The sequence below is a fragment of the Oncorhynchus masou genome, chromosome 5 (genome assembly GCF_036934945.1).
Source record: "Oncorhynchus masou masou isolate Uvic2021 chromosome 5, UVic_Omas_1.1, whole genome shotgun sequence".
Classification (NCBI taxonomy): Eukaryota; Metazoa; Chordata; class Actinopteri; order Salmoniformes; family Salmonidae; genus Oncorhynchus; species Oncorhynchus masou.
Window position 1 is genome coordinate 65,919,849 of NC_088216.1, and position 60,948 is coordinate 65,980,796.

A 60,948-nucleotide genomic window follows, 5' to 3' on the forward strand; every position below is an offset into this window, starting at 1 on the left:
AACACACCAAGACAGTCATGAAAAATCTATTTCCTCTCAGGAGACTTAAAAGATTTGGCATGGGTCCTCAGATCCTCAAATGGTTCTACAGCTGCAACATCGAGAGCATCCTGACTGGTTGCATTACTGCTTGGTACGGCAACTGCTCGGCATCCGACCGCAAGGCACTACAGAGGTAGTGTGTACGGCCCAGTGCATCACTGGGGCTAAATTGCCTGCCATCCAGGACCTCTACACCAGGCGATGTCAGAGGATGGCCCTAAAAATTGTCAAAGACCCCAGCCACCCCAGTCATAAACTGTTCTCTCTGCTAGTGCATGGCAAGTGGTACTGGAGCGCCAAGTCTAGGACCAAAAGGTTTCTCAACAGCTTTTACCACAAGCCATAAGACTCCTGAACAGATAATCAAATTGTTACCCGGACTATTTACACTGTGTCACGCCACCCCCCACCTGCCAAATCCCTCTTTTATGCTGCTGCTACTCTTTGTTTATCATCTATGCATAGTCACTTTAACTATACCTACATGTACATATTACCTCAATTAGCCCGACTAACCGCATTGACTCTGTACCGGTACCACGTGTATATAGCCTCGCTACTTTTTTTCAATGTCATTTTACTGTTTTTAATTTTTAATTTCTTTACTTATCTATTGTTTACCAAATACCTATTTTTTTAGTTGAAAATTTAACTGTTGGTTTGGGCTTGTAAGCATTTCACTGTAAGGTCTACACCTGTTGTATTTGGCACACGTGACAAATAAAGTTTGATTTGATACCATGTTTTGAGCTGCTACCATGTTATGTTGCTAACATGTTGTTGTCATGTTGTGTTGCTACCATACTGTGTTGTCATGTGTTGCTGCTATGTTGTTGTCTTCGGTCTCTCTTTATGTAGTGTTGTGTTGTCTCCCTTGTCGTGATGTGTGTTTTGTCCTATATTTGTTTTTATTTGTATTTATTTTTTAAATCCCAGCCCCCGTCGCCACAGGAGGCCTTTTGCCTTTTGGTAGGCCGTCATTGTAAATAAGAATTTGTTCTTAACTGACTTGCCTAGTTAAATTTAAAAATATATATAAAAAGAGTTACAGGATAGGTACTGTTTGCTGTAGCTCAGGGAATTTTGTAACAACCTTAGCTTGGCGATGCTGTCTTTGTCCTCAATTCGTGGAAACAGGAGTCTCAAAATGTCTGTGTCCAGTAGAAGGGGGTCCGTTTAAATGTTTAAAATACTCCGTTATGAAAAGAAAAACGTTTTTGCTCCATGAAGTAATCCAACAAAGTGTACGCTGCCATCTTATCTGTTTCAAGTCTTTTCTCATTGAGTGTCAATTCCAAAGTGCTGTATGTCATGATAACAGACATCTCTCTCAGACATTGTTGGACGACTGCATGGAACGAAAAAAGTATTTTGTTGACACAGCTTCTAAAATGGACTATAATGTCAAGCATTTCATTAACTGCAAAACCACTCATGCCATCTACAGATTGGAATGTCCACAGTGCAAGGTGTTCTACATTGGACGGACAAAGAGAAGCCTCCAAGACCGCTTAGTAGAACAGAAGTACGCCATAAGTGTAGGCAATGAAGACTACCCCATGGCCAGGCACTGCAAGACCTTACACCATGGCAACCCTGCCTCCCTATGGGTATTGATCATGTTCCGGCCTCAATTAGAAAAGGGGACCGTCTTAAACAGTTAAACTAAAGGGAAAGTTTTTGGATTTACAAACTACAGGCCACTAAGTACCCCGATTTAAATGAAGATATGGATTTCTCACCCTTCCTGTAGGGTTGTGATAAGTCCATTTGCTGTCATCTAGTGGACATTTTGCTCAATTGCCCTCAGCTATGTTTAGACTGTTTTTGTCCATGTTTTCTGTGTTCTAGTGTACTACGGAATATATTGCTTTCTTATTCTTGACACTTCTCCCAGTCATATTTAACGTTAGAACTACCTTCTGCATTCTGATATTTCAACTCGTAGTTGAATTTTTTGATAACATACTTTTCTCTTTTTAATGTGTATAGTATTGCTTACACGGTGTGTCCAATCAATTTTGCAACCACTCCCTCTTCAATTTAGGGATCACTGGAAAAGCTGTTCAAAAGAGGACATTGTATTTTTTCCTTGTACTCCCTGACGAAGGCCATGCAGCCGAAAAGCGTCAGATTTTTAAAACTTTGATTCTATTGAACATGCCATACAAATAAAGGCATTTTAATTAATTATATGAAGAGTGCCTTGGTCCTCCTTTCTTTTTGATGACCAATTCACCCCTTTTACCAAAGAGCACCTTCTGTCTACCAAAATGTACTATTGTGTACCTTAGTAGCGCCTCCCTTCCTCCTCTTTCGACAAAAAAAGTATTTATTTTAATAACTGAGCATTTTCTAAATTCAATGCTGACTCCCTGCAGCTGGACACATTTTATGAGACTCCTGTCTCTACTAATTTTTGCCAAAATCTCGCACTATCCCTTTAAGGTGAGGTTTATTAGCCCTATGTCCAGGTAAGGTTTATTAAGCCTACTTAACCTAATATGTACTGTAGGACTATCTAACCTAGCCCTTGGCATATTTCAGGCTATAGTACTCTCAAATTAAAATCTGGACCTCAAAGCCAGTTCCAATGTTTTTTTTCTGCTTTAATGTAGGACTGATTTAGACCTGACAACAAGTGGGTGCAATTAATTATCAGGTAAAACAGAAAACCAGGAGTAAATTACTTCAGCTCTTCAGGGGTAAGATTTAAACATCAATGCTATAGTGCAGTGTCTCCCAACTCCAAACCCACTGTGGCTACAACAAAAATGTGTGCTTTTGGTACTTTCGGACTGGAGTTGGGTAACACTACTATAGAGTGTCAAGTTGTCAACAGTAGCATTTCATGGAGCCACTAAAATAAAAGTTCCAATCTCTCATTTCTTGGTGAATAGTCTAGCCTAGTTTAAAACATATACTTTTTTTAGATTCAGCAAATTAATATTTATGTGGATGGAGTTGCCTAGGCCAACTGTCACGGTTTTCGTCTGTAGAAGGAGGAGCGGACCAAAATGCAGCGTGGTTGTTATTCATTTGTACTTTAATAAAGAAAATGTACACGAATAAACTAACAAAACAACAAACGTGCGAAAACCTAAAACAGTCCTATCTGGTGCGAAACACAGAGACAGGAACAATCACCCACAAACACACAGTGAAACCCAGGCTACCTAAATATGGTTCCTAAGAGTAACTTCCTCACCATTTTAGATAAGCATGCTACGTTCAAAAAATGCAGAACTAAGAACAGATACAGCCCTTGGTTCACTCCAGACCTGACTGCCCTCGACCAGCACAAAAACATCCTGTGGCGGACTGCAATAGCATCGAACAGTCCCCGCGATATGCAACTGTTCAGGGAAGTCAGGAACCAATACACGCAGTCAGTCAGGAAAGCTAAGGCCAGCTTCTTCAGGCAGAAGTGTGCATCCTGTAGCTCCAACTCCAAAAAGTTCTGGGACACTGTGAAGTCCATGGAGAACAAGAGCACCTCCTCCCAGCTGCCCACTGCACTGAGGCTAGGGAACACGGTCACCACCGACAAATCCATGATTATTGAAAACCTCAACAAGCATTTCTCAACGGCTGGCCATGCCTTCCGCCTGGCTACTCCAACCTCGACCAACAGCTCCTGCCCCCCCGCAGCTCCTCGCCCAAGCCTCTCCAGGTTCTCCTTTACCCAAATCCAGATAGCAGATGTTCTGAAAGAGCTGCAAAACCTGGACCCGTATAAATCAGCTGGGCTTGACAATCTGGACCCTCTATTTCTGAAACTATCCGCCGCCATTGTCGCAACCCCTATTACCAGCCTGTTCAACCTCTCTTTCATATCGTCTGAGATCCCCAAGGATTGGAAAGCTGCCGCAGTCATCCCCCTCTTCAAAGGGGGAGACACCCTGGACCCAAACTATTACAGACCTATATCCATTCTGCCTTGCCTATCTAAGGTCTTCGAAAGCCAAGTCAACAAACAGGTCACTGACCATCTCGAATCCCACCGTACCTTCTCCGCTATGCAATCTGGTTTCCGAGCCGGTCACGGGTGCACCTCAGCCACACTCAAGGTACTAAACGACATCATAACCGCCATCGATAAAAGACAGTACTGTGCAGCCGTCTTCATCGACCTTGCCAAGGCTTTCGACTCTGTCAATCACCATATTCTTATCGGCAGACTCAGTAGCCTCGGTTTTTCAGATGACTGCCTTGCCTGGTTCACCAATTACTTTGCAGACAGAGTTCAGTGTGTCAAATCGGAGGGCATGCTGTCCGGTCCTCTGGCAGTCTCTATGGGGGTGCCACAGGGTTCAATTCTCGGGCCAACTCTTTTCTCTGTATATATCAATGATGTTGCTCTTGCTGCGGGCGATTCCCTGACCCACCTCTACGCAGACGACACCATTCTATATACTTTCGGCCCGTCATTGGACACTGTGCTATCTAACCTCCAAACGAGCTTCAATGCCATACAACACTCCTTCCGTGGCCTCCAACTGCTCTTAAACGCTAGTAAAACCAAATGCATGCTTTTCAACCGATCGCTGCCTGCACCCGCATGCCCGACTAGCATCACCACACTGGATGGTTCCGACCTTGAATATGTGGACACCTATAAGTACCTAGGTGTCTGGCTAGACTGCAAACTCTCCTTCCAGACCCATATCAAACATCTCCAATCGAAAATCAAATCAAGAGTCGGCTTTCTATTCCGTAACAAAGCCTCCTTCACTCACGCTGCCAAGCTTACCCTAGTAAAACTGACTATCCTACCGATCCTCGACTTCGGCGATGTCATCTACAAAATTGCTTCCAACACTCTTCTCAGCAAACTGGATGCAGTTTATCACAGTGCCATCCGTTTTGTCACTAAAGCACCTTATACTACCCACCACTGCGACTTGTATGCTCTAGTCGGCTGGCCCTCGCTACATATTCGTCGCAAGACCCACTGGCTCCAGGTCGTCTACAAGGCCATGCTAGGTAAAGCTCCGCCTTATCTCAGTTCACTGGTCACGATGGCAACACCCATCCGTAGCACGCGCTCCAGCAGGTGTATCTCACTGATCATCCCTAAAGCCAACACCTCATTCGGCCGCCTTTCGTTCCAGTACTCTGCTGCCTGTGACTGGAACGAATTGCAAAAATCGCTGAAGTTGGAGACCTTTATCTCCCTCACCAACTTCAAACATCAGCTATCTGAGCAGCTAACCGATCGCTGCAGCTGTACATAATCTATTGGTAAATAGCCCACCCATTTTCACCTACCTCATCCCCACAGTTTTTATTTATTTACTTTTCTGCTCTTTTGCACACCAATATCTCTATCTCTACCTGTACATGATCATTTATCAATCCAGTGTTAATCTGCAATATTGTAATTATTCGCATACCTCCTCATGCCTTTTGCACACATTGTATATAGACTCCCCTTTTTTTCTACTGTGTTATTGACTTGTTAATTGTTTACTCCATGTGTAACTCTGTGTTGTCTGTTCACACTGCTATGCTTTATCTTGGCCAGGTCGCAGTTGTAAATGAGAACTTGTTCTCACTAGCCTACCTGGTTAAATAAAGGTGAAATAAATAAAAATAAAATAAAAATCAGAGACAATGACTAACACCTGCCTCTGATTGAGAACCATATCCGGCCAGACATAGAAATAGACAAACAAGACATCCAACATAGAATGCCCACTCAGATCACACCCTGACCAACCAAAACATATAAACATACATAGTAAACTATGGTCAGGGTGTGACACCAACAGGTTAGGTCATTGGCTGTCAATAATGTCACGTGGCATTTTTGGTTGTGTTCCAATATGCAATCTGGTGCCTGACGGCACAGTCGATGACGTGTCACACAACCATTGGTTAAAGCATGCAATGTCTGTGCAGGTTAACAACTTTTGAGTTTGAATCGAGATAAACCTATGTCCAGTGGCTTTGGACCCTTGCCGGGTCTGTGGGGTGAGTGGTATGCCAGTGGCCCGAAAATATTGTAGACGCTTTCCAGATCTCATAATGGCAGGATAGGTGTATAGCAATTTGATGTCAGACTGCACAGTTGATGACGTGGCACGGAACCTTTGGTTGATACATATGGAACACCGTTTGGGTCTTTGCATGTCAAAAAATATACAAGTCAAATAACACTATTTGACGCATCAAATAAGCTTGTTGACCAATCAGGACCTGAATATGGCTGCACTTCACATAATAATTTAACACGTCCATGAATTTTTTTGACGTAATATTACACATTGATAATACCATCACTCATATTTCATGCAAACACATCCCAAAGCTCTGGACAGTGCTGGTTATAAATAAACTAGCTAGTTGATGGATGCAAACAATGTTCTTCCCCAAAAACATAGCAAAACGACAATCTCTTTCAGTAGCTATAGTTAGCTAGCTAGGCGTCATCATCTAAAATACCCTTACTTTATAAGACAGTCCTTATTTGATTAATAGTGATCTGACCCACCTATGTGAAGCTAGCCACAATAAGGAGTATCCATAATAGTGGAATTTGCAGTTCGCCTTCAAAATAAGTCTCATTGAAAATGATGCAAATGAATACAAATTGTGGAATCATGCCATAATGGAGAATGGAATAAATCATGCTAAACAAGGTTGGAATGTTCTTATATACATTCAACAAAATACAATAAGTTGTTAATATGAAAAAATCTGTTAATCACACTGGATGTATTAGATTTTAGAATTGCATTGGGGACATACTTTATTTCACTGTACAGCCTGACTTATGGTGACACCAAGAGGACATTAGTGTCGTAGCTCTTACTGCGGGACTCTGAAACCACTGTGAATTGAACCACATTTATTGTACCAGTCAACCTACTATGTGTACTGAACACTATTCCAGAGGAAAAACAATACGACCTGGATGTTTGGGAACCTGATAACTCTTGAGGAGGACTTTGGGAGAAAAAAGCACTTGGGTACTGAGTAGACTGATACCTAAGGATTGGGGATCAATGAAATGGGGTAAGGCTGTCCAGTGAAATATAAATGTCAATACAAACAATAGGCTGATTGGGGAGGTGATTTCCCACAGTCAAAGTCCCAAAATAAGAGTTCCTACGACGCAAATATGTGCGTAAACTCTTCACAGGTGTGTTCTGTGGGTGAGGAAAAGGGTATACCTAGTCAGTTGTACCACTGCATGCATTCAACTGAAATGTGTCTTCCGCATTTAACCCAACCCTTCTGAATCGTTCCATACATACAATACAATGCGTGCACATCTAATCTGTCAGGAATTCGACCTTACACTTCACTGTTCCATTACTAGACAGCAACATCTGAAAATACATCATTTGAGAGTTGAGAGCAATTATAGCGGCAAATACTTACAGCGTGTTTCTGCCCCCTTGTGGCAGTAGCGTAGTAGATAGCGGCAGCCAACCGTGTTATATGTTATTTTCCAACCGACAGACGACACACTCATTAGAAAATTAATGTACAACATCCTTTTGAGTGCTCTGGTCCATAGTACTGTTTTACATGTTTATCTCATGGGACTAACACCCTAACTCAATAAAATTAAACAGAGGGCTAACAATGGCGCCAGTAGTTTACATTCTAGAAAATCAAAGTACCTTTTGTGCTTCCTGTTTGTTTTTGTGGTGTTCCTATTTCTCAGACCTCCAACCTTACAACTCCTCTCCCATTCCCAGCCCAGCCCAACTCCGGACTTGGTCCCTTTCCCAGCTCTCTAGAGCGTTTCTTCTCCCACAGTATAGCTGACAAGCCTCCATACAATCCTGGATGGCTTCTCCTAGGAACATCTCACCAGCAACAAGTAGGGACAGTGTCAGAACACAGTGTTTGGTGTCTATACTGTAGTTCTCCCTGATATCATTGTCTGGACCTGCCAAGCCCCCCTGTCAACATGTTTTAGTATTTTTTGTATTTAGTATTTTATTGGGATCCTCAATTAGCTGCTGGCTACTCTTCCTGTGATCCAAACAGGAAACAAAACAAATAAAATACATAATGTACATAATCTCATTCACTGAGCTGGGGACAACAATGAACAGATGCAGGTAGGTTGGATTCACATGTGGTTTCTCTCTCCTGGTAGGAAACGGAATTTCCAGTGAGAATGAATTATGTATTGTTTAGGATAGTAATTCTATCTTTTCAGAAATCTGGGATGTTCCTTTCTGGTTCATGTTTCTAAGCACGGTTTCATCTTTTGCCTGATGATGGCAGCAGAGTTTAGATTTACACATATTCTTCTCATTTACTGATTTCTCAAAAAGGGAATTTGCCTTCTGAGGTGCTGATGTTTCATTCTATATTGCAGATATTGTGTTTTCCTCTTTACAAGCTTACATAGCTCTTTCCATTGCTCTCTTCATGTGAACTAATATTGCCTTGCACTTAATTAGTTATGTAGATTGGGGGAATGCTATTATCTTAGACACCACATACAAATCAAAATCAAATCAAATCAAATGTATTTATATAGCCCTTCGTACATCAGCTGCTATCTCAAAGTGCTGTACAGAAACCCAGCCTAAAACCCCAAACAGCAAGCAATGCAGGTGTAGAAGCACGGTGGCTAGAAAAAACTCCCTAGAAAGGCCAAAACTTAGGAAGAAACCTAGAGAGGAACCAGGCTATGTGGGGTGGCCAGTCCTCTTCTGGCTGTGCCGGGTGGAGATTATAACAGAACATGGCCAAGATGTTCAAATGTTCATAAATGACCAGCATGGTCCAATAATAATAAGGCAGAACAGTTGAAACTGGAGCAGCAGCACGGCCAGGTGGACTGGGGATAGCAAGGAGTCATCATGTCAGGTAGTCCTGAGGCATGGTCCTAGGGCTCAGGTCCTCCAAAAGAGAGAAAGAAAGAGAGAAAGAGAGAAATAGAGAGAGCACACTTAAATTCACACAGGACACCGAATAGGACAGGAGAAGTACTCCAGATATAACAAACTGACCCTAGCCCCCCGACACATAAACTACTGCAGCATAAATACTGGAGGCTGAGACAAATGACAGCAATTGGTTAAAATATTAATTTATTGAGATCTTGACACAGACATATCAAGGTAGGCCTGCCTATTTATTTCTAAATCAGTAAGCTGGATGTTTAAGTACAGGTAATACAGTCTAGGGTGAATTTAATTGTACATGATAAATTCCCATAAGTAAACAATTTTACTCGGGAGTTGGGTCATTCCAAAACATTACTCTACAAAAAATGTTTAGCAAAATCTGCAAAAACAACATTTTCCAATGCATCACATAACATTATTATTGCACTTCAAGTTGCCTCTCATCGATCACGTTTTACCACTTAACTTTCAAAGGGAAAAATATATTTCTTTGGACAATGCATGGCTTCTAAAGAATTGTACGTATGCAATTTAAGATCTATGATGATACAATGATAACTTGCTAAATAAATTAAGTGAGCACCATTCTTACAAAGCACCAATATGAAAGTAGGCATTTATATAATCCTTTCTAAGGTTAACTAATAAAACATAGTATAAATAAATAAAACAAGTGTTAAAAGTTATTTTGTTGAAATAAAAAAAATACTTTGAAAACTCACAAATCATAAATCAAATGGTTTGACAAAGCAGATAGAATAACAATATTAGAATACATCCATATTTCACAAAGACCTTGTAGTTATATACTTCCTGTATTTAAATGTTTAATGATTCCTCCCACCCCAAGAGATAATGATGAATAAAGTGGAATATTTGGCCTTCCATTGTGTCATTCATTATAGATAAGACCCATGCTTCTCCTCTCTCTCTCTCTCCGCTCCAGCTCTCCTGGCCTTGGCCTGGCCTGATTATGCTACATTACACCCCAGGGCTTCATCTCTGAGCCTTCCAGCATAGCCCCACTGCTTGGGCTCTGAAAAAATAGACACAGAAAACAAAATTATGGACTGTGCACCTTCTTTTCAATCAAAAGTTTGAAAAACTTGTAACTTACCGATTTCACCACTGCCACAGTATCGCCATTCAACAGCATCTTTGAACTGTCCTCCTGTGAATTGAAAAAGTAATGTAATCCTCACAAATTGTGCTACACATAGCAGGCTTTACTGTATTACAGAATGTGAAGTACTCCATATTACTACTGTCTGTTGAGTTAGCCACAGTTGTTCAAGTTCAGGACTAGTAACAATTCTCATACTAGAAATCTAATGTGATATTTGAGGCGGGTGCAAATGAAACAGATTGTAACAACGTCAGGGTCAATGTCCTGAGCTGTCTTTGTTCCCCTGTATGTCAGAGCATGGTAGTGGGAGCTGCACCACTGCCCTGGAGGTTCATCTTCCAGAGTAATGTTTGTCAGTCTAGCTTGACCTCATAGACTAGACAACATAGTAAATGAAAATCTGGGACACTCAAATTAGTATGATATGTTATGTTAGGTATGGTTACATAAGACAGAAGGTTACTTATTAATGCAAAAACAAAAGGAGGGAGGGTAGTTGGTTGGTGTGGATGGGTGGGCTATAATGCAAACTTCAAGTAACCCAAAGGTTGTGTGATCAAGTCTCCTCACGGACAACTTTAGCATTTTAGCAACTACTTACTACTTGTTTTGTTACTTTGCAACTACTTAGCATGTTAGCTAACCCTTCCCTTAACTCTAGACATTTAACCTAACTCCTAACCCTAACCCTTACCCATAGTCTAGCTAATGTTAGCCAACTAGCTAGCGTTAGCTACCTAGCTAACATTAGCCACAACAAATTCCAACTTTTGAACATATTGTAATCCGTAACATATCATATGGATTGTGCTCTCGAGTGGCGCAGCTGTCTAAGGCACTGCACTTCAGTGCTAGAGGTGTCACTACAGACCCTGGTTCGATTCAAGGCTGTATCACAACCGGCCGTGATTGGGAGTCCCATAGGGTGCCACACAATTGGCCCAGCATTGTTAGGGTTTGGCCGGGGTAGGCCGTCGTTGTAAATAAGAATTTGTTAACTGACTTGTCTAATTAAATAAAGGTTAAATAAAAATACATGTATTATCCACAAATGAATACATACTATACCAAATGTAACATATTACGCTCATTTGTGTGTCCTTGATTTTACCTGAGTCCAGGTTGCAGTGTTTATGGCCAATATAGTTACAGAGATAAACATCTATTTTTCAGGAGAGACCCAGTTAGCTGAAACAGATTTGATTAGTTCTAGCTTTAACTAAGCCATTCTAAAAGGAGGAACACCATAGCATGCTGGTCTCAAGTGCAGTATTTTGAAATTTGAGTAATACTATGATGTAGAGTGACCCATATGTACTGTCTATACTTCAATGTGTGTCTGCCAGTCTGAACTCAAGAAGTCGGCCTCCACTAGCTCCTCAGCCTCATTTTCCTCCATACTGTAGCGTGCAGGGAAACACCATGCAGCACACTTTTCTCTCACTGGTCTCAGGAAGTCAGCAGCTGTGTATTTCCTCAGCAGAGCTAACAAAAAGAAAAACACAGTACTTAATATGCAATCAGCAAAAAAATAAACGTCCTCTCACTGTCAACTGCGTTTATTTTCAGCAAACTTAACGTGTGTAAATATTTGTATGAACATAACAAGACTCAACAACTGAGACAAAACTGAACAAAGGTAAATATCAAAAGTAACAGTCAGTATCTGGTGTGGCCACCAGCTGCATTAAACACCACAGTGCATCTCCTCCTCATGGACTGCACCAGATTTGACAGTTCTTGCTGTGAGATGTTACCCTACTCTTCCACCAAGGCACATGCAAATTCCTGGACATTTCTGGGGGCCCTAGCCCTCACCCTCTGATCCAACAGGTTCCAGATGTGCTCAATGGGATTGAGATTCAGGCTCGTCCCTGGCCATGGGAGAACACTGACATTTCTGTCTTGCAGGAAATCACGCACAGAACGAGCAGTATGGCTGGTGGCATTGTCATGCTGGAGGGTCCTGTCAGGATGAGCCTGCAGGAAGGGTACCACATGAGGGAGGAGGATGTCTTCCCTGTAACGCACAGCGTTGAGATTGCCTGCAATGACAACAAGCTCAGTCTGATGATGCTGTGACATACCGCCCCAGACCACAAATTATCTTTGAAAGACAGGGTCCTGAAAAAGGGCCGTTTCTTTTTTTGCTGTGTTTATCTAGGAATAATATCTTAAGTTACTTAACTATCAAATGTATTATTCGATGACAACAAATAACAAGTCCACTATTGATAGTGATAGAACTAAGTAAAATAGTATTCGATTATACTCCACAGCTTTTTTCAAAAGTCTCTCTCTCTTGGTCTGAGATCCCTTTAGGTGCCTTTTGGCAAACTCCAAGCGGCCTTTTACTGAGGAGCGGCTTCCGTCTGGCCACACTATCATAAAGGCCTGATTGGTGGAGTTCTGCAGAGATGGTTGTCCTTCTTTGAAGGTTCTCCCATCTCCACAGTGTGAGCTTTGGATTCTTGGTTACCTCCCTGACCAAGGCCCTTCTCCCCTGATTGCTCAGTTTGGAAGAGTCTTGGGGGTTCCAAACTTCTTCCATCTAAAAATAGAGACCACTGTGTTCTTGGGGACCTTCAAAACTGCATAATTTTCTTTGGTAACCTTCCCCAGATCTGTGCCTCGACACAATCCTGTCTCGGAGCTCTATGGACAATTCCTTCGACCTCATGGCTTGGTTTTGCTCTAACATGCACTGTCAACTGTGGGACCTTATATAGACAGGTGTGTGCCTTTCCAAAGCATGTCCAATCAATTTAGTTGACCACAGGTGGACTCCAATCAAGTTGTAAAAACCTTTCGTGGATCAATGGAAACAGCATGCACCTGAGCTCAATTTTCGAGTCTCATAGCAAAGCGTCTGAATTCTTAGGTATTTTTTTATATACATTTGCAAACATTTCTGTTTTGGCTTTGTCATCATGGAGTATTGTGTGTAGATTGATGAGGAAATTGTTTTATTTATCCATTTTAGAATAATGCTGTAACGTAACAAAATGTGGAAAAAGTCAAGAGGTCTGAATGCACTATGTATTATACATTGTCCAACAAAATGCTTACTTGCAGGTTCCTTCTCGATAATGCATCAACATTAAGACATAAACAAAAATACGAATATGAACATAATGTAAATGGCAGTAGAATAAAATAAACATTTTAGCATAAGTATAAAACAGGAAGGCACTATTTATATTCCAATATTTACATGTGTATTGGGGAAGGGGGGATGGGGGGGCAAGTGTATAAATTGAGCAGTATAATAAGAGTCTGGTAGGATCAGTTGTGATGTGTGTGTAGTATGAATCTATGCTGAGTGTACAAAGCATTAAGATCACCTCCTCTTTCTATGACATAGACTGACCAAGGGAATCCAGGTGAAAGCTATGATCCCTTATTGATGTCACTCAGACAGGTTAACTCACTATTAGGAATTGGTTTGTTACCTGTTCAGGTGTGACCCGTTCAGAATTCCAGCCTTGACACTGCTACTCACGTATCAATTTCTGGTTTGTAACATTATATAGGAAGTGGAATGAGTGCACTGTGTTCAGGTTGTTTGGCAAAAGAGACAGCTCCCTGGCTCTCCCTAAATGGACCCAATAGGGATGCTAAACTCAATACGCTGTTGCAAACTCACTGATGATGCATACTGATGGAACGTTGTTTGCTAAAACTTTCTAGAACTTTGTGTGTTTGTCTCTGTAACTTAGCTCACCAAATAATATTATTAATCTCCTGTTCAACATCATTCAGTAAACAATCGATGAGTCTAGACGGGTTGTTCTATTATTGATTTATTTTGACTTAGATAATAATAAGCCCCTTTATCAACATAAATTAAATCTTAATGTATTTTTATATTTTTACTACATTACATTTTAAAAATGATTGTGTTGCCTTGTGTTACCTACTGTATATTTTAATGACAATTCAGGCTTTCCAGAAAGTAATTTGACTATTTACTTTGCATATATAATTAAGACAGAAAAGGTCATTGATAATATAGATTTTTTTAAATTAGTAATAATTTACTTTAAACAAAACACATTTTTCTATAATAGCACCATTGACAGTATCCTCAGACTATTCTATTACATCCAGCAGGAACAGTAACACCAGGGACAAATCTGCAGAAAATATATAATATCTAAAATGGCGGCCACAGTTGTTCAAACCACAGTCCTTAAATTGTAAATAAATGACTTAATCATGTGATTTGATAAATTAGTTGAATCAAATTTCCTGTTCCCTTTAGTATAAACTGTGTAACACCAGTGACACATCTTAATGCTTCTCATGGAATTACCAAATTAATAATCAAGTTGCTAACATATGAAGAGAGAGTGCAGACTCACCATGTGCTTTTCATAACAGCACCACCTCCAATGAACCTTTGACCCAGGAATTAGTTGGAAAGGATGTTATTTTTTTTAAATGGCTGTTTTTATAATGGGTGTACCACCAGTGGCATGAAATTGAGGGACAACTATTCCCTGTAAATTATTTACAATATTTAGTTGATCTTTTAGTTTTTCAGGTAATCTACTAAATAACTGTAATACTTTCCTTTTGTATTATGACATAAAACAATATATTTTAACTCAATACTATGTCACTAAACCACGACTCATGACCCGAGGGACAAGCCATTTTCATGATACTGACCGTGTTCTACGACAGGGTTTACCAAACTCTGTCCTGGGGCCCCACCTGGGTGTACGTTTTGGTTTTTGCCCTATCACTACAGAGCCGATTCAAATAACCTGATTATTTTAATCAGCTGTGTAGTGCTGGGGCAAAAACCAAAACAAACGTACACCCAGGCGGGGCCCAGGACCGAGCTTGGGAAACCCTGTTCTACGATGTATACAATAATGTTTTGCAATGTAACTGTCTTACATATGTTTTATTAACAATAATACACTAAAATTAAAACAAAAATATGTATTTTGTGTTATTATCTGACCTTTTTAAGTGATTTTCCAGGTGGTTCAAGGCGGCCGACAGGAAAGCCACTGTTTTTGTGGAATGATCAAGACATTATCAGACCAAATGAATGGTCACAGTGCAACTATCAATGCAGTGTTTGTCCTTTATTTATTTTCTTAGAAAGGAATACAATTTTCTCCAGCTCTTTGTACCTCTCTTCTCAAACATGTACCATAGTAATTTGAAGTACAAACCTTTGTTATTCATAACAATCATTCTGTCATTGTGAAAGCTATTGAAATATTCATACATTAATATATTCATGCTTCTATGCAATGAAGAGACTGAAAAAGAAATTAGATAATGTATTCATGTTTATAACATGTACAGTTTTGTAATATTAAACATCTTAAGTGGCTTCAGGAGTCAGTAAAGGCAGATATTTCATACAAGTAGAACAATATTTGGTGCAAAAAACACCAAAATACAAATGGCCATCTATATGCAATTAGGATAAAAACATATTAAAGACATTTAAAAAATGACAGATGCATAATTGATTGGTAAAATAAATGTTCAGATACATAATTTCAATGTTCTAAAGTGCCTTATGGAAATAAGATTCAAATGATTGCATTTGATTTTGTATCGCTACATAATACTATTTAAAAAGCGCTGTGATACAATTACAAATGTGAGAATATCTACCTGGTCTCAGACCTTAAGCACAAAACATAAATATCCCTTTTCAAAACATGTATATGTTACAAAAAAATTGTGAAATGGGGTTAGAGAAAAATCTTTAATATAACGTATGCCATTTAGCAGATGCTTTTATACAATCTCACACGCACATACATTGTACGTATGGGTGGTCTCAGGAATTAAACGACCCTGCTCTACCAACTGAGCTACAAAGGACCGCCATATCTGTCAGTCTCTTGTGTCTTCAACATGCATTCACACAACCACTCACACTCACCTACATACTGTACAAATACTCTGATCTGATTCCTTCGATCATGTGGTTTGATAGTATACCGTTGGTATAAGCGATACACGCACCACCATTTCATAAAGATAGCGTTGGTTTGAACTTTTTGATTAGGATGACATGCAGCTAGAGGTAGGAAGGCACTGTTAGAGATAGGTATCTTTCTCAGTGAGAGATTTCACATTGAGACTTGTGACCTTGAATTGCAGATAAATGCCATTAGTAGGAGGAACATTTGATTGTTTACTGTTATTAACAATCTGTACTGATTGTGTGTGCAGGTACAGTGTGCTTCTTATATGGTAACCTAGAGAATTACTACTGGATATACTCAGCCTAAGATGAAAAGTAAACACTGCTTTGTGACACACTTGAGAAAAACAACCAACTTTGGCTTTGTCTCTTAACATCTTATGTGTCCTTGTTTCTAGAGTCATTGCAGTACGGAACACTACATCCACTAGTGAATAGCTTCTCCCCTCTTCTTCAGCCTGGTCTTATAGACTAGAAGTAACATAGTAAACGTACATTTGACACTTGTATGATATGTTATGTTTGGTATGGTATGGTTACATAAGACAGAAGGTTACTTAAGGTAAAAACAAAAGTAGGGTGGTTGGTCGGGATGCATGAGTAGGCCTATAACACGGATGTATAGCAACCCAAAGGTTGTGTATTCAAATCTCATCACGGGCAACATTTAGCATTTTAGCTAATTAACAACTTTGCAGCTATTTACTACTTTTTAGCTACTTTGCAACTACTTAGCATGTTAGCTAACCCTTCCCATAACCCAAACCCTTTAACCTAACTCCTAAAGCTTTCCTTAACCCCTAACCCTAACCGTTAGCTTAGTTAACGCTAGCCACCTAGCTAACGTTAGCGAGAACTAATTGGAATTCGTATCATATCATATGTTCAGCAAATTCTTAACATATTGTACAAATTACAATCCGTAACATATCGTATGAATTGTCATTCGTAATATATCATACGAAATGCATGACGGACATCCACAAACTAATTCATACCATACGAAATGTAACATATCATACTATTTGGAGTGTCTCAGAATTACATTTACTATGTTATGTCTACCCCCGACTTCAGGTTGTCCTTTTTGACCCTAACACTCACTCTCATGTCAGCTACTCTGGATTGAGATATCACAGATACAGTTTGACCTATCCCTGTAACAGTAGCCCATTGCAGAGTCAACCTTCCTTCTCTGTCTCTCCTGCTGTGTCTCTGCTCTGAGTGGGTTAGTGAAGGCATTGTGTCATGGCTTGCCGACCAGTCCTTGTAGGTAGAAGTTCCTTGTTGTTGTCTTGAGTGGTGCAGTCAGAGCAACACAACACAGCTTTTCTGTGTCCACTCACGCGCATAATACACACAAGTGTACAAACTCCAGCAGATTCCAACTCAATGGTATACTTGGACTGGTTTGTCCCTACACCTCTTTCTCTCCATTATTGTGAAAGGACGTCCGTCTCAAGTTCTGCTTGACCTTGACGAACTCTGGGGCTCTCACGGTCTCCTCTTTTTTCCCCTGCTCCTTCTCCAGCTGAATCAGAAACAAAAGGGAGTTTATTCAATCAATTTCGATTAGATTAAATTGTAAAAAGCTCAATAGCAATATAATTGTATTGACCGATTCATGATCTCTCCTACCTCTTCTAGCTTTTCCTTCCTCTTGATGAGCTCTTGTTCCAGAGGGGAGATCTTCTTTCTGGCCTCATCTTCCTCCTTCCTCTGCTTGATGATCTGTTCCCTCTTCCTGGCCTCCAAAACACGCTGCAGCTCCGGCTTAGACTCCATCCCAACACCGCCACTCCTGAGAGACCGAGAGAGAAGGTATTTACTAAGGTCATCTGCATTTTAATTTAACTTCAGTGTTTTCCTCTTGTCTCCAGCAGAGGGAACTCTAATCATGCTAAATGCTATGTTCTGATTTTGCTCTCTCAAACAATATCCTTTCCTCACCCAAAGCAGTGGTGTGTGGTTAAAATCACTGGGGGAAAAAAGCCATATTATAACCTATGTGTAGTGATAATTGCGTTGGTTGCTGTATCGTGTTAGTTAATATTGCTTGGCAACCTGATATACAGTTGAAGTCGGAAGTTTACATATACCTTAGCCAAATACATGTAAACTCAGTTTTTCACAATTCCTGACATTTAATCCTAGTAAAAATCCCCTGTTTTAGGTAAGTTAGGATCACCACTTTATTTTAAGAATGTGAAAAGTCAGAAAAATAGAGAGAATGATTTATTTCAGCTTTTATTTCTTTCATCACATTCCCAGTGGGTCAGAAGTTTACATACACTCAATTAGTATTTGGTAGCAATGCCTTTAAATTGTTTAACTGGGTCAAACATTTTGGGTAGCCATCCACAAGCTTCCCACAATAATTTGGGTGAATTTTGGCCCATTCCTCCTGACAGAGCTGGCATAACTGAGTCAAGTTTGTAGGCCTCCTTGCTCGCACACGCTTTTTCAGTTCTACCCACAAATTTTCTATGGGATTGACGTCAGGGCTTTGTGATGGCCACTCCAATACCTTGACTTTGTTGAATCCTTAAGCCATTTTGCCACAACTTTGGAAGTATGTTTGGGGTCATTGTCCATTTGGAAGTCCCATTTGCGACCAAGCTTTAACTTCCTGACCAATGTCTTGAGATGTTGCTTCAATATATCCACATAATTTTCCCTCCTCATGAAGCCATCTATTTTGTGAAGTGCACCAGTCCCACCTGCAGCAAAGCACCCCCACAACATGATGCTGCCACCCCCGTATTTCACAGTTGGGATGGTTTTCTTCGGCTTGCAAGCCTCCCCCAATTCTATTTTTGTTTCATCAGACCAGAGGACATTTCTCCAAAAAGTGCAATCTTTGTCCCCATGTGCAGTTGCAAACCTAAGTCTGGCTTTTTTATGGCAGTTTTAGAACAGTGGCTTCTTTCTTGCTGAGCGGTCTTTCAGGTTAGGTCGATATAGGACTCGTTTTACTGTGGATATAGATACTTTTCTACCTGTTTCCCCCAGCATCTTCACAAGGTCCTTTGCTGTTGTTCTGGGATTTATTTGCACTTTTCGCACCAAAGTACGTTCATCTCTAGGAGACAGAACGCATCTCCTTCCTGAGCGGTATGACAGCTGCGTGGTCCCATGGTGTTTATACTTGCGTACTATTGTTTGTACAGATGAACGTGGTACCTTCAGGCGTTTGGAAATTGCTCCCAAGGATGAACCAGACTTGTGAAGGTCTACAATTTTTTTCTGAGGTCTTGGCTGATTTCTTTCATTTTTCTCATCCTGTCAAGCAAATAGGCCTTGAAATGCATCCACAGGTACACCTCAAATTGAATCAAATTATGTCAATTAGCCTATCAGAAGCTTATAAAGCCATGACATCATTTGATGGAGTTTTCTAAGCTCTTTAAAGGCACAGTCAACTTAGTGTATGTAAACTTCTGACCCACTGGAATTGTGATACAGTGAATTGTAAGTTAAATAATCTGTCTTTAAACAATTGTTGGAATAATTACTTGTGTCATGCACAAAGTAGATGCCCTAACCAACTTGCCAAAAGTGTAGTTTGTTAAGGGTATAGGGGACGCTTGCGTCCCACTTGTCCAAAAGCCAGGGAAAATGCAGAGCGGCAAATTCAAATAAAATGATATAAAAATCAAACTTTCATTAAATCACACATATACAGTAAGATACTAAATTAAAGCTACACTCGTTGTGAATCCAGCCAACATGTCAGATTTTAAAAAGACTTTTCGCTGAAAGTATAAGAAGCTATTATCTGATGATAGCACAACAGTAAACAAAGAGGGTAGCATATTTCATCCCTGCAGGCGCTACACAAAATGCAGAAATAAAATATAAAACATGCCTTACCTTTGACGAGCTTCTTTTGTTGGCACTCCAATATGTCCCATAAACATCACAATTGGTCCTTTTGTTCGATTAATTCCATCCATATATATCCAAAATGTCCATTTATTTGGCGCGTTTGATCCAGAAAAAACAGCTTCCAAATCTTTATTTCTTTTTCCTTTATTTAACTATGCAAGTCAGTTAAGAACAAATTCTTATTTTCAATGACGGCCTAGGAACAGTGGGTTAACTGCCTGTTCAAGGGCAGAATGACATATTTGTACCTTGTCAGCTTTGGGATTTGAACTTGCAACCTTCCGGTTACTAGTCCAACGCTCTTTCCACTAGGCTACCCTGCCTAGTTGCGCAATGTCACTACAAAATATTTCAAAAGTTGTCTGTAAACTTTGCCAAAACATTTCAAACTGCATTTGTAAGTATTTTTAAACGTTAATAATCGATCAAATTGAAGATGGGTCTATCTGTGTTCAATACAGGAAGACAACAAACCAAGCTACTTTTCAAGTCTTGCGCAACTCTCAACAGTATTACGCAGTTCCTAGATGGCCGTACTTCTTCATTGCACAAAGGAATAACCTCAACCAAATTCCAAAGACTGGTGACATCCAGTGGAAGCGGTAGGAACTGAAAACAAGTTCCTAAGAAATATCGTTTCCCAATGAGAACTCACTGAACAGACAGAGACCTCAAAAACAAAAAATCTGAACGGATAGTCTTCAGGGTTTTGCCTGCTACATAAGTACTGTTTTACTCACAGACATGATTCAAACAGTTTCAGAAACTTCAGAGGGTTTTCTATCCAAATCTACTAATAATATGCATATCTTATATTCTTGGCATGAGTAGCAGGAGGCTGAAATTACTGCCCCCTATACCTTAAGAAGTTAACAAGAATTTTGTGGAGTGGTTGAAAAACTAGTTTTAATGACTCCAACATATGTGTATGTTAACTTCCGACTTCAACTGTATAGGCCTATGGCTGAGACAATAAGAAGACACAGTGAGCGGAATAAATTCAACATCTGTCCGGTGAAGTCCACAAAGAGTTACGTGACATACAGCATGGTAGAGCAAGTTAATGTTTCAGACATTTTCAAACCACTAAATAACTATTGATTATAGAACCACAGAGAGTTACCGCAAGTTGCAAAGAAAACAGGAGCTGCCGCCACTCTTCCAGCACCATGACAACGTTTCAACATCATCTAAACACCCATGCTTAGTCTTATACAGTTACAACTAAAAGATACCAATAACGATTTACTCCAATCAACGTAAGCTAAATATGATGTGGCTGTCCATGTTACTGATTTCTCTCTCTGTGTGTGTGTGTGTGTGTGTGTGTGTGTGTGTGTGTGTGTGTGTGTGTGTGTGTGTGTGTTTGTGCAAAGAAAAAACATGTTGACTCAGCCTAATTGTAGAGAAACGCCAACACCATCCTCCTCTTTTATGTTCCCTAAACGGCAGTGGTGAAAAAAGTATCCAATTGTTATAGTTGAGTAAAAGTAAAGATATCTTAATAGAAAATGACTCAAGTAAAAGTGTCCCAGTAAAATACTACTTGAGTAAAAGTCTAAAAGTATCTGGTTTTAAATATACTTAAGTATCAAAAGTAAATGTAATTGCTAAAATAAGTGTCAAAGTCAAAGTAAAAGTATAAATCATTACAAATTCCTTCTTAAGCAAACCAGATAGCCAGGGGAACACCCCAACACATAATTTACAAACTAAGGATTTGTGTTGAGTGAGTACGCCAGATCAGAGGCAATATGAATGACCAGGGATGTTCTCTTGATAAGTGCGTGAATTTGACCATTTTCCTGTCCTGCCAAGCATTGAAAATGTAACGAGTACTTTTGGGTGTCAGGAAAAATGAATGGAGTTAAAGTACATTATTTTATTTTGAAATGTAGTGATGTAAAAGTAAAAATGGTCAAAAATATAAATATTAAAGTACAAATACCCCAAAAACTACTTAATTGGTACTTTAAAGTATTTTAACTTAAGTACTTTACACCACTGCTAAATGGTCTGTAACTCGGTCACACAGTACATACTTTTAGTTTTTGTTTTCCTACGCTTGCTCGCTAGCCTAACTGCCTTTAATGTGCAACGATGGCCCAGCCCAGCTAGGTAACATTTGCCTAGTACATCTAACCACATGTTGCACTTCCATCCTCTCTGGCCAGGGGCACAATGTATGAATTAATGGTTTGATCAGAATCTGCGTTACAAATCACATGTAGATGCTACTATGGAGAATTAGGTAAAACCACAAGTCCAAATCCCTATATATATTCCTGTCTAATTTAAGAAAAGGCCGATTTTAGCTAGCTTGCTAGCCACCTGAGGATAGCAACAAAACGAGACGCAACAATTCAAGATTTTTTCTGTCAATGACATTTGGCTTCAGATGTAATGTGACTGGTGTGAAGCCAAATCCAAACTGGCTTCCCTTTTTTTTGGTGTGCCAGGACTATTCACAGCTGAGCTCACTCAGTTTAGCTCAACGCTGATTGGCTATATTTGATATATTTTGTTTTCAAGGGAGGCCAAATGCTTGCTGACAACAGTGTCATACCCTTTTTGACCTGACGGCGTCAGCTAGATGGGCTACACATACTGAGACAGAGGGGGCACAGTTTTGTTAGTTCGGATGCTTTCTCCGGTGAGATACTGTATATTCAGCCTCTTGCGATTTGAAGGACATTTATAAAACTCAGAGAGATCAAAAAAATGATTGTGTATGTTTTTTAAGATACTTTCTTCCTTGGTCAAATTTTAGGGGAAACCTGGCTCCCCTTGACATCCATAAATACACACCACTGCTCACCCATTGATTTTTTTCAGGATTCAATTATATTAATATGACAAAAATAAAATGAAAAAGGATTATGTTGCATTTTAGCAAATAACAATTGCATAGAAGTAAAGCTTATTTCCCTGCTCATAAATGCTCCTGTAGTCCTAACCAGGGCTACGGGACTTGTGATCCACAGACCGGTGTTTGTCTCTGAATATCTATGGTGATGCCAGATTAATTAGGATCCTGTTTTCTCATTAGACAGAAAAAGACAGCAGGAAGCACACCGCTGAGGTTTGGTGGTGGGACCCTTGTTTTGTTTTATCCGAAAGGAAGAAAACCATCTTTCTCAATTGTTAATCAACTTTGAGTTTATTCAATCACAGTATATGGCCTCTAAAACTCAATACTCCCCCCAATATCTCACATCAGACCTCTTCAGAGTGAAATGCCATTATACTCAGGATAAGATAGAAAGTGTTGAGCTCACTTTGTAACCCTCCTCTCACCTCTCCTCTTTGAGACTGCTAATTCAATTCATGTAGTGCCTTTAGCCCCCTTAGGGAGGTGCAGTCACCGTAGTTTTTGTTTGGTAGAGAGAGGGAGGGCTGCTATTGAGGTGTGATTAGTGTTTTTGTTAATTTTGTCTCTGTTCATCAAATAAGTCCGAGCGGTGTACACACACACACACACACACACACACACACACACACACACACACACACACACACACACACACACACACACACACACACACACACACACACACACACACACACACACACACACACACACACACACACACACACACACACACACACACACAGTTTATAGCAGTAGCCTGTGTACTGTAGATAGTTTATGAAAGAAACACACTACCAAAAAATCTGTAGAAGGTATAGTTTGATCGCCAAGCACAGGACAAGAATAGCACAGTGAAAGGGCTAATATTTGACTCCACTATATTACTTTCTGGTTGCTGTCATCCATAGTCCTATTCATAACATACTCTGGGACCTCTGACTCCTCTATACCTTCTCACTGCTCAAAAATCAATATACAGTCCTTTCTTACTACTCAGCATTGTAAACGGCATTGACATTTGAAACAAAACATGTTTTTTTCTGTGTTGTGGTCCATGCTTTTTTCCCTCTTTCATCTTACATCTTTCACCTCAGACATCAATGCTCAATGACACAAAAATACTTATCTAGAGTGAGAGAGTGAACGAGAGAGGTAGCGAAACAGCAATCAGAGAAAATGGAGACCACTCAGTAAGAATGAGAAAGACTGTTCAAGTTGATGACCTGCACTCCCATCACAGTGGTGTGGCAGATCTCCCAGCGCTGTAAGGGCTCTCTCTCTCTGTCATGGTGCCCAACACAGATGGCCTGTTCTGGGCTTTGACTCTCATAGCCATACCCCTCTTAGCACTAGTAGCAGTGCCAACCCAAGCCCAGCAGATACACGTAGATGCTTAATTGAAAGCATGACACAATGCCAGCTTACCTCTGAATGCGTGTGTGTAGGTTGTACAGTTTAAACTACGGTCCTATTCAATGTTGACTTAATATCTATCAATGTGCTCAATTTCATAAAAAGGTAAATGAATAACATTAATGAAAATTAATTTCACTATAATTTCAAGTACATGTGATGGTGAATGCATGCTAAAAATATTTACACCAAGTGTGATGTTTAATTTTTTTTTTAACTCAGAAGGAAATATCAAGAGGATCAGGTAAGTGATAAAACAGTAAAATAACAATATCCAAATGTCACTATCAATCATGTTACTAGTATGCAAATCAGACACCTTTCAGCATGGAATAAACATCAAGGTAGGAATTCTGATAAGAATCATGTAAGTAATAAATAAATAATCATAATTTGGCAGTACGTCTAACCGGCCTCACAACTACAGACCATGTGTAACCACGCCAGCCCAGGACCTCCACATCCAGCTTCTTCACCTGCGGGATTGTCTGACCAGCCACCCGGACAGCTGATGAAACTATGGATTTGCACAACTGAAGAATTTCTGCACAAACTGTCAGGAACAGACTCAGGGAAACTCATCTGCATGCTTGTCGTCCGTATGGCATTGTGTAGGCGAGCAGTTTGCTGATATCAACTATGTGAACAGAGTGCCACATGGTGGCATTGGGGTTATGGTATGGGCAGGCAAAAGCTACGGACAACGAACACAATTGCATTTTATCGATGGCAATTTGAATGCACAGAGATACCGTGACGAGATCATGAGGACCATTGCTGTGCCATTCATCCACCACTATCTCCTCATGTTTGCACCGCCCCATGTCACAAGGATCAGTATACAATTCCCGGAAGCTGAAAATGTCCCAGTTCTTCCATGGCTTGCATACTTAGACATTTCACCCATTGAGCATGTTTGGAATGCTCTGGATTGATGTGCATTGCCAGTTCCTGCCAATATCTAGCAACTTCGCACAGCCACTGAAGAGGAATGGGACAACATTCCACGGGACAACATTCCACAGGCCACAATCAACAGCCTGATCAAATCTTTGCGAAAGAGATGTGTTGCGCTGCATGAGGCAAATGGTTTTCACACCAGCTAGTGACTGCTTTTCTGATCCATGCTCCTACCTTTTTTTTAAGGTATCTTTGACCAGCATATCTGTATTCCCAGTCATGTGAAATCCATAGATTAGGGCCTAATTTATTTAAAATCTCTGATTTACTTACATGAAGTGTAACTGAGTAAAATCTTAGAAATTGTTTCAAGTTGCGTTTATATTTTTTCTTTAGTGTATTTGAGAAATATTTATCTTTCTCCAAAAATATATAATATTACAAAGGCAAAGGTAATAAAGTGCAACTTACCTCTGATCGCATCTGGCTAAGAACCTACGAACAAAAATCTCCTCAATAGTGAAGACGTGCACTTCACTTCAAGAGCCGTGGTTGAGATACGGGGTTTGACAGACAACTTTGAAAGCCAATGGACTATTTTGAATGGTCAAGGGGTCGTGAAACGTTCATAAAGACATAAAGGGGAACCAATGGTATCGATTCATGTAAAAAATAATATTAAGGTAAATCACAAAATTTGAAGTTACGAGGTTTTCATCCGACAGCGACTATATCATAATATAAATCCATATAACTGAAGTGATATGGTAAAATGTAACGGAGTAAAAAGTAAGTTACTTCCTTCAGATATTACTTGAGTAAGAGTGCAAGTGCAGCCCACAGAGAGTAACTAGAAAAGTATTAGATCCTCCAAGAATATACTTAAGTACATGTAACCACCTCTGGCTAGCAGCTAGCAATAAAGCTGGCTAGCAGTCCAATCGATCAAAACATTCTAAAGTAAGCACTACGTGATCAAGGGATACCACAGTGTGTAGTATAGTATTCTACAGTAAACTAAAACATTCTATATTAAGCACTACACAATTGAGGGGCATACTACAATGTGTAGTATAGGGATACTACAGTGTATAGTATTCTCCAGTATACTACTAAATTCTATAGTAAGCACCACACAATCGAGGGATACTACAGCGTGTAATAAAGTATTCTACAGTATACTACACAATTCTAAAGTAAGCAGCACTACATGATCGAGGGATACTAGAGTGTGTAGTATAGTACACTACAGTATACTACAAAAGTCTGTAGTATGCACTACATGTTTGAGGGATACTACAGTGTGGAGTATCGGATTCTACGGTGTACTACAGTTTTACTACAGAATTCTATAGAATTCTAAATAAAGTACTATAGTGTTCTATAGTAAACTGTAGTATTTGTTATGTGGGAAGATATTGGATACTGTAAATTAGACTTGAATGTTCTGCTATATTTATCTATTAACATTTATGTTTTATATTCTTCCCATTTCTCACACTAATTACACTCCAGGTTTTAGTGTACTGTGTCTTTCTCTCTGTCAGATCAATACTAGGATGTGGATATATTCGATAAGAGTCATATTACTAGAAGATAGACAGACAGCAGACGTGACATGCATGTCCTTTTCTACCAGATTTGCTTCACAATGAATTATTTATTAGTAGACTAGTGGGTTATGACTGATTGGTCTGGCTCTTCTGTAGGATATTGTTATTATAACCTATTTAGCGCCTGACTGATTAACTGACCAATGCTACAGAGTAAACAAGTTCAGATACAGGTCAGACACACCACACAGATAAGACGGGAAATTATCATACTGTAGAGAGATTACAGAAAGGGAAGTTAAGAGCAGATAAGGGAGATATTTGCCTGTTGTATACTGCATTCCATATTCCTGGAAATTGGGTTTCCGCGCAATGACAATCTTTGACATTCTGTGGCATTCTACAGCATTTTACGGCATTCTACAATGACATTTTTCTTACGTATTGGAGAATATTAGGATTCATGTTTATGATCACTGAAAACCAAAATTATAAAGATAAATCCGACTGCATAATGACACAAACAAGAAGAACACTAGAAGAATGTCATTTTTACTTCCAGAGCCTGGTTTTCTATGGGCCTACTCTTCAATGGCAGTGAAACAGCAGGGCATAAACGGTCCTCTGTTGCCCACTCTCTTAAGGGAGTGGGCAACAGTTCCCACTGTCACCTCATGGAGGGTTAGAGTACTGGAGCCATGGGGATTTGCCCAGATCTCAAAAACTCAGTGATAGGGACAGGATCGTGGTGGGCTGTCACCTAGCAACAACTGGCTTCTAATGGGCCTGCTAATTAGGATTGGTTAAAACATTGGGTGTTAACACAAATATGAACTATATATGATCACTGGCTTGTTTTGCCATAGCTTAGCAGCAGTATAAAGTTGAACCACACTTTTCTGTTCACCCCACCACTATTGCAATCACAGCTGGACTTGTGATGAACTTGCAAATTTTTTCTAAATGCTGGCATGTTTTTCTTCATATCAAACTCCAAACAGAGCTGATTCTTTGTAGCCCATTTAGAATTCCTATTTGAGACATTTTAAATAGGGGGTGTTTTTCCCTTCCATCCCCCATACCCAAACCTGGCATGCTGAAAATATCCTGCTTCCTTAGTTTAAAGGTAGGCATCTGCTGCTTTGAACAATCCTCTTACTTCCAGTGCTGCAGTAGCTCGCTAAATATTTCTGGGACTTTTAAGTGTACTTACTAGCCTATGTTGTGAGTGGATGACCAATACCACTTTCAGAAAGCATTTTAGAGGGGCAGTGTAAGAGAGAGGGTAAATGGGAATGCTGCCTACGATCACACTTTGTTTAGATCATTATGACCCTTTTTAAACCGATCCTTTCTGTTTGTTATGCTGTTACAATACAGTACCTTTGGCTTATAGAAATGAGAAGCTAGATTACACCTTTGTCATCTGACCTTTCATGACTGATGTTTATGTTTTAGGATGTACTTCTCCTTTTATGTAAATCCATACATGTTGAGGCATGTACAGTGGTCACTAGAAATCCTGTATTTCTTTATTTACGTAATGCCATGATATGGGTATGTGCCTAAAATATCATATCATATGAATCTATAATTGGGAATTACGGTCGGAAATATCCATCCTCTGTGATATAATATAAGTATATGTGAGGCAAAACATTACAGAGGGCTTGGCTGAGAATTCTGAATGACTTGTCAGGTTGACTGTCTGTGTGCTCACACAGATGCATAAACATGCAAACAAGCACAGTGTAAGTGTTGAAACCATACCAATAGCTAGATTGCTGGATAATAAGCTAAATCAGCTGTTAGTTTTAGATCTCGTATGGGACTCTGTTGGGTGGGAGTTGTACCGTTTCTGGCTCATGAGCAGCTCTCGGTGGAGCTCCTGGTGGCTTTTGGAGGCTTTCACTGGATTAAGGAGCTTTTTGGGCTTGATGAGATCATCATCTCCCTCCATGTAATCTGGCTGGGGGACATAGCCAGCCACGGGGGGCTGGTCCCTGTGAGGGTAGTCCTGAGGTGGGTGGCTCCCATCCTGCCTGGGCTGCTGCTCCCACTGCAGGTCCGCATAGGCTGACGCTGAATGACAGAGAGGAGGAGAGAGGGTGGGACAGGAGAAATGGACAGAGAAAGACACCAGTGTTAGTGATTAAGAAATAAACAGTGGAAACGTATCCTAGAAATTGAGGCGTGACTGAAGGTAACAGGAAGGTGCCCATAGCAGAGGTTCCAAAGTCCCATCATGGGGAAATCTCTGGATCCTGCTCATTTTCACACAGTAGCTGGGCAGCAGCTGAGCAAGGGCAGATGAGCCGCCAGGCACTTGGCTCCGGTTGTGTTTTTTAGAGCTAGAGGAAATTCCATATCCCCTTTCCCCTCTCTGCTGTGGGTTGAGATGCTGACACACTAGGATACACCTTCTTTGCTCACTGTAAACCATACACGCAAGCAACCCCCTTTGGGAATGTCATGTTCACCGAGCTTTAACTTTCTGCGTCAATTATTAGGTAATCCATAAAGGTGGGGCAACTACCACTCATTCCCTCAGTGACATCTGTGATGTGCATGGGATTTAGTCATTCTGCAGCACTCTCAATGGAAGTGATAGGATCATTCATAGAATGCTGGTTCCGTCGTTCGGATGTGAATGGTCCCTTCAGAACATACAAAGATACATTCAAGCATAGACATGGTTTCGTAATGTCTGTACCAAATGTCCCAGCCCATTGTTTTTCCCATTGTATTTTCCATATTTCAGTGGGTTTTGTTCCATCAGAACAGACAGATTAAGAGGCACCTGATCTGTGCTAGAGTGTTTCTGGAGAGAGATCAGATGTCATACGCAAGCAGGCCAGCTCAGAACAATGACTCTTTCTCAAGTGCAACCAGATACCATCTCTGCTACTTAATATTTCAGAAAAATGAAATGAGCTGTGGTTGTCTTGTCCCAGCTCTTCCCAATCAGGGCTAGTGACAGGTTGTTGATAGGCTGGAGCCAACAGGAGATGATTTGGGCATTGGAAACAGTAACAAACACATCATCACATTTTAGATGGAAAAATACATCTGGTTCCTGTGTTGCATTAGCAAATACAGGTAATTGAATTCAGGCCATTGCTTGAAATGCTAGTTGGGCCATTTTGTTTATCTGCCTCATTCTCATTCTGACAGAATGCACTAACAGCAGATTGACAACTACAGTACAATTATTGCTTTTTAGCCATGTACAGTGCAGTAACTTGCAGTAACTCTGAAGGAACAACAGCAGCAACATGTGATCCAGGCTGTGTCATTTGTCTGAGGATTAATAGGGCATTAGGGAGAGCACATGGAGAACACAATTCATAGAGAGGGAAAGATAGAAAGTAATAGAAAGAGAGAAAGCAATACAGAGGAGGAAATAAAAGAGAAAGTAATCAAAAGAAAGAGAGCAATACACAGAGAGCTGGAGATAACAGAGGTATTACAATGAAAGAGACAGGGGAACGGAGAGAGACAGGATAAAAAGGTCATGAAAGAAAGTGAGCAACAGAAAGGGAGGGACACATAGAAAGAAATAGAACGGGAGAGAGAGAAAGAGAAGCCAAGGGTAACTGTTTTTTTTATGAGCGCTGGTCCAGCAATGCAGACTCACTGTAATCACAGATGCCTTCTAATGCCTTGGAGGTAAATGAAGGGAGAGGTTTCTAAAGCAGTAGCAATGTCTAAAGCAGCTTACTGTGCTGCAGCTCTCTGCTGGATCCCTGCACAATCACTAATACTCATACCCTCTCTATGGCTATACTGTAACACTTACAGGACATACTAATGAACATGCATGCTGGGAGTATGTATGGTACTGTTTGGGTGTACATTCACATCTGTATGTGCAACATATTGTGCTGGTCTTGTTTTCCTGTGCATGCGTTTTGACCAGCAACAACAATCTGGTCTCCGAGAATTTCGTATTGTTACATACGTAATTCCGGGACACTCTATTTAGTATGATATGTTACGTTTCGTATGGTATGTATTCATTTGTGTTTGTCGAAGACCCATTTCGTATGATATGTTCGTATGATACGAATTACAATTTTTATTATATGTTACGAATTTGCTGAATTTACAATATGTTACAAATTCTGGCTAACGTTAGCTAGGCTAGGGGTTAAGGTTAGGGTTAAGTTCAGGAGTTATGTTAGGGTTAGAAAAGGGTTAGCTAAAAAGGTTAAAATCAAATCAAATATTATTTGTCACGTGCATATTCGCCTTATAGTGAAATGCTTACTTACAAACTGACAGTCCTCAACTGGCAGCTTCATTAAATTGTACCCACAAAACACCAGTCTCAACATCAACAGTGAAGAGGCGACTCCGGGATGCTGGCCTTCTCGGCAGAGTTCCTCTGTCCAGTATCTGTGTTCTTTTGCCCATTTTAATCCTTTATTTTTATTGGCCAGTCTGAGATATGGCTTTTTCTTTGCAACTCTGCCAATAAGGCCAGCATCCCAGAGTCGCCTCGTCACTGTTGACATTGAGACTGGTGTTTTGGTGGTACAATTTAATGAAGCTGCCAGTTGAGGACTTGTGAGGTGTCTGTTTCTCAAACTAGACAGTTGTGCACTGGGGCCTCCCACTCCTCTTTCTTTTCTTGTTAGAGACAGTTTGCGCTGTTCTGTGAAGGGAGTAGTACACAGCGTTGCATGAGATCTTCAGTTTCCTGGTAATTTTTCTCATGGAATAGCCTTAATTTCTCAGAACAAGAATAGACAAATGAGTTCCAGAAGAAAGTGCTTTGTTTCTGGACATTTTTAGCCTGTAATCGAACCCACAAATGCTGATGTTCCAGATACTCGACTTGTCTAAAGAAGGCCAGTTTTATTGCTTCTTTAATCAGGACCACAGTTTTCAGCTGTGCTAACATAATTGCAAAAGGGTTTTCTAATGATCAATTCGCCTTTTAAAATTATAAACTTGGCTTAGCTAACACAACGTGCCATTGGAACAAAGGAGTGATGGTTGCTGATAATGGGCCTCTGTACGCCTATGTAGATATTCCATAAAAAATCAGCTGTTTCAAGCTACAATAGTCATTTATCAGTTCATACTGTAAGGTGACCTAAACTGGGATATGCTTAACACCCCGGCCATCCTACAATCTAAGCTAGATGCCCTCAGTCTCACACAAATTAAAACACTTTAGCGAGCAGGCCTTTCTAATCGACCTGGCCCTGGTATCCTGGAAGGATATTGACCGCATCCCGTCAGTAGAGGATGCCTGGTTGCTCTTTAAAAGTGCTTTCCTAACCATCATAAATTAATAAGCATGCCCCATTTAAAAATCATAGAACTAAGAACATATATAGCCCTTGGTTCACCCCAGACTTAACTGCCCTTGACCAGCACAAAAACATTCTGTGGCATTCTGCATAAGCATTGAATAGCCCCTGCGATATGCAACTTTTCAGGGAAGTCAGGAACCAATATACATACTCAGTTAGGAAAGCTAAGGCTAGCTTTTTCAAACAGAAATGTGCATCCTGTAGCACTAATTCCAAAAAGTTTTGGTACACTGTCAAGTCCGTGAAGAATAAGAGCACCTCCTCCCAGCTGCCCACTACACTGAGGCTAGTAAACACTGTCACCACCTACGATAATCAATAAATTCAATAAGCCATGCTTTCCACTTGGCTACCCCTACCCCGGCTAACAGCTCTGCACCCCCAGCAGCAAAATGTCGAAGGCCCTTCCGCTTCTCCTTCACCCAAATCCAGACAGCTGATGTTCTGAAAGAGCTGCAAAATCTGGATCCCTACAAATCAGCTGGGCTAGACAAACTGGACCCTGTCTTTCTAAAATTATCCGGCAAAATTGTTGAAACCCCTATTACTAGCCTGTTCAACCTCTCTTTCATATCGTCTGAGATCCCCAAAGATTGGAATGCTACCGTTGTCATCCCCCTCTTCAAACTGTTACAGACCTATATTCATCCTGCTCTGACTTTCTAAAATATTCTTAAGCCATGTTAACAAACAGATCACAGACCATTTCGAATCCCACCGTACCTTCTCCACAATGCAATCTGGTTTCCGAGCTGGTCAAGGGTGCACCTCAGCCACGCTCAGGGTCCTAAATAATATCATTACCGCCATCAATAAAAGACAGTACTGTGCAGCCGTCTTCATCGACCTGGCCAAGGCTTTCGACTTTGTCAATCACCATATTCTTATCGGCAGACTCAACAGCCTTGGTTTCTCAAATGATTGCCTCGCCTGGTTCACCAACTACTTCTCAGATAGAGTTCAGTGTGTCAAATTGGAGGACCTGTTGTACGGACCTCTGGCAGTCTCTATGGGTGTGCCACAGGGTTCAATTCTCTGGCCGACTCTTTTCTATGTATACTGTATATCAATGATGTTGCTCTTGCTGCTGGTGATTCTCTGATCCACCTCTACGCAGACGACACCATTCTGTATACTTCTGGCCCTTCTTTGGACACTGTGTTAACTAACCTCCAGACGAGCTTCAATGCCATACAACTCTCCTTCCGTGGCCTCCAACTGCTCTTAAACGCAAATAAAACTAAATGCATGCTATTCAACCGATCATTGCCCGCACCTGCCGCCCATCCAGCATCACTACTCTGGACGGCTCTGACTTAGAATACGTGGATAACTACAAATACCTAGGTGTCTGCACAGACTGTAAACTCTCCTTCCAGACTCACATTAAGCATCTCCAATCAAAAATCAAATCTAGAATTGGCTTCCTGTTTCGCAACAAAGCTTCCTTCACTCATGCTGCCAAACATACCCTCCTAAAACTGACCATTCTACCAATCCTTGACTTCAGCGATGTCATCTATAAAATAGCCTCCAACACTACTGGATGTAGTCCATCACAGTGCCATCCGTTTTGTCACCAAAGCCCCATATACTACCCACCACTGCGACCTTTATGCTCTCGTTGGCTGGCCCTCGTTTCATACTCGTCGCCAAACCCACTGGCTACAGGTTATCTACAAATCTCTGCTCGGTAAAGCCCCGCCCTATCTCAGCTCGCTGGTCACCATAGCAGCACCCACTCGTAGCACACGCTCCAGCAGGTATATCTCACTGGTCACCCCCAAAGCCAATTCCTCCTTTGGTCGTCTTTCTTTCCAGTTCTCTGCTGCCACTGACTGGAACGAACTGCAAAAATCACTGAAGCTGGAGATTCCCATCTCCCTCACTAGCTTTAAGAACCAGCTGTCAGAGCAGCTCACAGATCACTGCACCTGTTCATAGCCCATCTGTATACAGACCATCTATCTACCTCATTCCCTAACTGTATTTATTTATTTTGTTCCTTTTGCACCACAGTATCTCTTCTTGAACATCCATCTTTTGCACATCTACCATTCCAGTTTTAATTTCCATATTGTAATTACTTCGCCACCATCGCCTATTTATTGCCTTAACTCCCTTATGTGACCTTATTTGCTCTCACTGTATATAGACCTTGTTTACTTTTTGCTACTGTATTATTGACTGTATGTTTTGTTCATTCCATGTGTACCTCTGTGTTGTTGTATGTGTCGAACTGCTATGCTTTATCTTGGCCAGGTTGCAGTTGCAAATGAGAACTTGTTCTCAACTAGCTTACTTGGTTAAATAAAGGTTAAATTAAAAAAATAATAAAAAATGTGGATACACTGGAACTTGAAGCTCTCAACCAGCTCCACTACAGCCCTGTCGATGACAATGGGGGCGTGCTCGGTCCTCCTTTTCCTGTAGTCCACAATCATCTCCTTTGTCTTGATAATTTTGAGGGAGCAGTTGTTATCCTGGCACCACATGGCCAGATCTCTGACCTCCTCCCTATAGGCTGTCTCATTGTTGTCGGTGATCAGGCCTACCACTGTTGTGTCATCTGCAAATGTAATGATGGTGTTGGAGTCGTTCCTGGCCATGCAGTCAAGAGTGAACAGGGAGTACAGGAGGGGTCTGAGCACGCACCCCTGAGGGGCCCCCGTGTTGAGGATCAGCATGGCAGATGTGTTATTATCTACCCTTACCAACAGAGGGTGGTCTGTCAGGAAGTCCAGGATCCAGTTGCAGAGGGAGGTGTTTAGTCCCAGGGTCCTTAGCTTAGAGATGAGCTTTGAGGGCACTATGGTGTTGAACGCTGAACTGTTGTCAATGAATAGCATTCTCACATAGGTGTTCATTTTGTCCAGGTGGGAAAGGGCAGTGTGGAGTGCAATAGAAATTGCATCATCTGTGGATCTGTTGGGGCAGTATGCAAATTGGAGTTGGTCTAGGGTTTCTGGGATAATGATGTTGATGTGAGCCATGACCAGCCTTTCAAAGCACTTTGTGGCTACAGATGTGAGTCCTACGGGTCGGTAGTCATTTAGGCAGGTTACCTTAGTGTTCTTGGGCACAGGGACTATGGTGGTCTTTTTGAAACCTGTTGGTATTACAGACTCAGTCACGGACAGGTTGAAAATGTCAGTGAAGACACTTGCAAGTTGGTCAGCGCATGCTCGGAGTACAAGTCCTGGTAATCCGTCTTGCCCTGCGGCCTTGTGAATGTTGACCTGTTTAAAGGTCTTACTCACATCGCTTATGGAGAGTGTGCTTCAGTGTTATTTGCCTCGAAGAGAGCATAGAATTAATTTAGTTTGTCTGGTACTCTTGTGTCACTGGGCATTGCGTGGCTGTGCTTCCCTTTGTAGTCAGTAATAGTTTGCTTGCCCTGCCACATCCGACGAGCGTTGGAGCCGGTGTAGTACAATTCAATCTTAGTCCTGTATTGATGGTTCATCGAAGGGCGTAGCGGGGTTTCCTTCAAACTGCTTGAGTCACTCTCCTTCAAATCGGCAGCGCTACCCTTTAGCTAGGGGCGGATGTTGCCTGTAGTCCATGGCTTTTAGTTGGGGTATGTACATACATTCACTGTGGGGACAACATCATCGATGCACTTATTTATGAAGCCAGTGACTGATGTGGTGTACTCAATGCCATTGGAAGAATTCCGTAACATATTCCAGTCTGTGCTAGCAAAACAGTCCTGTATATTAGAATCTGACCACTTATTTATTGACCAAGTCACTGGTGCTTCCAAACCCTAAGGTGCTAAAATGCTAAAGTTGCTAAAATGCTAACGTTGTCCATGATGAGATTCATACTCCCAACCTTCGGGTTGCTAGACATTCGCTTTATACTCTCACCCAACTTCAGTTTTTGACTTCAGTAACCATCTGTCTTATGTAACCATACCAAACGTTACATATCATACTAATTTGAGTGTCCCGGATTTACATTTACTATGTTACGACTAGTCTATGAGACCAGGCTGGCAACAAACATAAAAGGAAGGCCAGTTGTATCATTTGTTATGCAATGAAAGTCCACAAAGTTCTGTGTGGAATGTTTGCTTATCCTTCATAAAAATAGACAAGTCTCCCTCAAAAGATCAACACAGACATGCATTGTCACATATAGAGTTGCAAAGCTACCTGTAGTTTATCAATGTTACCGGACTCTTCAGTCATTTTGGTAACTAACAGAAATCGATGACAATCTATCGTAAATTTGGTCATTCATACTTGAATAACTTTTAAATCTGTCTCCGTCCATTCGTTCATACATTTTTTTCGTTAGTAACGCGCGTTATCTCAGACACTATTGGGCCGATTTTTACTAAACTTGAGTGAATGATGTATCTTGCCATAGAGATCCGACATTTACAAAATTAAACTCATTGGCCCAAGACAGGAGCTATAGTAATGATCTTTAACTATTTAGTCACACACGATATCTCAGCCGACTCATCGGGCTCCCACGCCTCAGCCGGCTCGTCGGGCATCCACGCCTCAGCCAGCTCTCATGTCTCGGCAAGCCCATCAGGCTCACCCAGGGTGGCGCCACTAGCGGCGGGGTACTGTCACGCCTGCTCCTCCTCCCCCTCCCTGGCGCTCGAGGGCACTAAGCTGCCCATTGTCATGACGTTTCCCTCTTTGGGTACAGCAAGCCCCATCCCCCTCTCCATGTCTCCTTCACCCAGGCTACTGTGGTCAGAGTGAGGTCGTAAAATCCTGGAGGAGATGATCTCTACATGGCCACAGTATAGAGAGAGAGTAGAGTTTTCCTAGAAGAGAATAAAGGAATTTCTTCCACCTCACAGAACTTGAGGTCCGACCAACATTTAGGTTCTGGAGAAGGTATAAAAGATTGGTGAAGAATCCAGCTATGAACTGGTCCGTTTGGTACAATTTTGTGAAACTCATGGGAGGCAATACGGCCACATTACCATAACGCTGTTTATATAATAGCCTCAGATATGAGGTTTACATCTAATTGTTGTATAAGATGAATGACTGAGGATGATACTGTTTGTAAAATTGTGTAATGTGATTTTGGACTGTTTAATGAAGGAAACTCCAATTCCCTTTTGAGTTGAACTAAATCAGAGGACCGCCCATGAGCACATTTAGGACCTGATGTCATGAGACAGCTTTTTCTGTAATTCCGAATAAAACCCCCACCTTGAGAATTTCTCAACAGACCATGTTGCTCTCAATTACGAGAGGACAAAGGTTGCAGACCAGCTTACCTCGATAACGAGAGGACCAAGGTTTGAGACCAGACTGCTGAATCTTTTAACCATCCCACGTGGTTAAACTCTTAGACTATTGATACCAACAGACTAAGAACAAGTCTTTGATATTAATTACTAGACTGCAGCTAGGAATTCGGTATCATTGAACGCGAAGACCGACAACCGCCGAACCATCTATTCTATAACGACATGAATGAATGTCACTCTGAACTATCCATTCTAACCACAACAGAGAGGGAGGACAAACTCTCCAACAGAAACAAACTTTTCAGCGGAGATCCCGACGACCCACTGAGAGCATAAATATATTGATTGATTGCAATTGTTCCCGAATGAGTGAGCGTTCATGTGCAAAGTATTAGCATTTCAATTGTTAGAATTATCAACTGTGTGTTGTCTTATCTCAGTCGACCCCCACTTCCCTTTTGTACACCAAGCCATGATGCCGGTTTATCCCACTAGGGAAACTCCGTTATCATTTCCTTATAACTATCTACTGTTTGTTTATGCATTTCTGTGAATTACTAAGTTAGTAAATAAATGATTTAAGACAATTGATGTATGGATGACTCATAGTGAAGACTTGGTTTGTGCAGATAGCCAACAATTTATGACGTTTGGAATGAGACTAACGTGAGGTAAAATTAATAATTCATTAATTAAGAAGACTAATTGATCAGATATTAAAATATCTGAAAAGTTGTACTAGGAAAATTATAACTTTGTAATCGGAATATTTTCCTTGGTGCCCTGACTTTCTAGTTATTTACATTTGCCTGATTAGTTAATCACGAAATGCTAACTACAGAGAATCTTTGATAAAAAAACTAAAAGTCTTCAGTTAACGATTGTAAAGACACGACACCATTATTACGCGTACCAGCACATCTTTGGACTCACCTGGACTCCATTACTTTGCCCCTACTATATCTGTCTGTTCCTCGGTTTGATACCGTGTCAGCATTATTGACGTTATGCTTCCAATCAAGATGCTGTCCTTGTTTGTTTCATGTCGGTTATTTATTTAACGTCCCCTCCCTGTACTTGCTTCTTGTCTCCCAGCATCTGTCCTTACAAAAAATAAATAAAATGGTGTACATTTTCTATATTTCATGCTGAAAGACTCATATTAAATACCAATGGTATTCACTAAGTTCATGGTTTATATTTAGGATAATGTTTTACAGCTTTGTAATTCTATTTTTTTCTATTCTTATTGAATTATTTTGTAGAGGACCAAAGATAATTACGAACAACTGTAAAAATCTGAAGTTCCCAAAAAGGCCACTAGATGTGATAGATTGAACATTTACAAATTTCTGGTAGTTTACTGGTAAATGTAAAAAGTTTATTTCCAGTAAAATACCCTCCCTTTACAACCCTAGTCACATAAGAGACAGACATGTACAATAATTCAGTAGTTCTTGAGTCATATAATCCTGGCTGTGGTTGTATTGATTTGACATTTAGGACATGCTAGATGTCATCTCAGTGCACCCTGGGTAAATTAGTAATATCTGTGTGCACTGAGTCCATCATCCAGTTACATTGGCACAATGCATTTAGATGGATCTCTTATAACCCTGGAGGAGTATGGCAAATCATATTTTCCTCTGGGTGTCTATGACAGGGGATGAGGCTCAGGCTACAGCAGAGTGGCTAGAGAAACAGGAGCCTTTTCAATCTTCATTATCCCACAATCTTTGCAGTAAACCATTTTAAGGTAAAATGCCATTTGAGTCGCTGTTTGTTCTTTGAAATGCTTTATAATGTCACTATTAGGTTCTGTTTGCATATTCTGAGTAAGTGGTTATTGGAGTCAAAGCAGGCTACACATTGTTTGATTATAAATGAGTATGGGAAATTATGGTGAAATAGCTGGGTCTGTCAACCAACTATTTCCTTTTGACTTTTGCCAAAGCACATTCACATTTGTTATGTGATATTTACTTCACTGCTACCCCAACAGGTGAATGCAGATGGGTAGGGAAATTATTTAATTCCTGTCTCATTTTATGACGCTATGCACCTCGGGAGGAAACATCTGAGAGTGAAAGGGTTCTCAGATTGTATACAAACAGAACACTGGTTGTCGTCATGGCAACGCAGGCTTAGCCCCTAAGATGACCAAAGCACCCAGTCTCCCAAGGGACAGGGTGGGGGAGTTGTTTTCCCAGAATACACTGTGAATACAGATTGTTGACACACCATGAAATTCAGACTGAGGCTTCATGAAGTCATTATCATTCAAATAGGCAACGGTCTAACATAACAGCAGAAGCCAATGAGGACGCACGTTAGGCCACTAACCAGACATGCCATCAGAATCATACAGAACATATAGTAAACTTCATGGAATTGAATGAATCAGTTATACAGACAGAACAGTACAGACATGCTGCTTGAATAAGGGACCCCGGTACATGGTGTGCTTGTTTAAGTACAGTATTTGACTGTTTCTGTACTCAGGACAGTCAGTCACAATCCCCTAATAACTGTTCAAACATGTCCGGCAGGCAGCACAGTTTATTTGACTTGATCACAACTCAGCCATACCACAGAGGTGAACCAGGTGTTATACTATTTAAATAAACAAGACATCCAGATAATGCAAGTGAACACACATAATTTGCAAATGTGGCTCAATAAGTTTGAGATATATGACAACAGAGCTGCCATTGATCAGTTTAAAATGCACATGCAAGTCGGAAATCTACATACACTTAGGTTGGAGTCATTAAATCTAGTTTTTTCAACCACTCCACAAATTTCTTGTTAACAAACTATAGTTTTGACAAGTGTTAGGATATCTACTTTGTGCATGACACAAGTATTTTTTCCAACAATTGTTTACAGACAAATTATTTAATTTATAATTCACTGTATCACAATTCCAGTGGGTCAGAAGTTCACATACATTAAGTTGACTGTGCCTTTAAACAGCTTGGATCAGCCAAGATCTCAGAAAAAGAATTGTAGACCTCCACAAGTCTGGTTCATCCTTGGGAGCAATTTCCAAACATCTGAAGGTACCTCGTTTATCTGTACAGACAATAGTACACAAGTATAAACACAATGGGACCACGCATCTGTCATACCGAGCTGACAAGGTACAAATCTGTCGTTCTGCCCCTGAACAGGCAGTTAACCCACTGTTCCTAGGCCGTCATTGAAAATAAGAATTGGTTCTTAACTGACTTGCCTAGTTAAATAAAGGTAAAATAAAATAAAAAATACCGCTCAGGAAGGAGACACATTCTATCTCCTAGAGATTAATGTACTTTGGTGCAAAAAGTGCAAATCAATCCCAGAACAACAGCAACTGACCTTGTGAAGATGCTGGAGGAAACAGGTACAAAAGTATCTATATCCACAGTAAAATTAATCCTATACCGACATAACCTGAAAGGCCGCTCAGCAAAACCGCCATAAAAAAGCCAGACAAAGGTCTGTAACTGCACATGGGGACAAAGATCTTACTTTTTGGAGAATTGTCCTCTGGTCTAATGAAACAAAAATAGAAGTGTTTGGCCATAATGACAATCGTTATGTTTGGAGGAAAAAGGGGGAGGCTTGCAAGCCGAAGAACACCATCCCAACCGTGAAACACGGGGGTGGCAGCATCATGTTGTGGGGGTGATTTGCTGCAGGAGGGACTGGTGCACTTCACAAAAAAGATGGCTTCATGAGGCTATATTGAAGCAACATCTCTAGACATTTTTCTTTATTTAACTGGGCAACTCAGTTAAGAACACATTCTTATTTTCAATGACAGCCTAGGAGCAGTGTGCTAACTGTCTTGTTCAGGGGAAGAACAACATGTTTTTTACCTTGTCAGCTTAGGGATTTGATCTTGCAACCTTTCAGTTACTAGTCTAATGCTCTAACCACTAAGCTACCCTGCCATCCCTGACATCAGTCAGGAAGTTAAAGCTTGGTCACAAATGGGTCTTCATAATGGACAATGACCCCAAGCATACTTCCAAAGTTTGTGGCAAATGGCTTAAGGGCAACAAAGTCAAGGTATTGGAGTGGCCATCACAAAGCCCTGACCTCAATCCCATATAAAATATGTGGGCAGAACTGAAAAAGCTTGTGCGAGCAAGAAGACAACAAACCTGAATCAGTTACACCAGCTCTGTTAGGAGGAATGGGCCAAAATTCACCCAACTTATTGTGGGAAGCTTGTGGGAGGCTACCTGAAACGTTTGACCCAAGTTAAACAATTTAAAGGCAATGCTTCCAATTACTAATTGAGTGTATGTAAACGTCTGACCCACTGGGAATGTGATGAAAGAAATAAAAGCTGAAATAAATAATTCTCTCTACTGTTATAGTGACATTTCACATTCTTAAATAAAGTGGTTATCCTAACTGACCTAAGACAGGGCATTTTTACTATGAGTAAATGTCAGGAATTGTGAAAAACTGAGTTTAAATGTATTTGGCTAAGGTGTATGTAAACTTTTGAATTCAACTGTAAGTGGTCCTGTATTGTCCAATTGAAGGACAGATGACTCTTCTACACAAAGAACATGTAATGTCCCAAGACTCAAGAGTACAAAACAAGAAAATTCTGCTTAAGCATTATAATTACATTAACTGAATTATTATTGCTATGTGAAGTCATTGTGCTTGGTGTGTCCAGCACATTGTTCCCAAACTGTTTACATGACAATCTGTGCTGCTGTACCAATGCATAAGTTATAGACATAGCTACCTGTCCTCAGTGGATTTTTCTATGAAACTGATCTTTTTTTTTCTTTCTACCTTTATTTAACTAGGCAAGTCAGTTAAGAACAAATTCTTATTTTCAATGACAGCCTAGGAATAGTGGGTTAACTGCCTGTTCAGGGGCAGAATGACAGATTTGTACCTTGTCAGCTCGGGGATTTGAGCTTGCAACCTTCTGGTTACTAGCCCAACACTCTGACCACTAGGCTACCCTGCCTCCCCAGGTGCCCCCTGCTTCCCCTGCCGCCCTCTGTGTCTCAAGTACACATATATGTACAGTACATTTCAGTTCATGTTTGTCTGTTCCAGGCCCAAACAATGAGCCATCCTAAATTTGTCTAAAATACCTTCTCCCCCATAAGCAGAGACAATTGTAGCAGATAACAACATCTAGTATCTACAAAGTTCCCTCCTGTTCCCTCACCTTCTCTCTACTTGCACAATTTCCCTTTCCCATAAATAAACAGAGCCTGTAACATATTAAACACTGTCCTGCGAAATCTGGCTTCTGCTGAAGCCTCTGTGTCAGCCCTGCTGTTCTGTCATAGTGACAGAGTGGAGCATAGCTCTGCATGGGTCTTACCTGACTTGACCAGTACGTCCCTGGTCTTCTCAGCCTGGCCAGAAGGGAACAGGCTGTGACTGTGGGTGACTCTCTGTGCCATGCCTCTCTTGGTGTCTGTCTGTCTGTCTGTCTGTCTCCCTCTCTGTGTCCGGGTGTATCTGTGTGTGTCCTGCTTCAGCACTCCTTTAAGCATGCTTCTCTGCCCAGGCTAGAGTAAACAGTCACATGACCCCCAGGCATTCCACTGCCCGCCCCTCCCTCTCTCACACCCCTCGCACTCTCTCTCTCTCTCTCTCTCTCTCACACTCTTTATCTCTAATATTATTACTCTATCTATTGCCTCTCCCCTCTGTCTCCAGCCTGCTGTTAGATACTCTCTCTCCCTATTTTTCTTTTGTCTTTTTCTCTATGCTCTCACTTTCCCTCTCTCCCCTACTCTCAATCTCTCTAGTTCTCTCCTCCATTCTTTCTTTCTTTGTTTCTTTTTTTCCTTCCCTCTCTTTTCTCTCTCAATCTTCTACTCTATCCCCTCTTTCTCACTCACACTATCACTCCTCTCTCTCTCCCTCTCTCTGATCCTCAGTGGTCTGTAGCTGGTAGGATTAGCAGAGGGCTTAAGCTCTCTCGCCTAATGCTCATATTAACCATAAATCATCTGGGTGCTTTCATACTCAGCAGTGTAGTACAGTAGCCAGGCTGGCAGTACTGGGAGAGAGCACACTGGGCTGTTCATCTACACATGGCTTTCCCAATGCCTCTGCTTTAAGGGGATGTAGAATGTATACAGTGTTAGCTAGATAGAGATTATGAGGGATGTCAGTATCAATGTGATATTTTTTTCCTGACAAAGAGAGGTGCACTTACCACTATAGAAAATAACTGAGTGACAAGTGACAAGGTGTTCACTGACTTATTTGTTAGTTATAAATAATGCTTTTGATAAAAAATATCCTAAATTTGTCATCAAAGTAAGACATGGGATTAGGAAGAAATGTAAATCTCTTCAGCACTCTGATGAAAACTCTCCAAGACATGTTGATCTCAAAGTTGGACATTTTAGTTTATGTCGAGTACCACGAAATCCCTTTCACAAAATCAACATAATCAGAGTTTATCATGTTAGCACAGGCACTAAATTGTAAGACTCTTTTAAGACTCTTAAGGTTCTTACTGGATGCTTTGAGCCCTTTAAAAAACATTTTTTTATAAATAACACAAACAAGTGTAACCAGACCAGTGGACAGCCAAACGTGCCAAGTGTGCGGAAGTACTTCTACCTGGCTGGTATGGTCACAGTGATTGGAGGGCCAGGTCCATTACTCCGCTGTGTACAATGAGAGGCAGTGATAACACAAGATGGTAACTCAGAATTGCTTGGCTTTACTTCCCAGGCATGTTATTGTTCCATGAGACAGTAACCGGAGAGGGCCAGACGTACCTCTGCCATTCCTGTGCTTTCCGTTTTTCACACACTGCTGCTGCTGCTGCTGTTGGTTGATGTTATACGTCTTCTGTAGAGAGAGGGAAAGAAGAAAAGAGAGAGATGGGTGAGATGGGAGAGAAATAGAAATGGGTTCAGACGATACATCAGACCCTGATCATTGCCATTTCTCACATCCGCCCAGCATGCTTGTGATGTCATTAGTGTCTCCTCATTGATTTTAAATGGACATTACCGGTTAGGGGGCTATAAACAGCTAAAGGCCACTGGCACACAGTGACAACAGGCATTAAACTGGCCCTCTCACCCTTCCATTCTTCCTCCATCTCTCAATTCTACTCCTCTTACTCCTTTTACTTCTATCCATTCCTCTCATCATCCTCCTCCTCCATCCTATCTCCCTTCTCCTCCTCACCTGTATCCCTCCTCTTCCTCATACCTCTACACTCCTTCTGTTACTGCTCCTCCCCTTTCCTTCTGCTCTCCACATCCCTTCCTGTTCATCCTCCTCCTCCATCCTCTCTCCCTTCTCCTCCTCACCTGTATCCCTCCTCTTCCCCATACCTCTACACCCGTTTTGTTACTGCTCCTCCTCCTTTCCTTCTGCTCCCCACATCCCTTCCTGTTCATCATTCTCCTCCCTCTCTCTCTCTTTCTCTCTCTCTCTCTCCCTCCCCCTCCATCTCTCCCCCTCCCCATCCCTCTCTCTCTGACAGGGCCCCAGAGGCCTGGTTGTCCATACTGAAGCCTTGCAGCACAGCCTCTTCACAGGGGTGAGCTGAGCTCCATTCAAAGGTCCTTTTGGACGCCCTCTCGGCTGTGTGAAAGGATATTGTGTTGCCGTCTACGGTTGCTAGGAGAGGCTTTCTCAGGCTTGGTTTGGTGACAAGGCCCTTACTGTCTTGAGTCCCCCCCATCCCCTACCTCCCTGGCATTACTGGGGGTGGGGGCATTTCTGTTAATCCACTGGTGGGGTACAGGGTAAATTCTGTGTCATGCATGGACATGGAGAGTTTGGGGGAATGGAGGTTTGGGGAGGGCAGTGTTTTAATGAATGATCTCTTTCTCCTAAATGTGTCTCTGTCACTGTGTTGGGACAGGGTGTTCCTCATGTACTCTAAAAATGTTCTGTAAATATGACAAACAGCAACAAACATGAATAATACATGACCTCAAATGGAAAATACCTAAACTCTGTTGATTGTATCATGTACTATTATGCATGTTATTTTTTCTAACATGATCAAAATAGAGGCTTCAGTCATGATAATGTCAAGAGGCTAGTTTTTAAATTGGTAAATGGAATACATTTATGTTGTGTAAAATGTAATAGTAATAATGGAAATAATCGATTTTTTCTACAACACATTGCTCCTAATATTCATGCTCTCTCTCGTTGCTTTAAAGTACAACATAGTTGCTCTAAGCAGTATTATGATTACCAGGGGCTCACTAAGAAGATATAAGAAGCAAAGCCTGTTCTAATAACACTTGAGTCAAGTTTTAAATGAGCTTAGAGGGAATAAAAACTCCATATTTACAGCCACACTGCATAAACCCCTCTCTCATTGATGAGTCACCTCACAACGTCTATGAGCTGTGTGAATAAAGAACAGTAAGCTCCGTATTGATCTCGGTGATTATGAGTGTCCATAACTTTATCCTCTTAATTTTCCTGCCCCAGGAGTGTATCAAGGTTCGTGGCTTGCCTCTGCAAGTGGACAATCAAATCCAAACAGGTCTGTTTCGTGGCTTGCTTCTGTAAGTGGACATTTAAATCCAAACAGGTCTCATTAGGGCTGCAAAATTCTGCTAACTTTCCAGAAATCCCAGTTGGAGGATTCCTGGTCTAAATCCGTTCTGGAAGCACTGAACCAAGTCCCTACTGTGCAGGCTGGCTGACATGGGTCTAGAATGTGTTTGTTGTGTTGTGTTTTTCGCTGGCCCAGTGTCTCATTACCATTAGTGGTCATTTGACCTTTCCAATCAGAGTCCTGTTTGATTTCCCTCATGTTTTATTAAGCAGACTCAGAAAGTGATTCTATACCTCTAACCCTATAATAAGGGGTGAGACAAAGAGGTTTGACCTTTTTTTGTCAAATCAATTTGGACCCTGTTGCGGTGATCTGGTGCTCTGGTTTCACCCCTCAGGGTAGTCAGGTTACCCAGACGACACAGGCTGTTAGCAGAGGCTGTGGACAAGAGAGTAGAGTTGCTAGAAAAGTATACACGCAATGCACCTTACCACTACTAACTCTAACTTGAACCCGCACCTTAACCATAACCTTGATATTGTCTGATTACCCGCTCACGCCCAGTTACACACTCGCAAACATGTATGCAGGCACACATGCACCCACACAAAATGTGAGTATATCATGATAATTACACAAAGTTATGATTATGTTTGGATTATCCATTTGAATAGAGTCTTACTGAATATTTGAATATTGGGCACTGTGTCAACACAAGTAATTTCAAACATGGATATAAATAAATACATTTAAATATATATGTCTCTAATTACAAAATCAAGTCTTGTAGCTGACACTGCCTCAGTACAGTACACTGTGCTCCCTACATAAGGGATTTTGACGTTTTACTGTCCCCAATGAGAACGTAAAACCCACACTCACTGAAATATTCTTTAGCTTTCGATGTATTTTTTTAGCAGCAGAGGTCAGAGCAAACAGACAGATGTAGGCGACATCCTTCACCAACCGTTTTTGTTTTACGCCCCCCTGAGTCATATGAGCCCCTTAACGTAGTGCTCTCCTAGTGGGATGAAAGTGCAGTAAAAGCAGAGAGCTTGTCAGTGGCATTCAGGACACTACCATTAGATGAGACAGAGGGAACTACTGCCCCAGAGATTGTTGGATTGACATACTCTCCAAAATGCAGATTTAGAACCTGACACCTGTAGTAAGACAAAGGCGCAACGCTCACTCACCATAACAAATGCATTGTTTACTTAAAAGGTGCAAAGCACGATCGGTTTGAATCCCACCCCAAGTTTTCATTAAACAAAAACAGTCGGGACCCTGTAAATAGAGACCCAGTTAGCAACCCAAAACAAACCTCATGTAGATCCTGACTTACCAAGGAACTAACACAGCTTTTCCAAATCCTAACTGGAGTAATCAGTGGGCAAACTGAAACACTGACCATGTTGTACACTGCTGAAGGGCCTGTCACCAGCATGTGTCTGTGCTACTAAATACACTTTTCCATGCCCCTCTCTGTCCTTATCTTTTCCTAAATAAGTCTATAAGACAATGTTCCCAAATTCACGGAGACTGCAATCACAAATGCTGCATAAGTCGGCTCAATTGGAAATTACCGTTAAATGCCAAGTGCGCTGTAACGCAGATTTGTATTTTTTTTTTTTTTTTTATTTAACTAGGCAAGTCAGTTAAGAACAAATTCTTATTTACAATAACTGCCTAGGAACAGTGGGTTAACTGCCTTGATCGGTGGCAGAACAACAGATTTTACAACAGAGTTACTGGCCCAACTCTCTAACCACTAGGCTACCTGCTGCCCCAGATCTACTGCCGGTCGGATTGAATCCCAGCCTTCGATGGTCACAGCACAACAAAGATGGGAACCATGCCATGAAGCGGATCCAAGATCAGTTCTTAGGGACAGTGCCCACCTCAGGCCAGTACATTAGTCACTCTCACTTCCCCCTGTCCTTAATCTCAGGAAGGCAGATTCTGCACCACAGGTCATCACAGCTCATCATGAACCATGTTCCACTATTCCAGCTACCCTCCAGGAAGGAAAAGTAATGCACTTAGACAGGACACAATGTTTTACAGATGGTTTTAAGATGTAACTTTCAGATCTGGGAGGCCTTGTAAACTACAAAGCTTTCCCTTTCCTGCAACAGGCTTTAACATGCACGACACACACACACACACACACACACACACACACACACACACACGCACACGCACACGCACACGCACACGCACACGCACACGCACACGCACACGCACACGCACACGCACACGCACTCTCACACGCACACGCACTCTCACACGCACACACACAGACACGCACAGACACTCAACAACAACACACAATAAACCCAATAGTACTGATTCAGATTCTTACATGATCAGATTGAGTTGAGTCTGCCACCTAGTGGAGCAACAGGTATACTTCTCTGCTCTCTTCAGATCGTGGTGGCAGTAATTAACTTCAGAGCAAGGCACGCTAAAGATAACTAAGCTCATCACAGCTACAGTACAATTTCAGGTCATGTAATTGTCGGGCACTAACCATATGCTTCAGTGAATAAACAGATCTCTGAGGGATTTGAACTGTTTTCAGTATAATGTCCTATATGGTGGAGCCAGAAGAGCTTGTTATGAGGACAGGGCCATGCAGGTAAACACAAACACCATCTGGTCCTATAAATATGCAGCTGGGCCCCTGTAGGTCACATCAGTGTTGTGTTCAAGACCACCTAAAGCAAGACCAATTCAAGACCGAGACCAGGAGGGGGACAAGGGGTTCGAGACTGAGGCAAGACAGAGACCAGAAAAATGAGAGTCCATGACTGTAATTTTGTCAAATCACCACCATAACAGAGTTCAACATGTCCAATATTTCTGTGTTCATATTTCAGAACAATGTATGGATTCTTCAGACATTCAGAATAGTGAAAAAATGTATGCTAAGGGAAAATAGAGCAAGTCTACAAATTATTACTAACACAAACACAGTGGGGAACAATGGGCCTACTACACCTTCAGAGAAGGTTTAAGGATTTCTACATTAATTATAATAATTATATTATTATTTTTCAATGATCTGATTTAATCTGTTCAGTTTTTGTTGCAAAGGAAAGGGTTAACACTGAATAGAAAATAATATCCAATCAGGATTTTTCTTTGCTGGTCACTGAGGAGATAAATCGAGCTAGCAATGTCAGCCATTGGCTAGCTATATAAAGACATCTGCCATTCAACTATATTAGGGCAACATTTTGGAGTGACTGTGGAATCAACCTATCACATTTTGACTTAATGGGTGGGATTGCTTTTACAAAAACATATGGAAACTTCTAGCTAGCTTTTGTTGTTGGCTAGTTTGCAGCGGCTGCAGCAGGTGTTATCAAAGAGGATATTGTTGCAAATTTGCTAGCAACTGCCTTTTCAAGAATAACTTTCAACAAGAAGTTATGTTTCAAATGATCGACATCTGGTGAGTGAAACTGTGTTTTTTTATTACAGCGTGCTTACTGTTGTTCGCTATCTCTTTGAAAATAACTTATGTGCGTGAAACATTGTAGTATTTAAAGTGGAACTGACAGCATTTTAGCAACTTGAAATCTCATTAAAATCTTTTTATTTACACCACTGGGAAGAATATGACACTTTTTTAAAACATTTTCTGACAACCGACCACTAAGATGTGACTGGTTTCAGGAAACTAGGCGTATGTTGCACATCACTACTTTACAGGAGCGGCATTTGAACGTAAATGTCTAGACAATAGTGACCCATATACAGCTAGATGTGGCTGGGGGATGATTAAAGCATTTCCTTCACACGTCCCATCAATTTAGAGACGTGTTTAGGGTAAGCGTCATATAATAATTATCTCCTGCCATGTCACTGTTGCGTCGTAAAACAGTGTTGTTTGAAGAAGACCCTGTCTGTATAGTTTTTTTGCCTTTCCCCCCAGCATTGTCCCCCCATATCCACCATATCCATGGCAGCAGGAAGACTTAAGTCCTTCACAGTTGTATGGGGCTTGCATGTCCGAGCCGCACGGTAGCTCACCATATAAGACACTTCTAGTCCCTTCTTATTAATGGTATCTGTTGCTTTTATACATGTCTTACTACTCGAAAGTCGTCTTTATTCTCGCTCAAAAAACTTGCGTGGCTTATTTTTCAAATTGTCATGTTTTGTTTCTAAATGTCTGTGCAAGAGTGAATGTTTCCCACGAGAAAGTAACGGTTAATGTGACTGGATGTAAATTATTTGACTAGGTTACCTATATTTTACATTGTGTTGTTATTTCGCTGAACACTAGATGGTTTAATTTTATTTTTGGCAGTGAAACGATGCTACTCAGGTGAGAAAAAAACTCACCCAAACGTATAGCCCTGTTGGAAAAAATAAATGTACTGTTTGAAAATGCCCAACGGAATTGCGCGTTCCCTGGGGCAAAACCTGTACTAAGGCATTTGTGAAAATTCTATAGCAATATAGAGTGGGAAAGTGGCCGTGCGTTTGGACAATTAATAGACACTGCAGGAAATAAAACCGGAGTTTACACAGACCGGTGCGCTATAGCCAATCAGAGCTACAGTAGGGCTTTATACAAACAAGTCATTTGCCACTGGGCCTTCCATAATTCACTTTGAACTGGACTGTGTGTTTACAAGCAGTTGCAACAGTGCGACTTTAGATCATTAGAACGCATTCACCAAAAAAATCACCTGAATGGATTTCTGCATATATGTAAACACCATGGAAGTCCTCTTATATGTGGAAGTCATCTTTACAGTCCTATTGATGAAACGACTATGAAAAGGTAGGCTCTCTCTCTCCCTCAGTTATGCACATCAACAACAAGTTAAACAACTAATGCTAGCCAAAGCAAGATGAGCTAAAATCTAACAAAGGAACATTAGATAAATACTCAAACTTTTTCAGCTGGTTGGCTGTCAATATTGCACTGATAAACAATGGGGAATTGTAGCCTCCCCGTCCTTCTGCAGCTTGTCTGCTAATGCATGCTTGTCCCAACCAAGCACCCAAGCTCACTGGCTAACGTTGGCTAGCTTGCTAGATAGCTTCTTCCAGACACAAATGAGACCTCACTACCCATTTTACTCGCTGTAGCAGAGCTGGTTAGTCTGTTTACATGTTATATAGAGATTTCTTGACTAACTATTACTTATTTTGCCTACGTTTACTGACACCAGTCATATTAAACTGGGTTTCGCTAGTTTGTAAATTCATCAGCTCCTCTGCTCTCTGGCACACTCTGACGAAAGTGCTCTGAGATTGGAGTAGATAACCAGAGTGAATTTGCAAACCCAAGAGATATGATAACTGAATAATAGTCGTTCAAGCTCTTGCTAGCTAAACAAATGACACCTGCATCTTTAGCTGTGTATAGCCACTGAAAACGATATGAGGGGAAAAAGTCAGTCACTCACCCACTCCTCCAATGGCATCTCCGTGTTTTTAGCTTGCTACATAAATAGATAGGCTAGCCTATTAGCCACGTTATGACTGGCTTGTGATCATTGCCCATGCTAGTTTGATCATCCGTATTGAGCATCCGTATTGAGTGTCTCAGTGAGACCGGTCTTGAGTACTACAACACTGGGTCACATGCCAGGTACAGATGTCTGACAGCAAGGACGGATGACATAGGACATGTTGTAGTTCCATCACAGGCTGCACTGACACCAGCCTCAGCCTGGCATGGTCTGGGATCAAAGTGTGACCCACAGGTGAAAGGTGAGTGACCTGGCCTGGCTGGTACAGCCTTCTGTCTAGGTTTGCTGCTCTGCCAGCCTCTTATCAATTGCCTGTCCATCAGGGTTGGACTCAATTTGATTTACAGTAGATGTGGTAAATAGGTCAATGGAACTCGACCCAAACAATAGAAATGCCATGGAAACGTGTGGGGGGAATATGCCGTGGGAGAAAGATCCCAAATCTTCTCATTGCCCCCCAGCAAAATGAACCCACATTTAGGCTATTGTTTACATGTGTATTTCACAATCTGAGGTAACAATCTGAGTATAATGCTTGTATGGATGTCAACCTAAACACATGTCATCGTCACCAATCAACTTCTTTGCAGTTAAAAAACGACTTTGACTACCACCACCGATTTCTGTATGCTAGCGATGCTACCAGCTTACACTAACAAGAGTTAGTATTTAGCATGCACTTCTAAATGTTATGAATAGAAAACAGACAAATATATCCAAATTGGACTTAGTAACCACATTGTAGGCCTGTTGCAATACATCAATCATGACAGATTTGATAATTATCTACTTTGCTAGATCAGATTTGCTGAATGTGCACCAATCTAGCGTCCTTCTATCACCCACGGTCTGTATTCCATTGACCTCTTTACCACATCTATCGGAATCTTTGGGTACTCCACTTTTTATATCTTTTCACTATTGCCATGATACAGACATCATTCTCCTCTGTTGGTGCATATTCTAGACGGCTCTAATGATCTCAAGGACAGACAGTCATTGTAATGTTCTCATGTCATGTGAAAGATGTTTAATCAGCACAGTAATGATTACTGTTACCATAACATAAGGCAGAGTGCCATTTAGTTTGTTGCAAAAACAGACTGAAATGGATGATTTCAGTCTGCTTGATAACAATAACAGTAATTATAGTTTATTGAAGAAGTAGTTAGATTAGTTTTTGTTCCATTACCCTCTGCAGCTTTACAAGATATAAAAGCAAAGCACAGATACAGCACAAGCTGTTCAGCCCAGTTCAGTCACTCACAGCTACATTGTATGGTTCTCTCTGTTGTCTCTCCCTGTGGTAATTATTATGAAGGCTATGAGTCTCCTGCTTCGAGTCTTATACAGTACCAGACACTGTTGGCGTCATGGTTGAGGGATTGACTGGTGATTGGACTTCAGGACCCAGAGGGCAAAGGTCAACCCTTCCTTTTTAAACATTCAGTGACACCTAACAACAGATGCAGATACCTCAAATTCTCCTCATTCACTTTTGACAAGTGTCTACCTCGGTGTATTATTATATTTTCCAAATTGCCTTATAAGGAAATTCACAGGGACACAACCTACTGTTTTGGACATATTTAAACCCATTATCCACAGATATCTCTGTAGCTCACTGAGACTGATCCTAAATTCCTCCTGTTTAATGAAGTCTTACGGACACTGCCAGGGCAAGCTGTGTCTGAGGTGTTCTCAACCCTTTCCTCCCTCACCACAACACATCCAACAGGACACACTCAACACCATGTGCAAATCCCTCAAGGGGGCTGTGTACGTTACATGCCCTAAAGAGGGCTGAACTCACTCATGCCTTCTCATGTGTCTTTCTCACTGTATCACAAAGGGTCATGGGTCAGGGAAAGGTTAGTGTGTGGCTTACTCTTTAACCTTAATCTTGAGAATGGCCTGTGTTCAGTTGAAGTAGTAAGTACTAGTTTCCTGTCTCAGTTTTCAACATATACAGTGGGGCAATAAAGTATTTAGTCAGTCACCAATTCTGCAAGTTCTCCCACTTAAAAAGAGAGACGCCTGTAATTTTCATCATAGGTACACTTCAACTATGACAGACAAAATGAGAAAAAAAATCCAGAAAATCACATTGTAGGATTTTTAATGAATTTATTTGCAAATTATGGTGGAAAATACGTAATTGGTCACCAACAAATAATCAAGATTTCTGGCTCTCACAGACCTTTAAGATGCTCCTCTGTCCTCCACTCGTTACCTATATTAATGGCACCTGTTTGAACTTGTTATCAGTATAAAAGACACCTGTCCACAACCTCAAACAGTCACACTCCAAACTCCACTATGGCCAAGACCAAAGAGCTGTCAAAGGACACCAGAAACAAAATTGTAGACCTGCACCAGGCTGGGAAGACTGAATTTGCAATAGGTAAGCAGCTTGGTTTGAAGAAATCAACAGTGGGAGCAATTATTAGGAAATGGAAGACATACAAGACCACTGATAATCTCCCTCGATCTGGGGCTCCACGCAAGATCTCACCCCGTGGGGTCAAAATGATCACAAGAACGGTGAGCAAAAATCCCAGAACCACCTAGTGAATGACCTGCAGAGAGCTGGGACCAAAGTAACAAAGCCTACCATCAGTAACACACTACGCCGCCAGGGACTCAAATCCTGCAGTGCCAGACGTGTCCCCCTGCTTAAACCAGTACATGTCCAGGCCCGTCTGAAGTTTGCTAGAGAGCACTTGGATGATCCAGAAGAAGATTGGGAGAATGTCATATGGTCAGATGAAACAAAAATAGAACTTATTGGTAAAAACTCAACTCGTCGTGTTTGGAGGACAAAGAATGCTGAGTTGCATCCAAAGAACACCGTACCTACTGTGAAGCATGGGGGTGGAAACCTCATGCTTTGGGGCTGTTTTTCTGCAAAGGGACCAGGACGACTGATCCATGTAAAGGAAAGAATGAATGGGGCCATGTATCGTGAGATTTTGAGTGAAAACCTCCTTCCATCAGCAAGGGCATTGAAGATGAAACATGGCTGGGTCTTTCAGCATGACAATGATCCCAAACACACCGCCGGGCAACGAAGGAGTGGTAAGAAGCATTTCAAGGTCCTGGAGTGGTCTCGCCAGTCTCCAGATCTCAACCCCATAGAAAATCTTTGGAGGGAGTTGAAAGTCCGTGTTGCCCAGCAACAGCCCCAAAACATCACTGCTCTAGAGGAGATCTGCATGGAGGAATGGGCCAAAATACCAGCAACAGTGTGTGAAAACCTTGTGAAGACTTACAGAAAACGTTTGACCTCTGTCATTGCCAACAAAGGGTATATAACAAAGTATTGGGATAAACTTTTGTTATTGACCAAATACTTATTTTCCACCATAATATGCAAATAAATTAATTAAAAATCCTACAATGTGATTTTCTGGATTTTTTTTTCTCATTTTGTCTATCATAGTTGAGTGTACCTATGATGAAAATTACAGGCCTCTCTCATTGTTTGAAGTGGGAGAACTTGCACAATTGGTGGCTAAATACTAAATACTTTTTTGCCCCACTGTTGCTCATGTTGGTTTTCAAGCATGGAATTTGTCCTGGTCTTCTGAGCGTCTTGAACATTATATGGTGTTACAGTAAACCGTTGCATTACAGAATCTGAGGTTATTGTTGGTCTTGAGGGGTTTAGTCAGAAGTCCTAGCGTCATTACCATCTCTGTGTGAGTAATACGTAAACAGTATATCTGGTGTGCCAAACTTAACTAATGGATGTTTCCTAAGTCGGTGTAGCCATCTGCCTACGATAACCTACCCCTTACTTTCTCACTACAGCCAGATCAATACAGATGTTAAACATACCGTGCTTCACCTCAACCATGCCCTGATTTACTCCCAAAGCTCTCAATCAGAATGGTGTGACTTTTACATAAACTCCACAACTGATCTAATGGTACTTATGGAAAATAAAATTGAGATTAGTGAGTACATTTCAAAATAGATTGTTAATGTTTTCTTTTGTACCCTGTGTACTCCAGTTCAATTGTGCATTGACTGTCAACTGTTTGGGGATTCAGAATACTTTCTGTTATGTTCTGTTAATTACTGATGTCCCCTTTAAGAATGGGGCACCCTTGGTCATGCCCAGTGTTCTATGTTATTCTGGTACTAACTCGTTTTAGTAAATGTGAAGCTCCAGTTCAATTCCTTGTATTCAGAGTATTTCTTATTGCATTGTATTATAAGAGCTAAGACACTACACTTTCCTTTATTAAACACTCGTAGCACATACACACATGTACTTAGCCATGACCCAGCACTTTAAGGACCTGTAGGCTACTAACCACCTTCTACTTGCATCTCCCTCAAACATCTCTCTCCCTCCCTGATTTAGACAGTGTTGGTGGTCACAGACAATAGTGACTAAAGAACCACTTTGATGAGCCAGACAGTTGAATAGAAAAGCATTCCAAATAGCTGCATGGGTCTGTTCTTATGTCTGGAAGTCTAATTAAACAGTTATGCAACAAATACCTACACATAACCTACACTTCTGGTTGTGTAGTAGGAAATGTAACAGAGGAATGGTTGTTATTCGGCATTCTTATAGTGCTGTTATATCACATACATTACTTTGCAATTAAGTCTGAAAAGAAGATGGCAAGATTTAGGATAACTTTAGATCCTTGAGGAAACAAATCACTGATACTGTATCGTTTCTCTGCATGCCTGAGACCATAACACCAGGTACTTCACAGTAAAACTCTTTCTAAGAGGTAACCAGTATTTTTAGCCTGTCCGTTGGGTAATGTAGACAGGGATTTTCTCTGATTGCCTTAATCTGCCTCAGTGGGTCTTTGGCACAAGATGGATTGAACTCTACTTGATGTCCCAGATAGCAGTAGAGCAATCACAGTATTATCAGTGCAGACACAGAGTGCCATAACTATGCTGCTCTCTCATCATGGGTGCAGCCAAATCAAATATCCTGGTGTTACATCAATCTCTTCCCCATGGTGTTACATCCATCTCGTCCCCTCTGTGATTAAGAGGAGTTTGTTATGGTTCCTGAGACAGATTTATAAAACTATAACCTATAAGAACCTAAGCCAGCCATCCAATGGGAGAGATGAAAAAAAAATAGTTTCTCACGTTACAGCTTTCTATTACATAATATTCTATTACATTAAATAACCAGAAATTGTTATGAAAATTAATCAGAGCAAAATTTCCTCATTATAATTACAGCCTCCTTTAGCTGGTGTAGCGAAGCATGTGAGTATGATTCTTAACGCCTCACTTCTTACGTTGTTTATGCTTGCTACATTTAGGCCATACCACCCAAACACCCACCCATCCCAGCAACACAAGAAGAGGGGAAGCACCAGCCAAATAGTTTCCTCCTCCATTCCCCTCCGGTCTCTGTGCTAGTCGCAGTGAAAGGGAGTGTTGTTTTGTGCTAGTGGGGCTGATGGCTGGTACCGGCGCTGTTTTGTGAGGTCCAGGCTGACCGGGTATTCACATGGTGCCAAGCGGGGCCCGGAAACTGGCAGAGGGGATGAAATTACAGCCTGGTCGTGCAGTGACATTTTCACTGTTCTGAGAGCCTAGTGCTCTTTCTCTCTCTCACTCGATCACTCAGTGCTCTTTCCCTCTATCTCTCCATCCTCCCCTCCACTAATGGATGTGTGGGGCAAAAAGAGAGCGCATATGCCTCCTCATATTTACCCATGGGGGTAATTCTGATTTGGACTTTGTAGTTGAAATGGTGGTGGTGTTGGGCAAGGTTGAGTCATTTCATTGGTGAAAATGGCAAGAGATACCTGAAGATACAGTCACACTGTGTTGAGATCCGTGAATGTCATGCTGGTTGTATTTCATAACATAACAGACAATGGCATGGTAAACAAAGCAATGCAAAAAAATCTGCAGCCAACTGCAGTGAATCTATATCAATGAGGGTAAAGCACCTGCAGGTGTCTGATGTAGGTGATATTGTAATGTGTTCTCTTTTAACAAAATTCTTAACTTCACAGCTCATTCAAATTAACACTTGTTGACTCCAGGCTGGCTTCACCATAGCACAGAAATATATGTTGTATGAATCAGAGTCAGATATACTCCCATTAATCTGACTGTCATAAATTCCCCTCAGATATAACACAAGACCCCTGATGAGAAGATGCATGCATCCCATGCATCCCATAATGCCCTAGTAACCCTCTGGGAACCCCAGCTGTCAGCTCACATTCGGTGGCTCCATGGTGTCAACACACCCCGATCCACACCCTTAAACAGGCGTGTCCCACCCCATAGCTCAAATATTTGTGAATGCAGCAGTGTGCATACTCTGTTGGACATTATCTGCCTGATCAACAGCCAACAATGAGGTTCCCTGGATAATGAGAAATCTCTGGAGTATTTGCAGAATTTACATTCTCTATAAATGCCTTCATACCCAGCATTATGCACAGTTACATTCATGCATGGCTGCGTGATGGGAAACAATGGGAAGGTCAAGGTTGGTAATCCTGCCATTCAAACCGCTAATATAACAAGTGTCAAGACAGAGTAATACAAGTTGTTATGTTCTGTGTGAAGTTCAGCCAAGTGATTACGTTATATTGTTAGTCTGTAATGTCCACAGTTACCATACACTGAATATAGTATTATTGTAAACAGACACAGGTTTCTCTGTCTATTTTAAGCCAAAAGGTGTTCTTGGTTCTTTGAGTCTTCAAATAAATCCTAAGTATTCGGCAAATTAGATAACAGCTTATTTATAAGTTGTAGTCTAGCACAAAGGCCCACTCATGTGACTCCCCCTTATACCTAAACTACACCATCAACAAGTAAATAAATAAATATGCAAACATATATATATATATATATATATATATATATATATATATATATATGGTTAACAAGATGTATTTGGGCAGAATAGTATGACAAATTAACAGTGTTGAACAGCAACTCCAACCTGTCTTAGAATAGGAAGCCGACTTACCTTCTTTGAATAAGATGCCCCCATACTGCTGGATGTGCTGGTCGCTCTACTCCGTATGCCTGCTCAGGTGTAGTTCCTCTAAGTCCCTCCACTCCTCTAGGCAGGGCCAGGCTCCAGGCTCTCCCTCAGCTCAGCTCTGATCTGTCCACCCTTCCTGCATGCTCCAGGGAGGGGGCAGACGGACGGGGGCGAAGAGGAGCCTCCTAGCTCTCCCTCTGGCACCGTGACAACAACAGACAGGGGTGCTGTACTGTACTCCAGACAATACTAGTTTACAAGGTGTTCCTTAAGACTGGCTGTCCTGGCTGGTTGAGGAGGGATCCATAACGCCACAAATCAAACCTCAACTATTGCAAGGTCATGCTATGAGTCAGATTGTATAAAGAGAGGGAGAGAAAGAAGGCTGGGTTGTGTGTGTGTGTGTGTGTGTGTGTGTGTGTGTGTGTGTGTGTGTGTGTGTGTGTGTGTGTGTGTGTGTGTGTGTGAGAGAGAGAGATAGGAGTGTGTGTGAGTGAGGGGAAGGACTTCTGAGCATGGCCATTGTAGAAGAGCTGACCCTTTTCAGCCACCTGTTGCTGGCTGACTCCCCACTCTTAGCGGACTTAAGGACAGAAGGGGGATTATGGTAATTGGGCCTGACAGAGCAGGAAGCCAGGAAGAGAGCACACTGTGTCATGGCTGTCACTGTCACCAGTCACCACCCTGGCTACATCCAGGAGCTGGACATCGCTGGGCTGGACGGACTATACCTAGGTGTGTGTGTGTGTGTGTGTGGGGGGGGAGTTTCTAGCTGTTTGTTATGGTCTTTTTGTCTTCTCACCTTCTCAGGCTCTGCTAGGGCTGCATTTCATTCCAGAAAGTTGCTCCATTGCTCATGCCCTTGCTTACTCCCTTTGAATTTGGCCACTAGAAGCAGATGCCACAGATCGGGCAAGCTTATGAAATCACAGAGCTCTGGAGTCACAGCTAAGGCAGCCCACAGAGAGTTCAAAGGCCACCTTTGGTTTGGTTCACTCCTACTGTACACACAATGTCTTTGTTCTTGTTCTCATTCCCTCGCTCCATCTTACTTGCGTTCCTAAGTTTACATGTAGCTCTGAAACTTTAACTCCCAACTTTGCTTCTACCATTTGCTTAACAGCCTCTAGGGTAAGACAGGTGGAGAAAGAGAAGTCCCTTTGTACATCTATAATCTTTGATAGATAATGTACAATCAATAGATTTATTCTACACGAGTATTCTAAAATCATACATCAATTCTAAAAGGATAAATAAACTGATAGAGTTGAAGTAAACTAGAACTAGACATCAACAAGTAATATTTTACATATCAAATAATGAGGACAGCTCTGTAAAGGAACTCTTTCGTGCAACCATCATATTCCTTACTCTCTGCTCCTCCTCGGGATGCAGCCTCCCACCTCCACCACACCTGGCCAGCCATCATACACATTGGTCTCAACATTGTTCTTCACAACCTATATGGAGGATGTACACCAACGAACAAGAAAATGCATGATTAACTGACACAAAATGCATACAATTAGCTTTTTTTCAACTTTATAACCTTGAAATGAAAAGTACGTTCTTACTGTACCTTCTCAAAGGGGCTCTGTCCATTCATATCACCTGCTCTGACAGTGACATCACCCCAGTGCTCCCCAGACTGACAAACGTCTCCCTGATCGCATCAGTCATCCTGAGAGACAGCATCAAACAGTTTTAGATTTTGTCTAATTGGGTTGTTAATGGGATGCTGGTCAGAAAAGTCCTTTGATTATTTCCCGATCCAGAGTTGGAGTTACTGTGAAGGGTTGGGATCAATTTCATATCAATTAAGTCAATTCAACTTACTTTGTCGCTGATCATCTGAGGCCACCAGAACAATTATTTGGAGTTTAATCTCCCTCAGGAAACACCAACGAGTCCTCACCTAAATGCAGGAAGCATTTTTTTATGCATGGTTTTACAGTGCACTATTTACCGGGTACCTACGAATTCCAATGTAAAATGTTAATTACCTATAGCTTATTTCTTTAGGATGCACCAAAATAGTACCAGTAAGTAACATTGTGTTTTTTTTATTATGTTGAATTCCTGTTTTATATGCAGAGACCAGAGACACTTACTTTCAGAATATATGTTTACGGAATCAATCTTTTCAATCTCCCCACTTTCACCTTGAAAGAAACAACCAATTTGAATTAACTTACTGAAAAACTATTCAAAAGTTGTCAGTGTCTTTAAGTGTCTTTAAAGTGTATACCGTTTCTATTACACAGAAGGGCTTCTATAATGAAACTCACCATTCACAAGGACAATATTCAGCTCGACCATGATGTTGTTGTAAACGCTACTCGTGCTGCTAAAATGAATAAAATGTGTCACATTGCGCTATTACACACTGTTTCAAACTGTACAGTATACATTTCCAGACGGTGTCCCAATACTTTGGAATACTGTAGTATTCTTTCCCTGTGCTGCTCCCTTACGGAATGGGTGAGTGGCCTTGACCTTGAATTATATTTGATTGTTTCATTCATTTTCAGATTAGAAGTCATGCAGAATGAGAGGCAAGAAAATTCAGCTAGATAAGACTGTTAAGACTGTTAGGGCACAGCCTCTTATACATATTTAGACTTTCTATTCAATTGTAGTAATCTCTGCTATCTCAGTGCAACAGACTGGGCAACCATGTCACATAGTGAGTTTCTACTGCCATCTGTAGGCTGTGTGCTCA

The 60,948-nt window shown here is 41.2% G+C and overlaps 1 protein-coding gene and 1 long non-coding RNA gene across 6 annotated transcripts; both read right to left on the reverse strand.

Annotated features, from left to right (window-relative positions):
* Nucleotides 1–9,081: 9,081 nt before the first annotated feature.
* LOC135540120 (uncharacterized) lies at nt 9,082–14,461 on the reverse strand. Of its 2 annotated transcripts, XR_010455713.1 has the most exons (5): nt 14,415–14,461; nt 11,869–12,095; nt 11,378–11,535; nt 10,042–10,095; nt 9,082–9,960 (listed from the first exon to the last, which is right to left on the reverse strand). It is a non-coding gene; the product is annotated as an uncharacterized LOC135540120 (long non-coding RNA). The 2 variants fall into 2 exon arrangements; XR_010455714.1 differs by lacking the exon at nt 11,869–12,095 and having other exon boundaries at nt 14,415–14,446.
* Nucleotides 14,462–14,950: 489 nt separating this feature from the next.
* Nucleotides 14,951–58,673, reverse strand: LOC135540119 (protein FAM107B-like). 4 transcript variants are annotated; one of them, XM_064966518.1, is made up of 5 exons: nt 58,209–58,673; nt 43,966–44,038; nt 28,495–28,723; nt 17,654–17,816; nt 14,951–17,546 (listed from the first exon to the last, which is right to left on the reverse strand). In XM_064966518.1, the coding sequence occupies exons 1-5, from the start codon at nt 58,230–58,232 to the stop codon at nt 17,433–17,435; spliced, it is 603 nt and encodes a 200-aa protein (XP_064822590.1). In that variant the 5' UTR covers nt 58,233–58,673; the 3' UTR covers nt 14,951–17,432. The 4 variants fall into 4 exon arrangements, with proteins under 4 accessions (XP_064822590.1, XP_064822587.1, XP_064822588.1 ...); XM_064966515.1 differs by lacking the exon at nt 58,209–58,673 and adding an exon at nt 44,408–44,495; XM_064966516.1 differs by lacking the exon at nt 58,209–58,673 and adding an exon at nt 44,276–44,364.
* Between the last annotated feature and the right edge of the window lie 2,275 nt (nt 58,674–60,948).

What these genes read in the sequence shown, in the direction of transcription:
- LOC135540119 (XM_064966514.1), bottom strand. Translation starts at nt 42,720, where the DNA reads ATGCTTAAAGGAGTGCTGAAGCAGGACACACACAGATACACCCGGACA. An exon ending in GGACGTACTGGTCAAGTCAG is followed by an intron (nt 28,724 to 42,545) that starts GTAAGACCCATG and finishes TCTGTCATTCAG; the next exon opens with CGTCAGCCTATGCGGACCTG. An exon ending in GGAAGGAAAAGCTAGAAGAG is followed by an intron (nt 17,547 to 17,653) that starts GTAGGAGAGATC and finishes TTTCTGATTCAG; the next exon opens with CTGGAGAAGGAGCAGGGGAA.